This window comes from Pleurodeles waltl, chromosome 1_1 (genome assembly GCF_031143425.1).
Source record: "Pleurodeles waltl isolate 20211129_DDA chromosome 1_1, aPleWal1.hap1.20221129, whole genome shotgun sequence".
In the NCBI taxonomy this organism is placed as follows: domain Eukaryota; kingdom Metazoa; phylum Chordata; class Amphibia; order Caudata; family Salamandridae; genus Pleurodeles; species Pleurodeles waltl.
In genome coordinates this window covers 702,508,671-702,580,759 of record NC_090436.1, presented here as the reverse complement: position 1 = coordinate 702,580,759, position 72,089 = coordinate 702,508,671, and positions in this window count along the sequence as shown.

Genomic DNA, 72,089 nt, shown 5'->3' with positions numbered 1-72,089 from the left:
CCCATTGTATAGACTTGAGAGACTGTGGCTTTGCACTCCCCAGGATTGTTCAGTGGGCAACCCACCCACTGTATAGACTTGAGAGACTGTGACTTTGCACTCCCCAGAATACATCAATGGGCATGGAGCCCCGTCGTGGATCTGGCGTGGTGCTGTAATCCGGCTGAGGTGCCCCCCACTCCCTTCCCCCTGAGGTGCCTGTTGTATTTCGATCTGATGCCCCAGCAGTGTTCTCTCCGTTTGTGGACAGGTATCTCTTGTGGGCCTCGCCCATGCATTTTTGGACCAGTGGTGCACGGACATTGATATGTGCATACCTGCACTGCTTCTCGTAATGTATATACTTTTGAATGTGTATATATATATCTGTATATATTTGGTAACTTTATTTTGATACATTACAATTTTTCGACTGATTTCCTTTGGTCTTTGCATTCTTCCAGGGGGGGTTGTGGGTTGTTACTGTGATGTTTTGACATGCATAGCTGTGTGTGTTCTAATGTGCAAGGGTGGGGGTCGGGGTGTTTCGTGTGTGTCCCCCTGACTTTTGCTTCCCCTTCCCCTATGTCGTAGGTGCAGTACTCACCGTTGTCTTCGCCACCGCTGTTGCTGGTGTTCATAAATGAGTAGGAAGACAAGGGAAGGTAGGATTTGTAATTCCGGCTCCATGGTGTCCTCATTCCTCGTGGAGTGTGTAGAAGGTGAGCGTTTTCCCATTGCAAAAGCTGTTTCCGCCGTGTTTTTATCCACTGTGAATATGCCCTGGAAAAGGTGGCGGATTGGCGGGTTGTGATACTGTGGGCGGTACATTGTCTCCCGCTTCTCTGTTGGCGGTGGCCGCCGCGCTGCTTGTCTGTACCGCCGTGGCGGTCGGAGTGTTAAAGTGGCTGTCTATGTTGGCGGCTTCCGCCACGGTCATGATTCCCTTTTTTTGTCCGCCTGTTTGCGGTATTACCGCTGCTTTAACACCGATCGCCAGGGTTGTAATGACCCCCAAGGTTGGTACTACAGTTCAAACAGCACCCTTCGGTAATGTTTGAAGTAGCACACTGAACTAAGAGAGCATGGTCCTTTTATACCCACGCAGGGGCTAAAAAGAAGGTGGTACAATTATAGAAGCAAGACTTATGTACATATGAGGTCATATGGAAATGCACAGTCGACAGGTAGGAGGGGCTAACAGTTTTCAAGGACTAGTAGACACATTACTGTCTGTTACTAATTACTAACAGCTGCAGACCTTACTGGGCATGTGCGAAAGTGGGGGATGCTAAATATAACTTGTCACTAGACAGATTTTCAAGAGTAGTTAACAGGAAGGTAGGACAGAGCACATGGCGAGTACATGGCAGCATGTGGCAGAGAAAATGGCTGCCATAAATAAAAATGGATTCCACAAAATGTTCACAATAGTTGCTAAATACAAGATGTCTTCTGCTAATGCTTAATCTAATCGCTACTAAACTAAATTACAACAGACGACCCTTTCAGCATTAGCTGAAGACATTCGTCTTTCTGGGATAATCTAAATACTCATCTTGTATATTTATGCTCATCATTTCAGTTATTTTCTTATCTAACATATGTTGTGCTTTCATTTCTGTAATATCTCTTTTGGTAGGTATACAAGCAGTAATACACATGGAGCAGAACATTCCTAAATTAAAATCAACATATTTTTGCAGGCTAGTGTCCGTTTGGTCCACCTCATTTGTACTTATTGTCCATTTATATCTATTTTTAATGATGTCATTGAAGAGTTTCAAATCTTGGTGATATGATGCAGGCGCCAAAAACACAGGGGGTAATAGAAAAGATACATAACACACACCTGACCACCCAACAGGTAGTTGGTAATATCCATAGTTACCACACACAAAATATGTATTATGTGAAGCTGTAAAACTACTATTATTTACACCCTCAATAGTTAAAATCAAGGTACAATCGCTTATCCCCACTGGAATTCGCCCAATGCTATGTATACATAAATCTGTTTTAGTTTTTGTAACAGAAATCACAAATTGTTCTTTCTTGTCAGAGTCTCTAATATTTGTGAAGACATATGGTATTGAAACATTGTCCGGTTGATACTCTTTCCCATTTAGTTCCTTTGGCTTGGGGATACCCATCTACGTCTTGGTAGCATACTTTACTAAGGCGAAAAAGAAGTCCGCCCTCTGTCCATTTTCCAGATGCAAACAAAAGCGTATACCAAGCTTGACAAGAACCATTGTGTGAAAAAGGAAGAGGAATGAAAGGTGTTCCTCCTTTCTTTTGATGCGCAGGTGTCATTCCACATACCCAACAGTTAGTAGTATTTGTAGCATTATGAGTATGATGCAACATCTGAATGAAAGTATTATTGAAGTACGATTGACGGTGCTTATGCTCATGATAGGGAAGCGGAAAGTAATAGTGATCCTCTGGTACTGGAGTAGTGGCAACAAAAAACTCACGAGCAGGAGCCCTCTTTTCAACAAACCAGGTGATTATTGCCATAACCACCAAAACAACAACAAACCCCATAGTACTAATGATCACTTTGTTATTCGATTTAGCAACAGTGATAATCGACCCTTCCAGAAATTAATTAAAAACAATCGCTGGAGCTCTTATTCCTGGGCAGCCGCTGATTTCTTCACCATGGGCCAAGACGGGTGTCACTACTCTTATGCATGGCTGAATCCCCCCCCTTGCCACATTGGCTCTCCGTTTCCCTAACCCAGAGCGGTAGCTCAACCAGTTTTCTCCAGCACTTTATATTCTTTCCTCGGTCTCAAATTATATCGCGACACTCCAAAAATCGTATGGTCCGGGAAGAACTCTGCAGATTCGTCAGGTGATATAGCAAGGCATTTCTCCGTAGTCAAGATCTCTCGATGATCGGTCAGCACGGCAGGTTCCACCAAGGTAGGTAGCACTCTCTTGCAGTGAGTACTATGGACCCAATTCTTTCGGTTCGTCACTCGAACTGCTGTCCTAATTGCAAGGAGCACCTGCTCTGGGCCTCGCCAACTTGGTTCCAAGATGCTTCATCTTTCAAAGGACTTAATCATCATCTGGTCACCAGGTCGGAGTTCATGGCCTTCACCTGTAGATCTGTCAGGAAGTGCTTTTTGACCCTGTTGATGAATAGAAACCAAATTGTCGGTTAACTGTGCAAAATAATCATTCATCAGGACATGAGGTACATCATATACAGAATTTGGCTTAGGAACTCCCCAAATGTTCATTGGCCTTCCAAATACTATTTCATAGGGGGTGAGGCCTGTTCGAGAGTGTGGCACTGACCTAATAGACAATAATGCCAACGGTAATGCATCCGGCCAAGTTAAAGATGTGGAAGCCTGTATCTTCGCTAACTTCAGCTTCAAAGTAGCATTATACCATTCAACCAAGCCTGCTGATTGTGGGTGGAAAACCGCATGGAACTTCTGTTTGATCCCTAATCCTTTCAGGACATACTTAATAACTTCCCCAACAAAATGAGGTCCGTTATCATTCCATAAAAGTCTGCAAACACCAAACCTAGGGAGAAATTCTTTCAAAAGCACCTTCGCTGTGGTAATGGCAGTATTATCCTTTGTGGGGTACGCCTCTAACCATTTACTGAAGGCACATACCACCACCAAGAAATACTTTAAAGTGTTGCAGCTTTCAAGCTGAATATAAACCATTTGTAGAACTTCGAAAGGTGCAGTTGGTGTAGCAACCCCTCCCGCAGGAGTTTGTGTCCCTTTTCCAGGATTGTATTGTAAACAGATCAAACAAGACTGTACTACTCTCTTAGCTGTACTGGAAATTTCTGGATGCTCCCAAACTTGCGTAAGCAACTTCGTTATTATTGAAGCTCCACAATGTGCCAACCCATGTGCCATCTGAACCATAGGTTATACAAAAGCTATAGGCAATTTCCATTTATCCATCTGCTTATTCTGCCAACAGCCCTCATCATCCAATTCTCCTTCTTCAGACCATTGCTCACGTTCTTTCACAGAAGCAGATTTCTGTATATCTAATACGTCTTGTCTAGCATTATGCCAACGTTCAGCTTGTGACTTCACTACATACATAGAAGTAGTACTTCGCTGCATCGCAGTCTCACGTGCTACACGGTCCACAAGGGCATTACCTTGCCCTATCTTATCAGTCACTTTCTTATGTGCACTACATTTCACAATAGCTATTTTCTTTGGATATGTCAATGCAGTCAAGAGGTTATGCACTAATGCTCTGTGCATTATCTGCATCCCGTGGGATGTGAGAAAGCCTCTCTCCTTCCAAAGCAAACCAAAATCATGAGCCACTCCAAAAGCACAGCGGCTGTCTGTATAAATGTTCACACATTAGTAAGTACTAAGCTCACATGCTCGTGTCAAAGCTATTAGTTCAGCTGCTTGAGCTGACTTCTGTGGTATACGAGCTGTCTCCACTACAGTGTGTATTGTGGTGATTGCATATGCAGCTGAGGTCGTACCATCTGGCAACTTCAAACAAGACCCATCAACCCACAATTCCCCGTCTACATCTGGAAGGGGCGTATCTTCATCATAAAAGGCGGCTGGATTTTTCCGCGGGTCAGGTAATGCTGTTTTAAGTGCCATTACATCTGCCCTATTTCAAGGAGTATACACCCAATTATAAATAAAATAACACTTAGCATCAACAGAAGTTTTATCATCACTTGTACCCGATCCTTTAGGAAGAACATTTAAAGGCGCGGCCTCCCGCATAGGTTGAACTATCATAGTCTTATCTGTTCCGAAGATGGAAGCTTGCACCCCGCCGGTCTGAGATGTCCGTGCAACTATGTCCACAGCCGTTTTCTCCTCTCGCAAACGATCTACTGCAACACATAATTTCACCAAACGCCTGATTGCATCAGCCACCTGGGAGAAAAGAAAAAGACCATCACGCATTTGCTTATGATCAGCTGCTACATCATCGGGCTCTAACTCATCAGAATATTTCCAAAATAGTTCAATAACTTCTGTGCCAAATGCCTCAGTAAAATGTAGCTGCTCCTTTTCCGTCCACCTTTCATGTTGTCAAAAAGTTCAGAAGCAGAGACAACGCTACGAATTGCTTTACGAGCAATAGATCTAAGCTCAGGCGCACGGTCAGCAGGCAACATAGAGCGACTGTCTCGTATCTTCTGTTGCTCCGAACCGGAGACCTCAGCTAACTCATGAGGGGCAGAAGGAACGTCATACGGAGGTGGAGGGCGATCTAGTAACAAAAAATCATTGTGCGGTTTATTAAGGCTAGGATAGAGAGGTTGCCGAACAGTGTATTGGCCAGTTACCTGTAATTTACGTTCTTTCTCTTCTATCTCCTTTAAATCGTTTCTTTCTTTCTTTCTTTCTCATTTCCAATGCTTTCACATGTACATTCTTCCGCTGCTCTTTCTCAAGCAAGGCTTGCTCACGCTTCACTCGTCCACGCACTTCTTTCTCCCACATTCGTACACAGTCAAACATATCTTGCCTAGACCTTCGCTTACACATACATTGTTCCACATACTCAATCTTTCGCAAATCAAATGATCCATGCAGAGGCCAACGTAACTCAGGATCAGCAACTGAGTATTTATTCCATAATGTGCTGCACATTATAGAAGAAAGACCATGTTTAACATACATATCTCCATTGGGCGTCCCCTCTCTGGATGCCTGTTGCGATTCTTCCAGTCTCAAATTGGTACCATTACAAAAGCAACATATCCTACGAAGTGCGCTAAAAACAGGTATGCCAAAAATAGCGCAGAATATGCAGTATTATAATCAAAGTAGCACTTAAAGTACCTCTAGTACGATGTGCCATTCAAATCAAAATTAAATTGGAGAAAATTCTCCTCATTACCTCCCTATGTAAATTGCAATTTATATATCAATTCAAAGGACACAAATTGACTAGTCACCAAAAACACGAGAGCCACAGTAAGTGGTGCTAAACTACATTTACCAAACAAAGGCATCAAAACCTACAGCAAGTGCCGTAAAACGGCTCTTACCAATCACAGGGCGTCCAGATTCCAACTGCTAAATTCTAAAATCGACCAAATGGTCACTGCACGACGAATGAACAAAAAGTATCTCAGTCATGGACCGGCGCCACCTGGATGGTCAAATCAGAAAGAAGGGAAAAACGCTGTGGTTGCCAAGACTTGGGTCTCCTCAGGCATTGATTGTCTGCAGCGAGATCCCAATCCTTCGTCGCGACCAATTCGTCGGGCCTCCGAGTCGCCGATGAGTCCCTGTTCGTGCGCCAATTTGTCGAAGTAAGCCTCAGCAAGGCCTACTAGTGCAAGGGGTTCGCTCTTCTCTGCACAAAGTCCTCAGACCATATAAGAAGAAGTTGGCACAGAAACTGAAATAAAAGACAAAGTTTATTAAACCTCAAGAGGTGGTACTACAGTTCAAACAGCACCCTTCGGCAATGTTTGAAGTAGCACACTGAACTAAGAGAGCATGGTCCTTTTACACCCACGCAGGGGCTAAAAAGAAGGTGGTACAATTATAGAAGCAAGACTTTTATACATTTGAGGTCATATGGAAATGCACAGTCGACAGGTAGGAGGGGCTAACAGTTTTCAAGGACTAGTAGACACATTACTGTCTGTTACTAATTACTAACAGCTGCAGACCTTACTGGGCATGTGCGAAAGTGGGGTATGCTAAATATAACTTGTCACTAGCCAGATTTTCAAGAGTAGTTAACAGGAAGGTAGGACAGAGCACATGGCGAGCACATGGAGCATGTGGCAGAGAAAATGGCTGCCATAAATACAAATGGATTCCGCAAAATGTTCACAGTCGTTGCTAAATACAAGATGTCTTCTGCTAATGCTTAATCTAATCGCTACTAAATTACAACAATTGGGTGTCCTAGCGCTTTCTTCAAGCACCCCTCTGCTGATGAGAAATCACCGTCGCACCCCGGCCTTATAGAAGTGCCCTCACACTTTAAGAAGCGCTTCTCTGCTGTTTACATCACCACCGCAGCCCGGGCTTTGGATTTTTGCTTAGCGCGAGGTCCGCACTAGTCTAGTGCCCCCAGGGCACAAGGAAAAACCAAACGGAGCAAGCGTGCTCCTGTCGGTGCCCCCGGGGCACGGTCCGCTCCCAGGAGTGCCCCCGGGGCACCAGGCGCCTCGGATCTCCACAGAACTCACCACGGCGGCCCAGGAACACCTTGGAACACTTGCGCATCACATCGGGTGCAGGCGAGTGCCTTCTCGGGCCCCCGGAGGGGTCCGAGTTCCAGACCAACTGTAGTGCAGGTCTCGGGGAAGGTGAGGGAAGTGCCCCCTTCCCCGGTCGCTGCCGTAGGAGCAGGAAACTCCTTTTTGCACACTATTTGGGGCATTTCTGTTTCCTTGGGAAGGGAGACCTCGACAGAGGTCCCTTCCCCCTCGCCCCTGAGTTGTTTGGGTCTCGTCTGACCTCCACCCTGAGGACCGGGTGTGAGGAGACCGAGGCAGGCCCCCACCTAAAATGCAGGCCCGCAGAGGGGCCCGTTTTACCCAGAGGAGAGGGTGCCGACCGCCCCTCTCCCCAGGAGCATTGCATGGCTCCGTTGTGCGCGCAGGAGCGCCGGGGCCCCCTCATGCTCTTCTAGGCACTGGGAGTGCCTCTACTACAGAGACCAGGTACTTTTTAGAGAATATGGTTTCCAAGAGCCTATTATAGCTCTTTTGATGTTTATAGATTTCATACCTGCTTTCTGTCACTACATATATGCCCTAATGTTCCTTTTTGGGCATATCTAGCTGATATGTATTTGTATGACTTCTGAGATGTTCTCTAATGTTCCTTTTATGGTATTAAGGAATTGTTCATGACAAGTGCATATAACTTTTACTGTAATTCCTGACTACTGCTCATGTTGCAGAATCCTGAGTACTTACGTGTTCTAATGTGACAACTGCATATTCTTGCAGAGTATTAGTAACTTGTGTAACGATCTGACAACTGCTAAGGTAGCAGGATATTACTTACGTGTAATGTTGGTCTAATTATGTTTTGTGAAATACAGATTATTTTTACATAGTTCAGTGTTGTGTTTACTTTGTGGTGTACATTTTGCGTCATGTGTGTTGTGTGTGTTGTGCTTTACACATTGCCTCTGGGATAGGCCTGACTGCTCGTGCCAAGCTCCCAAGGGGGTGAGCAGGGGTTATCTTAGACGTGTAACTCCCTTGCCCTGACTAGAGTGGGTAGGTTCTGCCTGGCTGAGGTGCATACCCTAGCCAACCAGAAACCCCATTTCTAACAGATCTCTTGAACTTATTTTTGTTATTTTTATAAACTGGATTGATTAGTATCCTAAAATAAAATCCATTCAATCATAATTGGTGAGTCCTGGTCCTTTTTGTAGTCAGACTGGCTGCACAAGTCAGAAATGTACTGTATTGCTGATGTCTTCTCCCATAAAGTGCTTCAAGTCAAACAACAAAGGTCCATATGACAAATTGGGGAAATCTTTAAGGACTTTACTAAAAGAGAGAGGAAAAAGTACCACTGTGCCATCAAAGGTAACAAACCATTCTCAACTAAAGCATAAACAAATTGAAGAGAGTATGTTTAGTAACTGTGCTCTACCCACAGATGACAGGCTAGAAGTGCTTTCAGAGATAGCACAAATTATTGGCAGAAATATAGCGATCACCAACAACAATAACACTGAAAACATCAAGTCAGTTGAAATGGATTGTGATGTGGATATTCAACAATGTAGTGCAGAATTTGACAAGCTTGAGCTGCAATTTCTTCCTTTTATCTCAAAGAAGAACAGAAAATGATTAAACAAGTTAAATAAAAAAAATACGCAGAATAAATAAAAAATTACTGGAATCAAGCAGAAAGAGTCTGTGAAAATTCTCCATAGCCAGTAATGGCGACACATAAGAAGGAAAAAGGAACGCCTTATGACATAATACACCAAGATAACCCTGGCTTTTGGCATATCAGAGCAGCACAAATCACTAATACCACAAAACACCTTAAAGGGAAAAGAAAAAGGAAAGAGCACTAGTCCCCCTGTTAGACCTGACAGCCTTAGGGTGGTCTTTCCCCAAACCTTCTCCTTTCACCCCTCTTATTTTTGTTGATCTCATTCTTGTTGGCCTTTCGACTCTGTGCAATTTACAAGTGCTAACCTGTGCTAATTTGTTTGTGCACTCTTCCTTAAACGTGGTAGAATTGGTTTGCTCTCAATTGGAGTAATTCGTTTACTTGGAAGTACTACATGTACCACGGGTCTGTAAATTAAATTCTACTAGTAGGCCTTCAGCGCTTATTGTGCCACCCACTTAATTATCCCTGCAAGCCTTTCTCAGGGCTGCCATTGCAGCCTATATTTCAGCCTGGGAAAGTAAACCTTTTGTCAGACCTAAACCTTCCATTTTAATACATGTAAGTCACCTCTAAGCTAGGCCCTAAACAGCCCAGAGGGCAAGATGCAGTGTAGTTAAAAGGTTGGACATGTACTTGTAATTTTACATGCCCTGGTAGTGAAGAACTCATAAATAGTGGTGACTTGTGGGAGGGAAAAGGGCAGGGCGGGCGGCGGGGAAGGAATAAAATTTTAAAAAAATTAAAACTTACCCTAATTCCGCACAGCTTCGCTCCTTCGTCCTCGACTACAGGAACAGGCTCCCAGCCTTCCCTGCAGTCAATCCTGATGCTGTTCAGAGCAGCGTTAGGATTGTCTGGGAGCGCCCAGCTAGGGCGCTCCAAGGCAGACTGGGAGCCTGTGTCTGCTCTCTTCAACCCAGCAACACAGTGTCGGGCTGGAGAGAGCCTACTGTGCATGTGTGTTTGGCTAGCCTAGACGGCCGGCCAAACAAACATGTGCAATGAGGGAGAGTGCTGTGCACTCCCCTTCAGGGCTTGTCACAGTCCGTGGCCCCACCCCTTTCAGCACAAAACGATAATAAACATAGGGGCATATTTATACTCTGTTTGCGCCGGAATTGCGTTGTTTTTTTTTACGCAATTCCGACGCAAAACTAACTCCATATTTATACTTTGGCGTTAGACGCGTCTAGCGCCAAAGTCCATGGAGTTAGCGTAATTTTTTAGCATGGACACCGACTTTGCGTTAATGATATGCAAGGTAGACATTCCCGTCTAAAAAATTGACTCCGAGGCATGTGCGCCGTATTTACACTCCCGTGCAAAATTCACGCCCAGGAGTGGGTGGGTCAAAAAAAATGACGTCCGGCCGCTTTTGCGCCGTTTTTTGCGCCTGGTCAGGGCAGGCGTTAAGGGACCTGTGGGCTCGGAAGGAGCCCAGAGGTGCCCTCCCAAGCCCCCAGGGACACCCCCTGCGACCCTTGCGCACCCCAGGAGGACACCCAAGGCTGGAGGGACCCATCCCAGGGACATTAAGGTAAGTTCAGGTAAGTTTTTTTTATTTATTTTTTTGTGGCATAGGGGGGCCTGATTTGTGCCCCCCTACATGCCACTATGCCCAATGACCATGCCCAGGTGACATAAGTCCCCTGGGCATGGCCATTGGGCAAGGGGGCATGACTCCTGTCTTTGCTAAGACAGGAGTCATTTCAATGGGGGTTGGGAGTCGAAAAAAAATGGCGCAAATCGGGTTGAGGCGAAAAATTTGCCTCAGCCTGACTTGCCCCATTTTTTGGCGCCCAAGCTCCATATCCCCCTACGCCGGCGCTGCCTGGTGTACGTCGTTTTTTTTCACGCACACCAGGCAGCGCCGCCGGCTAACGCCGGCTAACGTCATTGAATAAATACGGCGCCCGCATGGCGCTTCAGAATGGCGTTAGCCGGCGCTAATTTTTTTGACGCAAAACTGCGTTAGCGCAGTTTTGCGTCAAAAAGTATAAATATGGCCCATAGTTTATTATCGTTTTGTATTAAATGGTTTGCAGCTGCAACTGCCAGAGGGAGGGTGGGGCGACGTTTCTCCGTTCTAGCGGCGGAGCCGCACCTGCTCATTAATTCATTTTTCACTACTGAAAGTCCTACCTCTACCATAGGTTTACTAGAAGCAGGTAAACAGGTCGAGTTTAGTGTCTAAAGGATTTCAATTAAAAGCCCTCTTTAATGGTAAAGTCAGATTATAAATCACAATTCTGAAAATGCAACTTTTAGAAAGTTGCCATTTTTTTCTCCCAACCATTTGGTATTTGCTGCCTGTATCCTGGTTCACATGACGTGGTTTAGTTGGCAGTTGGTCTTTGTGTATTGCTCCCTGACAGTGAGACAAAGAGAATCTAGGTGTTGACAGGATGGGGCACTCTGAGTTAATGAGGGGGAGGAGGTGTCACCTACCCCACTTAAACATCACAAAGGCCCTGCCTGAGCACTCTCACAACAGGAATTGAGAACAATCTATTGTGACCCCAGGCAATCTGGAGCCAGGGAAGAGAGGCACAAAATTGAAAGCACCTCTGAGGCCCGTAATCCTCTAGAAGCTTCTCCAACTTCAAAGTAGGCACAAGGTATAAGTATTAGACCCATCTGGAACTGTGGAAGACTCACAAGAAGGACAGCTGTGCTGCTTTGCTGTAAGATGGATTGCCACTATGCAGCCCTACTATGCTGCCCCGCTGCCCTCTGGCCTGAGTGAGAAGGACTCAACTTGGTCTTAAACCCAGGACCACTAGAGTGACTATAAGGGCTAGATGGCTGGTCTCCTTATCAGAAGCTTCAGGAACAGAACAGGTTTCCTCCATCTTGAACCCAGCACTAGGAGTGGCAGGAACTCATGGATTTTCACAACGTGGAAATCTGCAGAGTTACATAAATTATCTGCAGGATTCCACGGAGTTCTGCCAATACACGGAAATTACGCACATCATGCTGCTTGCACTATAATTTAATGCTGGTAGTGCGAGTAGTGCTGATAAATCATGAAGTGCACAAGAGCTCATGGTCATTAGAGTTTATTTTGCTGCTGCTTGTGTAGAAAATCTACTCAAGCTGCTCAAATCTACTTGAGAAGCATCCCTCTGATGGGGACCTGTTGCAACCGTCCATGTTAGAAAATCACATTATGTGACACCAAATTCTGCTCACGCTCCCCAGCTCACATTATTCTGGAACCTTGCAGGGAAAAACTCCATCCAAAACTCTGTGTTTCCAAAATAAGGCAAAGCAACCAAATTCTGCCAATTTTGCGGGTGGCATGAATCATTTCGCCCACTTCTACTCAGCACCTGGACTCTGCTAGCTGTGAGTATTGCCCTCTCAAGAAGGGCCACCCGATTCCTGGACCCTTGGAAGCATGCCTGAAGGTGCCCTGCCAGCTCAACTGTGGTGCCAGAAGAACCACCACATTTCCTCCAAGAAACTCTGCATCAGAGTCACTGCATGGTGCATTACCACAACGGCATCCTGATCAACGATGCAGGACTCCGTACTCCAACCCGAGCAGCTTCCTTGGTTTCTCCATTGCACAATGCATTCTTGATTCAGGCCTTCACATTGGAAGCCGCACATCAAAGGCATTCTTGACGACAATGAAGGACCTTTCATCACAGCCTCCCAGAACTGACATTGTGCGATGCATCTCCCCACTAGGACCAAGCATTGCCTCAGCTGCGTAACATATTCTCGATGGGGATCTCACAATGCTCCACAACCAGGATTAAAGGTACTCTTGTTCAGCTAGCCTACCTGGGTCCCAGTAGCCAGCCCGCTCTCCATTGCAGTCAGAATGTACTTGTCACTTTGTCCCAGTCCAGCGCAACCAGGGACCAGATGATCACAGTTGGTGCCTTGTGATTTAGGGTGCTATTTTCACTTAAAACGTTATAGTTACATATCTATGGCTCTACTGATTGGATTTTTGTTGTTTTGGTCTTTGGTCTTCAAATGTTACTCTCTTTTTCTAAACAAATGTGTGATTTTTCTTGTGCGGTGTTTTTCTTTATTACTCTTTGAAGTGCTGCATAAATACTTTACAAATTGCCTCTAAGATAATCCTGGCTGCTCTATGCCAACCTATCAGAGGGTTGAGCACAGGTTAGTTTAGGGTTTGCTTGTGACTTCATATTGACAAGGATTGTGGTTGCTGCTTGAGTAGGGTTTCACCCCTCTCTCAACCAGTAACCCAATTTCTTACACCCCTATTAAGGGCAGCAAGGGTCCCATCATATAAGATAATACATTCTAGGGATGGGCGGTGAACTCCGCTCATGCGAAGTTCTGAAAAACTCTGCATAGTGGGGCGAAGCACAGTTTTTTCCTCGCTCGTGCTCGTCAATGGTGAGTTGGCGAGCACGTGCAAGAAATTTTTTACTCAAGACCACCTCCTGGTGAGATTTCTCAGCGTGAGCGGTCGAAGTATGGTTGCAACCACTCACATTGAGAAACCTTCTGTTCATATTCAGTAGAAAATCCACCTGAGTGGCAGAAAAGAAGGAGTGCCCTCTTGTTCTGCGCAGGGAGCCATTCGTGCAGATTTTTCAGTGGGGGACAAACACCTGGAGCTAAAAATCTGCATGAATGGTGTGACCTAACGCACTGCGCCACTTGCGGAACCCCAAGTGGAGCAGCAAAGTTCTTTGGCACTTCGTGGAGCGCTGTGTAGCGCAACTCCACAAACTCCTCCCAGGCCTAATACATGCAGCAAATTAAATGGAAAATAACTGGTACAGAGGATGTGCCATCAAGAATGGTCCTCAGGGAGAAGGTCCTCAGACCGGTGGAAATGGATCTCACTTGTGAAAAACACCTACACTTCTGCCACCATACTTTGTCAATTAGAGTGCTCTTCCTAACAAATTAGATGAGACACACCTTTGTGAGGATCACTCAATTAAATGGAATTCTATATGTTTTTGATTCCTGGAATGTAGTGGGACTTCACAGATTAGAAAATAATGACAATGTCAGAAATCTAATAAAGTCATATCATATCATATAATTTGCTGTCAGGAAACCTGGTGTGTACATCATGAGAGAGATTCAATAGGTTCTATCTGGCTCATAAATCAGAAATGAGTGGTGGGGAAATGGGACATCCAAGTGGAGGGTTAGCCACTCACAACAACATTGGGTATAATTATTACTGAAATTCCAAGCAATGCACCTTTCATGCAAGCTATAAAGTTAGGACCTAGAACCTGCACAGCAGATTTTTGCAGGCTTATTTGATTAAATATATAAATCCATCTTTAAGTCAAAAAGGGATGTCTCAAATGCTGATGTAGAGATCATTTTGACTGGCCATTTTAGTTTAAATGTATTTCACCATAACATGGGCAATGACATATATGATGGCCAAGATTCAATCTGTGGCACTCTGGAGATGACATTACAGCCACAGGAAAGATTGTCACAGGGAAATTAGTTCTTAATTGCTCTGCACAGGTTTGGCCTGTGGAGTCTAAATTTCCAGTGCAACAGCTTTGGACCATACTTCTGTCAGCCTCACTGTACATGTACAGGATTTTAAAATAGCTCACATGTTCAAAATGACCATTTTGTTAAATTTGCAGTTCTGTCTGCCATTTGAGGTAAGGTAGATAAAGCATTGTCCCTAGCTAAGCCATTAGGCCTCCAAAAGATGAACCGGTGAAAATTGGGGGCGACTTATGTTGACAACTTGCAAGGAGGCTGTGCAAGTGGCCAAATGGAGAACTAAGGGACCTCTGGTGACAAACAAGAGGAAGCAATGCAAGATCATCAATTGTCACCTCTCAGGATCATAAAATAAACAGGTTATCCAGAAAGGCCTATAAAAGGTTAGTTTCGGATTTGAAGTCAGAATCAAAAGAAAAAAGTGAGTCACATTGTTGCCCATGTGTAAATCTAAGGACACCCTGAAATGGTGAGCCTACTTAAATTCACTTGCCTATCAACCCTTCTCAAATGCAGAAAAAAACATACTAGCTATTCAGTGGAAAAAGTATGTTTCACTATTTTGTGTCTGCGGAAGCAAGATCTTGTTTTTATCAAACCAGTGTACTTTGAGTGCAGTTCAAAGTCCCACAATTTCATGATGTTCACTAAAATTATATCTATACGTATGGTGAAACCAAGCTCAGACCTTGCTCTGGGCCCAAGCCAGCTACAATTTACAAATCAGACATCAAATACTGATCTTGATGTTTGTAATCTTTAGGCAGTTCTTGTTCAAGCTCTGAGCTCGTACATTAGGTAAACTAACAGCTGCCTTGAAAGCTATAAACTAATAGTTACAAGTATTTATATATATATATATATATATATATATATATTCATCAAAAGGAACCCCGACTTATCGAGGCTCACACATGGCGGTCTTGATATGGGATCGGGAATCCCATTAATATTAGTCAATTTTCTTCACCCACTTGGACAAGAAATCAAGACACAAGACGGACAATTTACAAATTATATTTGAAAGAAAGTTAGGTCTTCCTCCCAACGCGTTTCAGCCGTAGCCTTGTTCACGGATGGGGGAGTGCTGCAAACAGCAGAAATAAATACACATACATAAACATAAAGAAAGGACTCAAACCACCATACAAATATATATCCAAATGCAATAGTGAGTGCCATCTTGTAACGCTTAAATAGGTCATAATATCTCAGCAAATGTATATTACAATTTAGCCAACTTACGATATAAATAAATATCTAAAGTTATTTATTACATTTCCCAATGATCAACTATGTAACCCTGTATAATCCTATTGGATATTAATACCTCTATCACAAATGAATACAATAAAACCGAAACACACCCCCAAAGGAAACACCTAGTGTCAAAGTTAATATTAAAACCAAATATATTTACAAAATTACTACAAAAATATCATAGAAAACTCCAAAGAAATTTAGAAAAATCCAGCAAATCATTATTTAACTCACAGATGGGTATTCATCTCTTCACTTAAATTTAACCCATTGGGAGACAGAGTCATGAATTTAATAATATACTTTGATTCAAGAACCCGTAACATTTTCTGTCTATCACCACCTCGTGAATTAAGTTTAATCTTATTTTAAAAAATTTGATCATAAGTATACAGAGGATTACAAGGATCCGATACCTGTGAGTACTGCTGGAAATTCTGGTATCAGTTTGGGACTTACAGAAGAAAGTGATGTATCTGATGGGAACCCCTCAGACGCACCAGAGATCATAGCTGAGAAGAATCGGGATGTTAACACTAGCACCAATAGATCTAATTTTTTAAAACAATTTCGCCTTTTAAACCAAGGAAGGACAGAACAAAGGAAGGATTTCCAACCCAGGGGATGGGGACAGAGAGGCAGAGGAAGAGGAACCGTGCAGCGAAGGCACGAAGAAAGAAAAGAAGCTCCTATAACAACAGCAATGACTACAAGAGCACGCAGAGTTCTACAATGACTGTAGTCAACCTGTCCAATAGAATGTTAACCAATGAGGAGGAGAGTCTCCTAGCCCTTGGCTTGTCCTTCTGTCCTACCAGTAATTTTGACTATGTACAGACTCGTCATTGATTTATTTCATTTTACAAGAAAATTAAAATTGAAAAAATGGTACAAAAATAAAGTAAAGGCTGAAACTTGTTTGGAAAGAACTGACAAAATTAGCAAACTATGTATCTCGGATGTTGATCTGTTACATACACTATCTGTATTGGATGATAGTATCAATGCACATGATGATCCATATGTAAATCTACTTAATGTGGGTATAGAAACAGAGATGTCATGTCCCAGTCCATTCAGACCGAAATCAATCTTTTTGCCAGCTATTCAGAGTGAAGCTATACAAGTATTTGAGAAAGATGTGATAAGTCAATTTAGAAAGATGAGATTTGGTTCTAAAAATGTTGAATTTGATAATCTTTCAAAAAAACAGAAAATGGCTCTGGACAGCTTAAGGAAAGACCCAGATATTGTCATCCGGGAATCTGACAAAGGGGGCAACGTTGTTGTTCTCAGTAAGATACAATATTTAGGAGAAGGAACACGCCAGTTGAGTGATCTCAATTGTTATGTTTATGCTAATCAGGCAGAGCTGAAAATGTCTAGTCTCCAAAATCATGAGAAACTGGTTGATTGGAGGGAGAGGGGTCTATTGGAATGGAAGGAATATCTCTTCTTAAAGTGTGACCATCTGAGAATCCCAGTACTATATCTTCTGCCTAAATTGCATAAAGACAAACAAAATCCTCCTGGTAGGCCAATTGTGTCAGCAATTGGCTCATTGTTGGAGAACACTTCACAATATATTGATTTTTTTCTCAGACCCTTTGTGGAGTGTTTACCTTCCTATGTGAAGTATACCACACAATTCATAAGGATGATGGATGGTCTGTGTTGGGAGGAGGATTATTTATTTCTGACTTTGGATGTAACAAGTTTATATACTTGTATACAACATGAACTTGGTCTTAAAGCAGTCAGACACTATCTGAGAGCAAGATCTTTATCATACCTCATGCACACTGAAATGATCTGCGACATGATATGGTACTGCCTTACCAATAATTTCTTTCTGTTTGATGACCAAATATTCAAACAGATTCAGGGAACTGCGATGGGTACATGTTTTGCTCCGAGCTACGCCAACCTATTTATGGGCTGGTGGGAGGAGCAGGTGTCTTCCAATATAGCCAACTATGATTACAATGTGGTGATATGGTGCCGCTATATAGATGATATTTTTATCATCTGGAGAGGAGATGAGGATTCGGCACTCAACTTTGTGACAATTTTAAACGACAATCAATACAATCTTAAGTTGAGTGAGCAGCATAGCAGTACATCCATCCAGTTCCTTGATGTTGAATTGAATGCTGAGAACAATTTGGTACAGACCAGGTTATATAGGAAAAAAACAGCAGGCAACAGTTTGTTAAATGCTAAGAGTGCTCATCCTCCTAACCTGATCAGGAGTATACCATATGGTGAACTCCTGAGAGCGAGACGAATATGCAGTACCGATGAAAAGTATCAGCAGGAATGTAGGATCATGTGCGCAAGATTCAGTGAAAGACGATACTGCGATAATACTATTCGCCAAGCTGTGAAGAAAGTTGAGGGAACAGTAAGGTCTGAAGTGCTATACCGTACACAACAAAATAATATACCTGATGAGAAGATTAGGTTTATTACGACCTACTCCAATCAAACGTTTAATGTAAGGCGAGCACTTACTAGGAGTTGGCATATCCTACAAACAGATCAGGATTTACAGGAGTATGTGTGTAATAGTCCTGCATTAACCTTCCGTAAGGGTAGGTCACTTAGGGATATATGGTGCTTAGCAGTATTAAACCTGAGAGTGGGAGATCTGGAATCTCAGGCTTTTTCTGCTGTCATCAATGTAAAGCATGCAGATATAGTAAGGACTCCAAGAATGTAACATGGGGCGCTGGTCAAGATGAATATATCATTAAGGGCTTTTATACATGTAACACAGATTTCTGTGTCTACTGCTTACGATGTCCATGTGATAAAATATACGTGGGCAGTACGATTCACAAAGCAAAAAAGAGAATGCTAGAACATGTAAGAGCCATACGTAACTTTGATCGTAGTTACCCGGTAGCACGACATTTTCATGAAGTACATCAAGGTGATGAAAGACAACTTACATACTTGGTTTGTGATCAGATTAAACTTAATTCACGAGGTGGTGATAGACAGAAAATGTTATGGGTTCTTGAATCAAAGTATATTATTAAATTCATGACTCTGTCTCCCAATGGGTTAAATTTAAGTGAAGAGATGAATACCCATCTGTGAGTTAAATAATGATTTGCTGGATTTTTCTAAATTTCTTTGGAGTTTTCTATGATATTTTTGTAGTAATTTTGTAAAAATATTTGGTTTTAATATTAACTTTGACACTAGGTGTTTCCTTTGGGGGTGTGTTTCGGTTTTATTGTATTCATTTGTGATAGAGGTATTAATATCCAATAGGATTATACAGGGTTACATAGTTGATCATTGGGAAATGTAATAAATAACTTTAGATATTTATTTATATCGTAAGTTGGCTAAATTGTAATATACATTTGCTGAGATATTATGACCTATTTAACCGTTACAAGATGGCACTCACTATTGCATTTGGATATATATTTGTATGGTGGTTTGAGTCCTTTCTTTATGTTTTTGTATGTGTATTTATTTCTGCTGTTTGCAGCACTCCCCCATCCGTGAACAAGGCTACGGCTGAAACGCGTTGGGAGGAAGACCTAACTTTCTTTCAAATATAATTTGTAAATTGTCCGTCTTGTGTCTTGATTTCTTGTCCAAGTGGGTGAAGAAAATTGACTAATATATATATATATATATATATATATATATATATATATATATATATATATATATATATAAATCGAATTGTGCAGCCAGACCCCAACAGTATATATATTTAAAAGGGTTGTTGTTGAAAGACAAAAAAGTTTAACAAGGTTTTAGATGATGTGGCTCAAAATGAATTTTATATAAACAATGGTGTTTTAATACGTGCATTTTAATGGTTTGTTGTATTTAGTGTAGTGCTCAATTGTGAGTGTTTATGGGTATTTTCAATGTTATTTATCATCTACACAATAAAGATTTGAGATTGTGAAATAGGGATGTCATTGAGTCAGTGTAAAGTTTTGCTTGGGTGTCTCCAATGGCAATTTCCTTGAAGCAGTCAAGCAAATTGAGGTTATGTGTAGATCTAACATGTCTAAACGATGCTACTTGGGTTTTTACGTATACTCTTTTTAATTTGCAAGAATTTATATTCATGGAGCTAGTGTGTTTTCTACAATATACCTCACTATTGGCTAACATCAAATCGGATTAAACGAGAGTTCATAGCATCGCATTGCATTTGTGACCCCTGAAGGTATCTTTCAGTATAATAGAATGCTATTTTCTTTGGCTTGCACATTGGCAGTGTTTTGGAGTCTAAAATATCTGAGGAATTACCAGGAGCAAAAGATTTTCACAATAACATTCTCATTTACTGAGAAAAAAAAGAAGCATGATGATAACTTGAGACGGGCTGGGAGGCTATGGAAAAGGTGGGTTTATTTATTGTATGTTGAAAATGCAAGTTTCACAGAGAAGAAGTTAATTATGTTGGTCACAGAATTTTACAAGATGGTTTTGAACAAAAAAGATCATATTCATGATATTCTGATGGCTAATTAGATCTTATGCAAGATTCTTTGAAAATCAAGCAAGCAAATTTCAGCTCTCAGAAAATTGTCAAAAAATATGAAATGTTTCAGGAACAGAAAGATTGTTTTGAATCAATCAAAAATTAAGTTGTGTGTGCCACATGTTTGCAACTATTTATAATGGGGCCAAAGTTATACTGGCTGTGGATGCGAGCACTTGTGTCCTGGACACTGTGTAACTACAAACATATTGTTTACATTCTGCACATTCAATTCTGCCGAAATTTTTTATTTAGCATTTGAATGTGAGCTGCTGGCATATACATGGGCTTCTGAGTATTTCAGAATGTAAAACTGAGAAACTAACTTCAAAGTAGGAACAGATCGCAAACCCCATATTATCTTGTTAACTCCTAGAAAAGGTAAGAATTTAACTCTAAGGTTAGTTAGATAAGCTTTAAAATTACAGGTGTACTGTTGTAAACTTCAGTTTATCACAGGGAGATTGAATAGTGTGCCTGATGCATTATCCAGATTATCAGTGATTGGAAATGATGAGTGTGTAGCCCGTCAGCCATAGGGTGGTCTTTCCCCAAAAGGTTTACCTACTTACCTCTATTTTCCCACTGAAATACCTTTTTGTTGGCCTTAGGACTCTGCTGACCAGTGCTAGTGTGCTTGCATTCACTCCCATTAACATAATTAAATTGATGTGCATCTAATTGGCATATTTAATTTATGTATACATCCTTTGTAGAGTGGTATACCTTCTACCAGGGCCTGTAAATTAAATGCTACTGTTGGGCACACAACACTTATTGTGCCACCCACCTAAGTAGTGCTATGTCTTAGATTTCCCATTGCAGCCTGAATGCAGTTTTAATCTGCCAATTTAGTTCAACTTGCCAATACAACCCCCCTTTTATTGTTTTTGTGATCCCTGAGGTAGGCCCTAAGTTGCTCATATTGGCATTTTATTTAAAAGGTTGGACACATACTTTTAAGTTTTACATGTCCTGGTAGTGACAAACTCCTAAATTAGTTGTTCACTACTGTGAGGCCTACCTTCCCCATAGGATAACATTGGGTTACTTTATTACATTTAATAAGTGCTGACATTTGTTTGGGGCCAGGTAAGAATTTTATGTATGGTATCTATGAAATTTGAATGAAAAGTCCTCTTTAATGGTAAAGACGAATTTTAAATTACAATTTTGAAAATGTTGCTTTTAGAAAGTGGGAATTTTCCTGCTTTTAGCATTTTGATGCCTGCAGCCTGCATTAAGTCACATGAATGGGGTGTAACTGATGGACTTTGTGAATTCCTCCAAGACAGTCACACAATAGAAGGATTAGGTGTGGCCATCTGCTTGCAGAATGGTAGGGGGGCAGATGTGGCCACAGCCCCACTTGCAACTGAATAGGCTGTGCTCTACCTTCACATAAAGGGCTTGTCACCTTCACATTTTCTATGCAGCAAGCATAGAGCCAGGGCAGGGAAGTCAGTAAATTCCAAGCACTTCAAAACAAATCTCTGCAAACTTCTCCCAACTTCAAAGGACCCTCAGACCCATTCTAACTTCACTTTCTAGACCTGCAGAAGGACTCTCAGAGGCCTGCCTGCTACTGTGGTCTGCTGTGTACTCCATGAGACTGCTTTGCTGCATCTGGAAGTACTGCTTTGCCACCTGGAACCTGTTTTGAACCATCAGAGGGCAGCCCTGCTGTTTGAGCCCTGTTTCTTTACCTGAACTCGAGACTAACAGATTGACTCCAAGGGCTAGCTTACAACAGGGATATAATAGGCTCCCACCATCTTCAACCCACACCTGGACCCAGCCTGAGTGAGTCCTGAACTCCCAAATATTGTCCCACCAGTTCTGGACCCTTGGTTGTGATGCTAGAGGTACCTAGATAGCCAAAATACAAAAAGTGGAACTCATAAAATGTATAACTGAAAACTACTCTGAGAACTTAGGGAAGACCAGGAATAACTTACTTTTCGATCCACTCAAGATGCATTGCCAGGCAGCTAGACTTTGCGTTTTTCTTCGTAGCTGCAAATCTTGTTCAGCAGTCTTTTGCCAAAAGGGGTATCCCAGCGTCTGGCACTGTCTTTGGCTACAGGCTCTTGCTTCGTCTTGCTGGAGATGTTCGACTTCCAAAATAGTGATTACGTCCAAATATAAAAATCATGAATTCATCCAGCAGCTTCCTGACAATGAGACTCCCTCCTCAGACACCAACTTCAGTCTTGCCCTCTGAACTTTGCCTTCTCAGAACACTTTTCTTGTAAATTCTTCTAAGTTCAAAGGTAAGCGCTGACTGTGCCCAATTAACTTCTTGTATCGAACCTGTGCTCCATCGTAGTTGACCATTTTTTTTACTTTGACACGGTTTCATGCGGCTAGATGTCACTTTGAACTTTTAGGGACTTAGGGACAGATGTAGGACACATTTTACCAGTTACAAATGACCTGTCAGGCTGTTTGAGACCGGTAAGATGTATTTCCATATGTGCCAGCTCTATTTTGAATATCGCTAGCTATTGTCAACTTGCAATATAGGGCCTGCGAGTCATTATTAAGAAAGGGCAGTGTAAAAGGCGTCCCTTCCTAATAAAGAGTTTCACTGGTTTGGATGAATGTTTTGCAACTGGAAATGCGGTTGCAAAACATTCATACTTTAATGCGGGCTCCAAAGTATTTTCAGAGCAGGCAGTGGTCCCATGGACCACTGCCTTCTATAAAAAAAAAAAGAAAAAAAAACTTTTCAATTTTATTTTTGAAATTCATCCTGTTTTCTTTTGAGTAGAACAGGCTGCATTTAAAAAACTAAACTGCTTTATTTAAAAAGCAGTCACAGACATGGTGCGCTGCTGACTCCAACAAACCACCATCGACCTGGCTCATGAATATTAATGAGGCAGGAACCTTGCAACCCATTTGGGAATCACAAAGTGTCTCAGACACTGTTTTACATCAGTGTTTGAGACTCACAATTTGCGAGTTGCAAAAACATGCAAATTGCGAGTCACAAACACTGAGAGTCATACATCTGTACCTTAGTTTTTACTAAAAACATTTACAAATTCATAACTCCAGTTCTACTGAATTTTCGTTGTTGTGGTATCAAAAAGGGTATTAAGGTGTATTGTACTTTTCTATATAGATGTGAAATTGTTCTTGTGTTCTGTTTTCACTTTATTACTATTTGTGTTCTTCATAAATAGTTTACACATTTCCTCTAAATTAAGCCTGACTGCTTTTTGTGCCAAGCTAACCAGGGTCAGGGACATGTTAGTTCAGTGACTTTTTATGGTTTACCCTGAAAGGGATTGTGGCTGACCAGGACGCAACATCTCAATCAACCAACTCAATTTCTCACGAGGATACAGATAAGGAACGTCAGGTTGGTTAAAAATATAATGATGTAATGGATAATATTGTAGATTTGATTGACAGTGTAACTGGAAAACAAATGGAAGATAGAGCTCGACAAAGAGGCACTTATCTAAGGAAAATATTTTTTTGTTAAAGATAACTTAATGTTGAATGATGGTACTGTTATGTGAAGTGATAACATTATTACACCTTTTGAAATACACAGCCTATTGGTCATATTATGCCACGTAGGAGACAGTAGTATTTCCAGTATAAAGGGGAAAGCCAGAGAACGTTTCTTGCAGCCTGCTATTGACAGAATGATTGATCGATGGGTACAGGAGTGTGGTATGAGATGTGGGAGTAATGTCTGCTAATGCTTGCAAAGTACCTGCTGCTTTAGTATCGGCCAGACGGACCATGGCAGGAAGTAGTAATCAATTCGATTGGACTCTTTCACATGCTTCCTCAGAAAGAATTGTTCACCCTTGTACATTTTGATTATTATTTCAAATCTCCAGATGTCTGGACAGGTCAAAGTGTAACCACTGATGTTGTAACAAATTTTTCGGAAGATGTTTTTTGTAAAGAAGTGTTACCAGAATAAATTGTGTTTTATAATGGTGTTTAATTCACTCAGAAAATGGAGAAATCCTTGAGAAGAAACAAATCGGTAGTTGGAGAAAATCCTTACATGCCACCTTATTTTCATATAGAACGACTCCTACTTCTGTGATGGGTACGGCTGTGTTTTATAGTGGTGTTCAATTCACTCAGAAAATGCAGAAATCCTTGAGAAGAAACAAATCGGTAGTTGGAGAAAATCCTTACATGCCACCTCATTTTCATATAGAACGACTCCTACTTCTGTGATGGGTAAGGCTGTTTATGAATTATTGAAACAACACGAACCAGCGACCAAGTTGGTTCCATAGCTCATTAATAGACAGAATCATATATATTGGGGTCAGAGCAGGTAAAAGAATACCAGGAGAAAATGAGTTTAGGTGAATTATAATAGTGGAGGTACTAGTAACTGGTCTGGTATTGGGGGTGGACAGTACCTAAGTGTGGAGAAGCCAGGTTTTGTTGAGAAAGGATTACTCAGTTCTGAACCCTGAGTGGTAGAAGTAATGTGTTATATTGTGCAGTTGGAAGATGGCAAAGTATGGAATTTACACAGGATATTCGTTTGTCATGGTGTTTATGAAATGAAAGGAGATGTGACAGGTGACAGAACTGAGACTGAATCAGAGGATGGAAGGACTTTTGTGGACAATGATAATGGGTTGGAATGAATTGACTTGTAGAGGGTTGTGGCAAACTGAGTTGTCGCCGGATTGGGCAGAGTTCTGTAGAGGACGAGCACATGTACTTACGGATACTTCAACTCGCGTGTGAAAGTTTGTTGGAGTAAAGCCTTTATTTGGGATTATTTATGTTCACCAGCAGGATTTGGGAGATGAAGCTTGTGATAATGTCAAGTACCTAAAGAGATTTGACAACTCTGTTTTAGGGTAGAATTTAGTGATTCCTATTCAGGACTGTAGGAAAGTACCATCTTGCCTGGCATGTTACCCCCATTTTTTCACTTTATATATGTTGTTTTAGTTGTATGTGTCACTGGGACCCTGCCAGCCAGGGCCCCAGTGCTCATAAGTGTGCCTGAATGTGTTACCTGTGTTATGACTAACTGTCTCACTGAGGCTCTGCTAATCAGAACCCCAGTGGTTATGCTCTCTCATTTCTTTCAAATTGTCACTAACAGGCTAGTGACCAATTTTACCAATTTATATTGGCTTACTGGAACACCCTTATAATTCCCTAGTATATGGTAGTGAGGTACCCAGGGTATTGGGGTTTCAGGAGATCCCTATGGGCTGCAGCATTTCTTTTGCCACCCATAGGGAGCTCTGACAATTCTTACACAGGCCTGCCACTGCAGCCTGAGTGAAATAACGTCCACGTTATTTCACAGCCATTTTACACTGCACTTAAGTAACTTATAAGTCACCTATATGTCTAACCTTTACCTGGTAAAGGTTGGGTGCTAAGTTACTTAGTGTGTGGGCACCCTGGCACTAGCCAAGGTGCCCCCACATTGTTCAGGGCCAATTCCCCGGACTATGTGAGTGCGGGGACACCATTACACGCGTGCACTACATATAGGTCACTACCTATATGTAGCTTCACAATGGTAACTCCGAATATGGCCATGTAACATGTCTATGATCATGGAATTGCCCCCTCTATACCATCCTGGCATAGTTGGCACAATCCTATGATCCCAGTGGTCTGTAGCACAGACTCTGGTACTGCCAAACTGCCTTTCCCGGGGTTTCACTGCAGCTGCTGCTGCTGCCAACCCCTCAGACAGGCTTCTGCCCTCCTGGGGTCCAGCCAGGCCTGGCCCAGGATGGCAGAACAAAGGACTTCCTCTGAGAGATGGTGTTACACCCTCTCCCTTTGGAAAATGGTGTGAAGGCAGGGGAGGAGTAGCCTCCCCCAGCCTCTGGAAATGCTTTCATGGGCACACATGGTGCCCATTTCTGCATAAGCCAGTCTACACCGGTTCAGGGACCCCTTAGCCCTGCTCTGGCGCGAAACTGGACAAAGGGAAGGGGAGTGACCACTCCCCTGACCTGTACCTCCCCTGGGAGGTGCCCAGAGCTCCTCTAGTGTACTCCAGACCTCTGCCATCTTGGAAACAGAGGTGCTGCTGGCACACTGGACTGCTCTGAGTGGCCAGTGCCATCAGGTGACGTCAGAGACTCCTTCTGATAGGCTCCTTCAGGTGTTGCTGGCCTATCCTCTCTCCTAGGTAGCCAAACCCTCTTTTCTGGCTATTTAGGGTCTCTGTCTCTTGGGATTCCTTAGATAACGAATGCAAGAGCTCATCTGAGTTCCTCTGCATCTCTCTCTTCACCTTCTGCCAAGGAATCGACTGCTGACCGCGCTGGAAGCCTGCAAAACTGCAACAAAGTAACAAAGACGACTACTGCAACTCTGTAACGCTGATCCTGCCACCTTCTCGACTGTTTTCCTGGTGGTGCATGCTGTGGGGGTAGTCTGCCTCCTCTCTGCACTAGAAGCTCCAAAGAAATCTCCCGTGGGTCGACGGAATCGTCCCCCTGCAACCGCAGGCACCAAAGAACTGCATCACCGGTCCCCTGGGTCTCCTCTCAGCATGACGAGCGAGGTCCCTTGAATCCAGCAACTCTGTCCAAGTGACTCCCACAGTCCAGTGACTCTTCAGTCCAAGTTTGGTGGAGGAAAGTCCTTGCCTCCCCACGCCAGACTGCATTGCTGGGAACGGCGACTTTTGCAGCTACTCCGGCCTCCATGCACTTCCGGCGGAAATCCTTTGTGCAAAGTCCAGCCTAGGTCCACAGCACTCTAACCTGCATTGCACGACCTCCTAAGTGGTTCTCCGGCGACGTGGGACTCCTTTGTGCGACTTCGGGTGAGCACCATTTCATGCATCCTTGTAGTGCCTGTTTCTGGCCCTTCTGCGGGTGCTGCCTGCTGCTGAGAGGGCTTCTTGTCTTGCTCGAGGCCCCCTCTGTCCCCAGTCGCAATTGGCGACATCCTGGTCCCTCCTGGGCCACAGCAGCATCCAAAAACCCGTACCGCACGATTTGTAGCTAGCAAGGCTTGTTGGCGATCTTTCTTCAGGAAATCACTTCTGCACGACTCTCCATGGCGTGGGGGATCCATCCTCCAAAGGGGAAGTCTCTAGCCCTTGTCGTTCCTGCAGAACCTTCAGCTTCTACTGTCCAGTAGCAGTTTCTTTGCACCCACAGCTGGCATTTCCTGGGCATCTGCCCATCTCCGACTTGCTTGTGACTTTTGGACTTGGTCCCCTTGTTCCACAGGTACCCTCGACTGGAAATCCATTGTTGTTGCATTGCTGGTTTGTGTCTTTCCTGCAGAATTCCCCTATCACGACTTCTATGTCCTTTGGGGAACTTTAGTGCACTTTGTACTCAGTTTTCAGGGTCTTGGGGTGGGCTATTTTTCTAACCCTTACTATTTTCTAATAGTCCCAGCGACCCTCTACAAGGTCACATAGGTTTGGGGTCCATTCGTGGTTCGCATTCCACTTTTGGAGTATATGGTTTGTGTTGCCCCTATCCCTATGTGTCCCCATTGCATCCTATTGTAACTATACATTGTTGGCACTGTTTTCTAATACTATTACTGCATATTTTGGTATTGTGTACATATAGGTTGTGTATATTTGCTATCCTCATACTGAGGGTACACTCTGAGATACTTTGGCATATTGTCATAAAAATAAAGTACCTTTATTTTTAGTATATCTGTGTATTGTGTTTTCTTATGATATTGTGCATATGACACTAAGTGGTACTGTAGGAGCTTCACTCGTCTCCTAGTTCAGCCTAAGCTGCTCTGCTAAGCTACCATTATCTATCAGCCTATGCTGCTAGACTCCCTATACACTAATAAGGGACAACTGGGCCTGGTGCAAGGTGCAAGTACCCATTGGTACTCACTACAAGCCAGTCCAGCCTCCTACAAGGACCGTTCACATTACTGTGCTACATTAGTTCAAATATGTTGTTATGTGCTGGAAGGGAGGTGTGGAGTGTTATGGATGTAGTGAGTGGGTGGGGGTAGAATAATGGATGTGGTGAGTGGATGGAATGTTAAAGTGAAATGTGCAACTTGAGAGCATGCGGATGGAACGGATGAGAGCAAAAGGGAGCGGTTGAACAGATGGTGGAAGAAGATTTGCTGTGTTGCTCTGCTGTTGTAACTCACCTATTCCTTTCAATAACCTTATATTGAAATTCACGCTGACAGATCCTGATATTCCATGAGTTTCCAACACTATCTCTTTTTTATCTTTTTCACATCAGACCCCCCACTCAGTGTTTCTTTCCGACTTGCCCCTTTATTGCCACTCTCTCAGACAGCAGACTGTCTCCAGCTCTTCCTCTCTCCATCGCTCTCCTACTGTATCTTAGATAGCTCTTTCACCCATCTGTCTATTTATAACCACTTCTTCACACCAATCTCCTCTTTCTCTGTCTCTCTTAGGTGTATTTTTCTTATCTATCACGTATCTCCTATACACTTGTCACCTCTCTGCTTGGGCGTTCTGGTGTCTCGTTTCTTCTTTTGTTTCTGTCACTTGCATCACATGCCCTTTTCACAACTCTCTCTCTCCCTCCCCAGACCCCAGTGGGGTCACGGTTCAAGTAGGAAACTTTTTTCAGCAGTTCCACTACTAGGTTTATTTACAAATTAAACAAGACCCAAGAGAGCCCTGTTTAACTCCAGTTCCTGAAGCTGCCTTTGCTACTCTGAGGCTAAGTGTCATAAGTACAGTGCCGGGGATAGCAAGGACCAAAGCAGGGGTAACAGCTCTGGTGATCACTGAATGACATCCATGGAGGGAGCAGTTGTTCAGTTGCCTTGGGCATGACCCGTGAGCATATCTGTTTCTGTAATAGGATAAGAAGAGTTTAATGCATGTGGCGCCGGCAGAAGGAGTGGATGAAGAGAAAAGGATTATACAGGAAAAGGGATTGCCGATTTTGGCCATTTTCAGCTATGGTCATCTTAAATTCTGTGGTGAATAATTATTGCCAGTCAATAATGCTAATCCAGGTGGCAACAGTTTGGAACCATGTGGATTTTTATGTGATCCAAATTTACTAATAATTCAAAGAACAAATAGTTTGTCATTCTGTTTTTTGGATGCTGTTTGCTAATAAATACAAATGTATTAATGGCAAAATATTCTGGCCAATAAGCATATGCATATCGCATAACTGAGAATAAAAACAGATATATCTTCAGAAAATAATAAAAAAAAGTCGGTAAATACAAAATCCTACTATTTAAACACTAAATCAATTAGGCACGCACATTATATTTTCTTTAAACTTCAATAAGCAATATAAACAAACAGAGCTATGTTGTCGTAATAATAAAGTCTGTGTGATTAAGTGCATGTTTTTCCAGTGGTAGAAGTATTGGTAATAGCGTAGTAAAGTGAGTGGGATATTTAAAATGCCAATGATATGCTCATTAAATAATGAAGAAAAAAAGTAATCCACCTTTGCAAATGGAGTTAATCTTCTTAATGTTTTTTTTGGTTTAGCTTGAGACAGCACTACGTTTAGCATCCACTTAGAAGGGCACTTCCTATTTAGTGAAGCGTTTAAGGTAATATTGTGAATAGAGCTTGCACCAAGTGTACATCGTCTGTAGACAGTAATTCTGTAAGGTGATGTGGTTATGTGCGTACTGAGCACCGGACAGGGATTTTTATTGCCTCTGACTCCTGTGTCACCTTCCCATTGTGCCCTAGAGAGCAAAACCAATATGGTTCTTGACACTAGGCTCTGCTGACGTCTCCCTAATATGAGAAAAATGCTTTTCTGCTAAGACCAATAAAGAGCTCTGTTTACACCATTTATCTCTACATGTGAGAAGGTTGATGGCGCTACCAGTGGCGTCAGAATATATAAGCTGGAGTGGCCGTCATGGAAGAGTGATTTGGCCGTACCTTTACCTCAGAACATGAAGAGAAATGCTCTGTTATTGCAGGTGAGATGCAAATATCCAAAAAATAAACTCACTCCATTTTTGGAACAGTAAACAAGATCAAGGTATCATTCCATTTTGTCAAATAAATACTATGAAATGGCATTCTCTTTTATGGATTGAAACAAAAAATGAGAGGGCACAATTGATATTGTATGGGCTAGTTCGAAGCTCATTTAACAGGATATAATCGATGCAACGTGGGCTGCCTCGAGCTCAGTAGGTCGAGTGTGCAAGCTCTTTGAGCTGTTGTAATCTACCTGTGGGCTTTTAACCACGCCCACTGCAAGCCCATCACTATCACTCACTCATTCGTGTGCCTGCCTTTCAAAAATCCTTTGTTATCATTGGCGAATGCTTTACGTTTGTCCGTTCTTGGGGCGATTTTGTTACAGCCTTGGACACTGACCTTGTTAAATGGATTATTGCACAATTGCTGATACGTTTGACTGCGAGTGAACTTCTTTTTCTCTCCTTCACACTCCTGGCGGCCGTGCTGCTTTGAATCGGTGCTGATGTCAACTATTTTACTTTCCATTTTCAATTTATGTAGAAAGAAAATCCCAGTTAGGAATTTACAATGTTAATAGCTCTAACTCGAGCAAACGCGAGATCCATTGCTTTGCAAATGGTTATTTTTTCTCGCAAAACAGCATCAGTGAAAGAAGTTCATGGGGACTTTTCTGTGCTATGTGTGGGACTTGATACATATGTTACATACATGTAACAAAACCCAACACTTTTCATTTTTTCTAAATACCATTGTAGACAATACAAGTGAAAAAACTGAGTTTGTGTAAAATAAATGTAAATATTTGCAAGAAAAACAGTACATCGAAAATAATTTGGCATGAAAGACCCACCTACAAGTATCAAAGCATACAATTTACCCAGCTGAATTAATATTAGGCGAGTGAAAATGCAAGGAACGCGACATATTTAGGAATCATGCTATGTCGGGATTTGCGAGTGAAGTATAGAAGGGTAATAAGATGTACGAGATAGAGGGGAAATTCCTTAAACTCAAAAAGATCGGCGATGATGAATATGGCGACACAGAGTTACTCCCTGTGTCGAGGGGCAGGCAACACGGCATGATAAGGGCAACCCAGAAGACCTTCACACGCCACTATGGTGACCAATCGAGTTGACTCAAAAAGTGGCATGAAGCAAAATAGCATTGATTCACATGAGCAATGTTTATTCCCTAAGAAAGTTTAACCAAAAAAACCTTAAATAAGCTTCAATGTCAAACAAAACAAAACCCGCAGCGCAAGAAATTCACACGCGTTCTTTTGCAGTTGGACATGAGCCATGTGTATTTCTGGAAACCATATGTGAACAAGCCACCAGATTACAGACACAATATTGTCATTCCACAGAAAGGCTTCTCGTTACTATAACTATATAGAGGATGAAACAGCTGTGCTGAGATGAAATATAATATTTTTCTGGCTAGGAATGCAAGTCCTGCACAGAGGATGATATTTCAGTTTATCTTTACCATCTTGTACAGCACAAGTGTAATAGAATAAGTACATTGCTATGTTCAAATCTATCTTCAGGTCCAATTCAGCATGCGTATGATGTACAAGCAAATAATTCAATCAATTTCAAATGTTATGTCTCAAACAATGTGTGCATCCGAAGGCGCATTGGAACATGGAGATTCACTTTAGTAGACATCAACAGAGAACAGAAAGGAGAGGATGATATATTGTTTTCTGTCGGTGGAGTTTGTGATCTGATTTGCCAACAGCTGTAGTAAAACTTACAACAAACGGCTTGTTGCATCAAACATTCTCATGTAACCCTTGCCAAGTTGGCTTGATCGCGGTGCAGCTGGTCCCCTTCTCATAGAGTTGAAGACACTTTTCTTGCAGTCGTTTATCAACTGTTTTGTACTTGTTGACACGAGCATTAATGGACTTCACGTCCCTCTCTGACTCGTTCCTTTCCATAGAATGGTGAAGTCAGCATTCCAAAGCCATACACGTAGTGCAGAAAGCTCTTTTAATAATACACTCTTTGGTGTTGCTATAAGTCACACCTACTCACAGTAGTGTTGATGTGTGTGTGTGTTTGCCTTATCTACACACACACACACACACACACACACACCAAAACTCAGAAAAATGTCTATAAATATCCACACACATACCTTTATTTGTTTTACCAGTCTTGCACAGCATTGGGAATAAAACCATTTTGTTTTGCCCCCACCACTGTACAGCACCGCCACTGGGTCCCAGAGGGGGAAACGAAATGGTTTTGACAGAGCTTGTTATTCCAGAGGCTATGTTTCAAATTGTGCATTGTTTAGGTGAACCTTGAAATTTAGCTGAAGTTTCATAATTTTATTTATATTTATGGCAGCCTCTGCCCCCCCCTTCCCAGCACCATAGGCTGCAATATTGAAAAATGGCTGTCGAAATACATTTTCACACACAACTCCTGAATGGATTTCATTTCTCTACAAAAAATATACAACATTATTTTCCTTAAGAGCTACTTTTCTACCTCAAGATCGTGCTAGCGTACAGATGTAAGGATTTCACTGCCCTGCTACGGTTTAACTTTTTAAATGAAGAAACATTTTGAAAGGGACTATGAATTTTTCCTTATTTGCACCAGTGCAGTTTGACATGCTTCAACAAAAGAACAGCAAAGTAATTGATTGGATATTAGCTTAATTTCTTGCTCCTTTATGACAGCTTTTTCAATACCTGTTAGATCTGTCATCCTTAGTATGGTCTTCCTAAAAACGTTTTACCTTTACACTGTTGAGTAAACTATGACTTGGGCGTAGTTGTACAACGTTTGTTTTGCCCACCCATGGGTGATACAGATTAATTTAGTTCAATGCACCACCAGAATATGAAATTGAATCTGAATTACTTGAAATCCCTGGAAGGGCATAAGGGGCATCGTGGTAACAATAAACCTATTTAGTTTCTCACAATATTACACACACAGCACTAAGAACAGACACCTTTAACTAAAAGTATTTCTTACAACAGGGCAAAGCTGTTTCTCAGGACATCTAAAATAAACTCACAGGATATCATAAAACAGCAAGAAGGCACATTGTAAACAATGAAAATAAAAAATAATTTCTAGCATGGTTAAATATCATCTAAAGCTCAAAACAACTACTTCATGCGCTACCCTAGGAGAGCATGTAGGCAAGTAGCTTGCTGTATAGAGTTTCCTAGAGAGAAGTGGTGCACTGCATACCTTGTTGAAAGCTCTGGTTGCGTTATCAGAAGAGTCGTAGAGGAAGCGTTCCCTACGAAAGGTAAACACTTGCTGCAGGAGCAGCATCCTCCGGGTATGCGGTTCTTATCTGTGTCAGGCAAGATGCATCATCCTCTCTGAGTGCCGGCAATAGTCATGGTCGTCTCAGACGGTATCTTGTAGGATAATCTAGGGCAAAGGACCTCTTTACCTGAGGGGGTTAAGTGGTGGTCCTTAATTACTAGGGGAAAATCTAAAAGAAAGTGGCGCATCAGTCCTGATGTGCCACTTTTCTTGCATCTTCTCTGCCCCACCTAACAACACCACAGTCGTGCCATATTTATAATACGGTGCACCATGGCAGTCGTTAGGACAATAGTGTCAAAATATTTGATGGTATTGTGGCGCTTTCATGCACTAGCGTTAACATTTTTGATGTTAGTGCAGCAAAAAACAGGGAGGCCCATAGATTATTATGGGTGCGTCATATTAACGCCTACTTTGAGCAGGTATTTAAAGTGACGGAAAATGGCGTAGTGAAATGTAAATTTCACTGCACCATTTTTTTGGGCCTCCCTGTGTCGGAATGCCCCCCTTGTATAAATTATGCCTGACAGAGGTAAAATGTGCCACAAGGGGTTTCAAAATGGCACAATGTAAGCATTGCACCACTTTGTAAATACGGCATTGGGGAAAAGCCACCTTAGCACCATCTTAGTGACAAAAAAAAAACGCTATGGTGACGCAAGGTGGTGCTAGAGGATTGTAAAAAAGCCCCTAAATATTATCAGGGATGAAAACCTATTACATAATTCCAAAAATGTGGTACATAGATTACAGGCGCTAGAGAAAGGACCCTAGACATAGCTTTAAGAAAGTGGGAGACCAGGGAAAATCAATTTGGATTACACCTCTTTGATGAAATATTTAGGGATGCTCTTGGATGGCCCTGACATTTTGATAAAGGAACCATTGCTCCAGACTGGGTGTCACATAAAGTGTTATATCTAGGTCATTATCAGAATGACTTGACACTCTCTAACTTCTATGAATGATAAGGGCAGATGGCATGGGAAACATCCTGGAACATGACTCCGGAAGCTGGAAGTTGTGGACAACGAAAGCGGAACAACGCTTTCGTTAACCACAACTTCGTTGTTCTGTGGGTTACCCACGCATGTGCTGAACAATGCATGTGCGTGGTTAAGGCACAGAAGAAGGGAGTCGGCTTTGGAGGAGGACGTGGTCAGGTAAGTGGGGCTGGGGCCGTTTTAGGGGCAGGGGTCAGGGTATTTTTAGTTTTTAGGGTCAGGGGATGAAGGTAGTTTAGGTTTTAGGGGGGTAAGGGGGTTGCGGTAGTGGGGGTGGGGGATCAGGGGAGTTTAGGTTTTCGGGGGATGGGGGGCCATTGTAGTTTTACGGCTGGGGGTAGGGCGGTCTGAGTATTTTTAGTTTTTAAGGGCAGGGTGGGGGATCGGGGTAGTTTAGGTTTTAGGGGGTGGGGGTTGCAGTAGTTTTAGGGGTGGGGTGGGGGTCAGGGTATTTTTAGTTTTTAAGGGCGGGGTGGGGGGTTGGCGTAGTTTAGGTTTTGAGGGGTGGGGATCATGGTAGTTATAGGGGCAGGGTGGGGGTAGTTTTGTTTTTAGGGGGTGGGGGTCGCTGTTGTTTTAGGGGCGGGGTGGGGGGTCGGGAATTTTTAGGTTTTAGGGGTGGGGTGGGGGTTGGGGTAGTTTAGGTTTTAGGGGGGTCACTGTAGTTTTAGGGGTGAGGGTGGGGGGTTGGGTATTTTTTGTTTTTAGGGGTAGTTTTAGGGGCAGGGTTGGGAGTCAGCGTAGTTTATGTTTTAGGGGGGTCGCAGTAGTTTTAGGGGAAGGGGCAGGGTATTTGTAGTTTTTGGGGGTGGGGTCAGGGGTTGGGGAAGTTTAGGTTTTGGGGGTGGGAGGTCGTGGTAGCTTTAGGGGCGGGGGTGGGGGTGGGGGCGGGGTAGATCAGGTTTTGGGGGTGGAGGGTCACGGTAGTTTTAGGGGCGGGGGTAATTTATGTTTTAGGGGTGGGATCAGAGTAGTGGGGTAGGGTTAGAATTGTTTTTAGGGGTGAGGTGGGTCGCATGCTGGAACCACGTATACTGTTCCATGCATACTTTTATTAGGAATGCCTTTACAATGAAAAATCAATGTTAAGGCATTCGCTGTAAAGGAATTTCTTGGTAACAACATGGTCGTTGTTCCGACCGCGTTGTTTAGGGATGCGTGGTTCCAGCATTCGTTGTTCTGACTTATATTCAAATGACATTCATTTTATAATTGTTTATAACAGATATGACAGTGAGTTGGCAGAATTTGAGAGAAGTGTTGCCCGAGATGGAGTTGAGGGCTTGGTTTGTACATTTTAGTATGTTGTCCTAAGTGGGACAGATATGCCCACATGTAGATCCTTCACACAGTGTGTCACTGGGACAAAGCTATACCTGGCTGATGAGCACATAACAAGGACAAAACAGGTCCTGTGTGGCTTGTGTTCCATTTCAGGGAGGACCAGCCCTGGCCCAGGGCTGGCCTATTCCACTGGAGCAGGGTCAAGGCTGATTTGTGTTTGGCTGGGCCAAACTGAGGTGGCATGGTGGGTACAAAATGATGTATTGGGCTGTGGCTGTTAAGAACTGCCCATGGCTGAGATTAATTCAAGCATTCCATCTAGTCATTTCTTGTTTTTGCATTGGCACCCAAATAGCAGCAGCAACATATCATGGTAAGGTTGTAGTTACAGAAGAGAAAAGATTAAGGGGCTCATTTTGATCCCGGCAATAAAAACCGCCTACCACCGCTGTGACGTCCGCCAAAAGACCGTCGCCGTGGCTACCAGCCATCTGCCGGATTATGACCCCAGCCGGATTTCCGCCAGAAGAAAGGTGGAAATCCAGCTGTGGCCATGCCGGCGGATGGCGGTAAGGTGTTGCTGCTGCAAGCAGCAGCGCCACACCAATAGACCGCCACCAGCCGCATTATGAGAATAATACGGCCTGGCGGTGTTCTGCTGGTGGACACTGCTGCTGGCAGCACCGCCCTGTCCCTCTCCTGCTGTAGGACCCCCTGACTACAGGTAAGTCGGGTGCTCCGACAGGGGAGGGGTGGGAGGTGTTGTGTGTGTGTGTGTGTGTGTGGGGGGTTGTGTATGTATGTTTGCATGTGTGTGTATGCGGGTGTGTGTTGTGTGTGCATGTATGGATGTGTGAACGCGTGTATGTTGAGTTGTGTGAATGTGTGTGTGCATGTATGTATGTAAGTGTGTGTGGATGTGTGTGTGAATGGATGTATGCATGCATGGTTGAATGTTGGAAACGGTGTGTGTATGTGTGTGTACGTGTGTGAAGGCAGGGGCGTGTATGAAGGGGGTTTGGAGAGGAAGGGGGATTTGGGAGGAAATCTGCGGAGGGGGTGGGGAAGACTCCGATCAGTGACAGGAAAGGGATTCCCTGTGATGGTGCCTACCGCCATGGTTTTGGTGGCAGTGAGGATGCCACGAAAACCATGGTGGTAGGCGGGGTCATAATCTCGCAGGCGGGCAAGTGATGGCTACCGGGCTGGAGAGTGAAGTCTCCAGCCCAGCAGGCATTACCACCATGGCGGTCGGTGTGATATATTGGTGGTTTGGCTTTAGCCAAACTGCCAATGTCATAAGATGGAGATAAGTACTGCCAGCCTGTTGGCAGTACTTTCCTCCATATTTATGCCGACCGCTGGGGTCATAATGACCTTCTAAGACATTTAGGCCCTCATTACGACCCTGGCGGTTGGTGATAAAGTGGCAGTAATACCGCCAACAGGCTGGCGGTAAGTACCGCCAAATTATGACCATGGCGGTGATATCTCCGATTGACCGCCTATGTACAACACCGACCACCAGGGTGGAAACAACAGTCACCACTGCGGTAGCAGCCTACATCCAGGCGGAAGACAAAGTTCTGCCCACCATATTATGATTCTGCAAACTGCCACCTTTTCCAGGGCGGTACCAATGCCATCAAAAGCCTGGCAGAAGCACATCACAGAAGTGAAAGGACTCACCATTGGAGACACGGGGAAGAACCATGCTGCCATGGAACCCGAACTGCAAGTCTTTCCGATGATCTTCTACAGTATCTTCCACCTGGATCACCAATGACGGCGAAGATGACGACGGTGAGTACAGCCGCCCAGCACACAAGAGAGGGTGAGAGGAAAATGAGAATGACACGCACAACACACACCTGACACACACACACACACCATTCACACAACCATATGCATAACAAAAACAATTTGACAAGGAACATATGCAGAATAATGCAAAGGCAACAGGAATTCACGAAAATGATTGTAATCAGTCCAACAATAAAATCAACAATCCAATTTGGCCTTGAAACAGATCTGTACACTTGTATAAAAAAGGGGACATTGCCCAGTTGATAGTTCAATGGGCCCACATGGTCACAGGGCACAGTCCAATGCCCCACTCGAATCCTGCACCAATCTGGATAGAGTACTGCAAGGGCATCAGTTATCAAATAGGCAAGCATCTCAGGGGGAGGTGGGGCACCTCAGCCGGATGCGGCAATAAACCCACTGGTTTTGGATTGGGCTCCATGCCCATTGCTCTGTCCTGGGGAGTGCATGGCCACAGTCTCTCAAGTGGATGTCTTGCCCACTGGTTCTGGAGGGGGCAACATGCCCATTGCTCTGTCCTGGGGAGTACAAGGCCACAGTCTCTCAAGTGGGTGAGTTTCCCACTGCTTCTGGTGGGGGCAGGCCGCTACGCAGCCCTTGGAGGATGGACTACATTGCGTCCCCCGGCGGTGATGGCTGCACTGTGGTGGTGGTTGTGGGAGGCTCCTGCTCAGCCCCTGCACCCACTGATGGCTGCACTGTGGTGGCGGTTGTGGGAGGCTCCTGCTCAGCCCCTGCACCCTCTGATGGCTGCACTGTGGTGGTGGTTGTGGGAGGGTCCTGCTCAGCCCCTGCACCCTCTGATGGCTGCACTGTGGTAGTGGTTGTGGGAGGCTCCTGCTCAGCCCCTGCACTCTCTGATGGCTGCACAACCACGTCTGGCGTTGGCGGCCCTGTGACAGCTGGTGGTGGTGGCGGTGTTTGGCCGGCAGCTTCTGCTGGCATAGATTGCCTCCTCTCCTCCTGGTCATGGGTTGGAGATCCCTTACCCTTCCTGGCACAGGTGGTTGGGCTCTTCCCCCCTCTGCCTGCTGGTGCAGACTCCTTCCCCTTCTTTGCAGCTTGTGCAGGCTCCATCCCCTTCTTTCCAGCTGGTGCAGGCTCCCTCCCCTTCTTAGCAGTTGGTGCAGGCTCCTTCCCCTTCTTAGCAGCTGGTGCAGGCTCCTTCCTCCTCTTAGCAGCTGGTCCAGGCTCCTACTCCCCCTTAGCAGCTGGTACAAGCTCCTTCCCTCTCTTAGCAGCTGGTGCAGGCTATTTCCCCTTCAGTATTGTTGGCCTGGAATCCCTACCACGAGTAGGCGGTGCTACCTTTGGGCCTGTGGACTGTTTGGCTGAGGTGTTTGGCTTGGTCCTTGCTACAGAAGAGGTCAATCGTGGAAAGGAAATACTTTTTCAGGACGTTGGGGCGGGAGGCGGAGGAGTAATGGGAGTGTAGGATGAGGGAGTGGTTGTTGGATGTGTTTGTCTGCTGGATTTGGGTGCAGATGCATGGGCTGTATGCTGTTGTGAGGTGGATGGCTGTTGGGTGTCTGAGTGCTTGTGTACTTTAGGAGGGGGACTGACATAGAGGGAGAGGACACAGGAGATGCGTTCATGGATGTTGTAGCGGTGTCTGCCAGTGAGGTGTGTGTTCTGCTTGGTTTGGTGATGATGCTGGTAGTGGATATTTATGTAGTGCATGCAGGTGTGAGTGTAGATGCAACTGGGTGGGAGATGGTGAAGGAGGGGCAGAGAGAGACAGTAGAGATAGTGGATGTTGTCATGTCTGCAGCTGAATGGTGTTTGTGTGAGTGCCTGTGGGATGAAGTGTGGTGCTTGTGTTTGCCTGTGACACTCTTGGTTGTTGTCTTGTGTGCATGCTTGCCTGGCTGTGTGCTTGGGATGAGTTTGGGTTGAGGAGAATGGGATTGGGAAGTGGAAGTTGGAGGGGGGACGGCTGAAACAGGGACAATGGCTGCCATCAGAGAGGAGGCCAGAGCCTGAATCGATCTCTGTTGGGCCGCCAATTCACAGTGAATGCCCTCCAGGAATGCATTAGATTGCTGCATCTAGGCTGCCAGCCCCTGGATGGCATTCACAATAGTTGTTTGCCATACAGAGATGGATCTCAGGAGGTCAATAGCCTCCTCACTCAGGGCAGCAGAGCTCACTGGGGCAGGGCCTGAGGTGTCTGGGGTGGAGGAGATGCCCACCCTCCTGGGTGAGCGGGCACGGGCAACTCGCTGAGGGGCTACTGGGAGGGCAGTGCTGGTATGGGGTGGCAGCTGTACCTGTAGCTGGGGTGGTCACAGAGGTGTCCGCCACCATTAGAGAGCTCCTATCGGAGGAAGTATCAGAGTCTGTATTGTCCCCTCCAGTCTCCACTGTGGTGCTCCCCTCGCCCTCCATGCCACTGGTGCCCTCAGCGTTGGTGGACTCTGCTTCCAGGGTACTGTGGGATGCAGCTCCCTCTGTCGCTGGTGCCTTTGCTCCTCTGCCAGAAGATGCTAATGAACATAAGGACAGGAAGACAAAACAAGAAAGGGGGGGGAGAGACAAAGGGCGCACAGGGTCAATGACTGCACCAACACCAACGTTGGCGTACACAGCACCCTCGCACACAGGGAACAGGCCTACGCACTATGCAGTAGTCACCAAGGAATGAGGAGGGGCACACACTGCCAATTGGAGCACACCTGGGACCCACACAGCCATGCCCAGAAGTAAATACTGACAAACTAGGTAAGCAGTATTTCCCATTCAAACCCTTAGCGACCAGAGGACTTATGCTGCTATGTCTGGCCTGGCCTAGGGGCATCCAAGGACACACAACCACCACCCGGATACCACTCCACCAGCCATAAATTGTAATGATAGCCACTGAACTCACCCCCTTGTGGCTGTTGTGATGCCCTCAAGCACCCATCCAGCTCAGGGTAGGCCACCACCAGTATGCTGGCCATCAGGGGGATCATGGTCCATCAGGCACCCCTTCCTCATTGAGAGTCCATCCTCATCTGGGCCTCCACGGTCTTTCGTGCCCAACGTCTCAGGACCTCCCACTGTTTGCGACAGTGGGTGATCTGCCTGCCATAGACCATCAGGGTCCACATGTCCTTGGTGATGGCACACCATATTTCCTTCTTTTGATGGACGCTGACCTGCAGAGGCAATACAGACAGGAGAACACCATTAGACAAACAGTCCAGCCTATCACACAAATGGCTAAAAAAAAAACCTTTGCATCACCATTGTCACACACATAGCTCGGCCAACAACATGTACACCGCCAAGAGGACGTCCACCCACCCCCCTTACATGAAGCCTTCACACACAACTCCATGCATTCATCCCACATGCATCGTGCCCACAGTGTGCTCACCTGTTGGTCTGTAGGCCCAAACAGCAGTCCGTACTGGGGTAGGACCCCATCCACCAGTTTCTCCATCTCCTCAGAAGTCAAGGATGGGGCCCTTTCCCCGGTCACACGGGCCATGTTAGGTTCCAGACACAGGTCACAGCAGCACATGCAGGGTCGGTCCTCTCCTATGGAAGGTCAGGGAACAAGTGAGAAATCAAATAGAAAATGGCGTTCCTGTCCGCGTCAGTGCATACCGTCACCACCGGCGTAGATCCCCATTGGCCAATGTACCCCATAGGGCCCAATATTAAGCAATGATGAATTGCACGGTGGTTCATGACCGCCTACCGCCACTGCGCACAATGTCAGTGGCATTACCTCACTTCTACTGGTCCCTCCACACAGGACAGGCGGTCGCAATTTCGGGGGGGTTGAATAGGCCTATCGATTATTGCTGTGTCATACTTCACTAATTACACTGTCCCATAACATGTTTGCACATTGAAGACTGCTGTTGTGGCTCTATTGTTCAGTTTGTAACAGCCTACTCACTCTTGTGTTCCTTAGATACCCACTGCTGCAGATGAATTGGAGATGGAGACATACCCCCGTGTGCAGACCCCTAGTGGACTTGGCTACATTGGAGGACAGGCACATTATACTCACCTATAGACTGAACAGGGCCACAATCACAGAGCTGTGTGCCCAATTGGAGCCTGACCTGATATCTGCTATCCGTCACCCCACTGGGATCCCCCCTCTTGTGCAAGTGCTATCAGTGCTCAATTTCCTGGCAAGTGGCTCGTTCCAAGTGACAGTGGGCTTGGCAGCAGGAATGTCACAGCCAATGTTCTCAAACGTGCTAACAAGAGTCTTGTCTGCCCTGACCAAACACATGTGCAGCTACATTGCTTTCCCCTAGGTTGAGGATTTGGCCACTGTTAAGGCCGGGTTTAATGCAATGGGACATATCCCCGATATAAGTGGGGCAACTGACGGAACACACATTACATTTGTGCCCCCCCACCAGAATGAACAGGTCTTCAGGAATCGCAAGAGTTTCCACTCCATGAATATCTCCCACGTAAATGCTAAGTATCCTGGGTTGGTACATGATGCCTTTGTCCTGAGGAATAGCAGAATCCCAAATATGATGTCCCAACTACAGAGGCACAGGGTGTGGCTAATAGGTGAACCCTGATTCCCACTCAGTATATGTTGGTGTATACCTATGTTGTTGGCCATATAGGATAGTGTGTGGCTAAATGTTGTCCGTCAATATTTGCAGGTGACTCTGGCTACCGAAACCTATCATGGCTGCTGACCCCCGTGAGGATGCCAGGACTGGAAGGGCAGAAGAACATTATAATGAGGCACATGGGTGAACCAGAAGGATCATTGAAAGGACCTTTGGCCTCCTGAAGGCCAAGTTCAAGTGCCTCCATCTAACAGGTGGATCCCTGTGCTACTCACCCAAGAAGGTCTGCCAGATAGTAGTGGCATGCTGCATGTTGCTCAACTTGGCCCTCAGACACCATGTACCTTTTCTGTAGGAGGAGGAGACTGGAGATACCCCTGTGGCAGCAGTGGACCCTGAGGACAGTGAGCATGAGGAGGCAAAGGATGAGGATGTGGACAACAGAACATCTGCGATACATCAGTACTTCCAATGACACACAGGTGAGACAGTGCAACTTTACATTTCTATGACTATTGCTGTATTCTGAGTGGCATTGCCATGCTGGCATTACCCACTTCTTTGCCCTACTTACTGCCAGCTCTGGATATTCATTTTGCTGATGTTGGTGATATGACACATTCTCTTGGTGTGATCACAACAGCCAGCTACAGGCCATTAATTCTATGCTCATTCTATGTACAGCTCATTTGCAATGGTTGTAGCTGTTTCAATCAATACAAATGCACAATCAATGAAATACTAGTAGTCGAGTTTTGTCCAAGGGTGTTTATTGTAGTGCTAAAAATAGAGGGGAAAGTGCAATGGAATGGGATGATGATGGAGGAAAGTCCAGGGCATTGTTCCAGTCTGTTTGTAGCACAGGTGCATTGTCCATTGGGACATAGGAAGATGAGTAATGGCAGTTCAAGGTGGACAAGGTGACAGAGTGGGACACAAAAGGGACAATCAGGAGAGTCTAATTTCCTGGCGGTGGCCTTGGCAAGTGTCTCTGGCTTCTGTCTGGATGGCAGAGAATGTTTGCGGGTGGCTCTCCTTCTGCAGGGGGAGGGGTGCTGGTGGCCTGTTGGTCCTGTGGTGGGGCCTCCTGACCACTAGCGGTGGCAGAGGTTGAGGGCTGTTCAGATGACTGGCTAGTGGTAGGGGCGGGCTGGTGTGACACTGCCTCCCTCATGATGTTGGTCATGTCTGCCAGCACGCCTGCTATGGAGATCAGGGTGTTTTTAACGGCATGCAAGTCCTCCCTGATCCCCTGCTACTCTCCCTTCTGCAGCCGCCTGTTCTCCTGCATGTTGTCTAGGATCTGGCCCATCATGTCCTGGGAATGTTGGTAGGCTCCCAGAATCTCAGAGAGTGCCTCCTGGAGAGTCGGTTCCCTGGTCCTGTCCTCCCCCTGGCGCACAGCAGTCTTCCCAGTGTCCCTGTTGGCCTGTGCCTCTGTCCCCTGAACAGTGTGCCCACTGCCACTGACCCCAGGTCCCTGATTGTCTTGTGTGCAAGGTGTGGACTGGGGTCCCTGTACAGGTGGGTACACTGCTGATTGACGTGTCCTGGGGACAGAGGTTTGGGGATGCTGGGAGGGTGCTGTGGTGTTGGTTCCTGATGGGGAGGCTCTGTGGTGAGCTGTGACAGGGTTTGGGTGACCGCCTGCCCATTGGTCCCTGATGGGCTAGGTGGATCGTCCAGATCCTGAAGTCCAGAGTTACTGTCATCACTGTGGGCCTCTTCTGTTGGGGGACTGGATAGTGGTAGCACCTCCTCTCCAGTGACATTGGCTTTGGTACCTGTGGGGATGTAAATGATGTATTATACTTCAGGTGTTTGACATTTGTACTTCTGTAGCTTCCCCTCTATGGTTGTTGTTCCCCTGCCAGCATTTGCTTGTGTATGTTGGTGTAGAGTGGTTATGGTAGTTTCACTTTGCTGTGCATGCTTTGGTGATGAGTGTCCATGCAGGGCTGGGAGGGGTGTCCATACATTGGTACAGCATGCAGGGCTTGGCATGTGTGGGTGTGTGGTGGTATGCTGGTATGGGGAGACTTACGAGTGTCTGGTCCGCCCCCAACTCCGGCCAGGCCCACAGGATGCAGTATTGCCAAGACTTGCTCCTCCCATGTTGTGAGTTGTGGGGGAGGAGGTGGGGATCCACCGCCAGTCCTCTGGATGGCGAGCTGGTTTCTTTCTGCAATGGAACATACCTTCCCCCGTAGGTCATTCCACTTCTTCCTGATGTCATCCCTTGTTCTTGGGTGATGTCCCATGGCGTTGACCCTGTCACGATTCTCCGCCATAGCGCCATCTTCCTTGCTATTGATATCTGCTGCACCTGTGCTCTAAATAGCTGTGGCTCTGAGTGAAATGAGGGTGCCTTTGTGGTGCCATTGGTGCTATGTGACGTGTGTTGGTGAGGGTGTGTTGGTTAATGTGTTGGGGTGTGTGATATGAAGTGCTTGAGGGGTTTATGGGTGTGAGTGGTGTGTGTGTCTAGTTGTTGAAGTGGTCTAGGTGTCAGTCTGGTGGCAATGATTTTTATTCGTAAATGGTTGTGGGGAATGTGCATGTATGTTTTATAGTAGTGTGGGTGTGGTGTGTGTATGGGTGTCAGGTGTGTGTTGTTTGAATTGGCCAATGCGGTGTTGTTTTGTCTGTGGGTATATGTTGTGAGCGCTGCGGTATGTACCACCAATGGTTTACCACCGCTGAATGTCCAATGTGGTGATTCGTGTATCAGAATGTGATGGGCGTTGTTCTGTTGGTGTAACGGTGTGGGTTTTGGGACCGCCCCTTTTGCACTGACCTTTGGTCTGGCGGATTTGTGTATGTGGCTGTATTTTGTCAGATTGGTGTGTGTGTGTGTCATAATATGGTAAACGGATATTCGCCAGCACGGCGGTCAGTTGGCGGCCGTCAGCACAGCGATAAGCGGCATTTACTGCCAATGTTATAATGAGGGCCTTGATGTCAGCTGCTGCAATTACAACTGAGAGAGTCAAACCCTGCACTCAAGAGTAAGCTGTGAGAAGAATACATTTTTGGTATGGCTGAAAGTAGAAAGAGTATTCTCATGCATACTGTAGAGCTGTGAGCAGCTGTGCGTTCCATGCAGTGCAGGCAAACTTTTCATATTCTTGATGTTAGTAATATGGCTGAGGCCTTTGAAAGTGAGCAACACATAGCCTTACTACCCTTTTGTGCACCAAAGGGGAGTGATGTTACATTAGGGTTTTCAGGAAGAGGCAAAACAGCATTGCTGGTCAACTTGGAACAATTACCTTAAAGTTACTGGTTCTTTGTACCTTTCCAGCTCTTCAACATTAAAAGAGATTATAGACGTTATAGCAGCTATTGAAATGTTTGTCATCTTTCTGTATCATCACTGCAGTCAAGAAAAAAGTAAATTATGTCAAACTTATGTTCTTTGTACAGAAAATAATTTAGAAAACTGTGAATGCCTATCAACAGCATGTGCACAGACTAGCCTGTCGGGCAGAACAGACTGGTGTCAGGCACTTTAAAACTCATCTCAACTCCTGGACCTAAATATCTTTAGTTAAACTCAAGGTATACAATCTACACTGAGAAATCACAATGTTATACTCAAATGTGTGCTGGAGCAGAGTCACAAGAATTGACCAGGAGTCAGTGAAAAAGTGGATGTGCTGCATTGTGCAAATGTGCAAAGGCTGATTTGCCCTGCAGTGTTGTTTGTTCAGGTGATGGTTGTGAGTTTGATTATATTTTATTTCATCAACATACTTTTCTAAATCTTTAGAGAAAAAACGTTTAAAATAGTACACTATTTTGAAATCTAATATTCTTACTTTGTACAATTTTACCAGAGGTCGAAAGTGAAAGTAGGAAAAGAAATAGATGGTCAACAATTATTTTGTGAGATGTAATTTACTTTGACACATCAGTAGTAATTCAAATGTCTTTGTCATTCAAAAATAAGATTTCATTGTAAACCTTCTTCTGTCATTTCATTTTGTAACACAGGACTGATTAAAAATGTGGCGGTAAGGCCATCCTCTGACAAGGAAATGGAGTAAAATACTCTGTCACTGTGGTGGAGGTTCTGTTGACCACCTTTTGAAATGTCCATTTGGCCAGCAACAATTTCAAGCATTGACAGGAACTGGAGACATCAGGCAAAACATGGATAATAACTTTGCCTGACGGCTTCGTCAAACATGACAGAAACGTACTGCAAAGTCAATTTTGTTTTTTTCAAAACAAAACTCCAAAGCGGGATTTCGTTTTTGAAAAAAAAAAAAAAAACTTTTTCTCCTCTTCCCCCAAACCATGGGAGTTTGCCATTGTAGTGCCCCTTACTGACAGTTTTCTGCTCAGACATAAGGATCAATCTTCGATGGCCCTTACTCTCTCAGGCCGTCAGTGTGGTGTAATTATGGTGGAAACGGAGTATATCCCACTGTAGTTACACTAGGGGGGTCATTCTGACTCCCGCCGGCAGCGGTTACCGCAGGGCCGGCGGGAGCCGCCAGAATACCGCTGCGCGGTCAGAAGACCGCCGCGGTTATTCTGGGTTTCCCGCTGGGCTGGCGGGCGACCACCAGAAGGCCGCCCGCCAGCCCAGCGGGAAACACCCTTCCATGAGGATGCCGGCTCCGAATGGAGCCGGCGGAGTGGAAGGGGTGCGATGGGTGCAGTTGCACCCGTCGCGATTTTCAGTGTCTGCATGGCAGACACTGAAAATCTTTGTGGGGCCCTGTTAGGGGCCCCTGCAGTGCCCATGCCATTGGCATGGGCACTGCAGGGGCCCCCAGGGGCCCCACGACACCCCATACCGCCATCCTGTTCCTGGCGGCCGAAACCGCCAGGAACAGGATGGCGGTATGGGGGTCGGAATCCCCATGGCGGCGCAGCAAGCTGCGCCGCCATGGAGGATTCCCCAGGGCAGCGGAAAACCGGCGGTACACCGCCGGTTTTCCGTTTCTGACCGCGGCTGTACCGCCGCGGTCAGAATGCGCATGGGAGCACCGCCAGCCTGTTGGCGGTGCTCCCGCGGTCCCCAACCCTGGCGGTCTCGGACCGCCAGGGTTGGAATGACCGCCTAAATGTCTTCCCACATTAAATTATTTTGGGTGGACCATTATGTTTGCCAACACGGCGACAGAGTACCATTTCTGACAACATATAAACCTGCCCCCTAGTGAGTCATTGGGCTTTTGTTTTAAATATTCATATTTTAAAGAATGTAATAGAAAAAACATTGACTTTGAAAACATATTGTTTTGCCTTTTTGTACAAAAATCTCTTTTGAACAAATTAAAAAAAATGAACTTTGATGCACAATTAACTCAAAAGTCACGACATATCCTTTTGTCAATGCATCCATTCTAAAATCCGTACTGAGTTCATAAATGAAAGAAAATGGCTATTTCTACACTATGTCCACTTGCCGGACCAAATTACAAATGTTATTATTGAGCAACCTGCTTCTGCTAGTCAAAGCCAGACACATTTGGCAAAGTAAGATTGAGCTTTTTGCTTGTAGACTAGTTTCCAAACCATAGTGAATCTTTCACAGTCAGATGTTAAAAGCCTTCAATAACAGTGAGGGCAGTGTGTATATTAACTTTTATAATGGGGGCAGAAGAAAAAGAAAATGTACTAACAATTTTGTGACTGCTTTTCATGTAAATGTGTACCTGCTAGATTACTTTTTCGGTTGCAGTTTTGCACACGTCACAGTAGCAGAATTTCAATACTAAATTACCGTATCTTTGCCATGATCTATACTCATACTACTCTAATTTTACATTTCCCTGCAACATGCTCGGTGTATGGATAAACTTGAAAATATTACACCTTCAAAGTCAGTCCGTGGTTTCTTTTTCATCTTTGAAATAAGGCTTTTAAAAGTGGGACAACAATAAACTGCCAAAAGACCTTCTTGGTACAACATGACTATGGAAGTGAAGCTGCCTCATTCTTTGTTGAAATTTCAGCTCATTTGGTAAAAAAACAAAAAACAAGCTGCTCCTTTTCACAGAAAGGAAGATGAAATTATTTTGAGGAACTGCTGACCCGTCTTCCTACAGTATCTTTGGAAAGATGGTCCCGATGTAGAGACATCTTGGATAGAAATGTTTAGCAGGCACATGCTTTTTTCCACACAGGGATCAGGAGTAGCACTCTTTACTCAGCCATTCACCATTCACTATTTCATTATTAACATGGAATATATGTCTGCTGTTTTTAGCACCCCTTTACTCAAAAAGCTCATTTGATAAAGTCAATCGGCACAAAAGTATATTGTATTTCCACGTTGCTGGTATGAGTCCTGACCTAGCTGAATTTGTCAGACTCCTGCAAATAGAAACTCTAGCTTGTGGATGCTGAAGCCTAGATGACGATTTAGTGAATCCATATCTATTCACGGTGGAGTGCAAGAGGACTGTTGATAGAGCTAATTATATTTGATTGGTTCACGAAGTGCCTAGATGCTGATTTAAAGAAGGTTGTTACAAATGTACCCAAGCTAGAAAGTATGTGCCATCCTGCTGCCCCCTTCTGTTTTGTGCCTCTTACTATGTTCTACCCTTTTTTCTGTCTCTTTTGCTCTATTTAATGCTTCTTGTTGTGCTCTTTTGTGTCTTTTACTACTCCAATGTGCTGTTGTTTCCCATTCTCCACAGCACTCCTTACCGTTTTTCCTAACTGATGCATTTTTGCCCATTGCTGTCTCATTTTGCTCACTTCTCTGCCCTTTATCTGTGACTTATTTGCAACTTTTACTCTGGTTTTACCCATTTTAATGCCTTTTTGCTTTCTTTTCCACCTTTCACTGTGTTTTGCCTTCAATTTACTTTCCATTATGCTCTTGTTTGTGCCTGTTGTGCTTTTTTGTGCCTTTGTTTGCTCTGTTGTTTGTTTCCCACTGTCCTCGAGGCCTCCTTACCTTAGTCCCACCTCCTGGTTCCCGCCTCCTGCTCTTCCACCTTTTTGTCTCCCATCTGAACCTGGAGCACTCCCAAACCAAGGAATACTGGTCCTCCCTTCACCCACCACTACCCTATCCTGTTACTCAGTGTGCTCAACCCTGGAATCCACTTGCCACACTGCTGCCACACCACACACCATAGAGGGAGCGTTCTCCAGGACGTCCTACAAGTTTACATGCACTCTCCCACACCTTACAGCTATCACTCCCGCACCAACAGCCCCATGTACAGCACACCACACCTGCTTGGATGCTCCTCAATACCCAATGGCTCACCAAACACAGCAAGGAAACTTGACTGCCATATCAACTCGTTCTTACAGAGCCATGGCTAAACTCAACCTCGGCCGCAAGACACCAGTAAAGCCATCCCCGCCAACTACAAGTTTGTCAGGTAAGATTGTCAGCACAAACTGGGAGGTGGTGTCATCATCATAATCAAAGGCAGCATTAACTGCACCACTTCCACGGACACCCCAGCTATATGGAACACCTCACATTCAAGTTACACATCATAGACAACTTCTCCATGTGTGGAACACTTGTTTACGGACCACCAGGATCCCGCACCAAGTTTGCCAGTGACCTCACAGATTCCATCACACATCTCATCATCGACACAGGCACTTTCATCCTCCTCGGAGATCTAAACGTTCACCTGGAAGATCACAATGGCTCAAATTCAATGGTCTTCCTAGGAAACATCAGAAATCTTCGGCCTACCATAGTATATCACTGGACCAACCAATGCCACTGGACACTTTCTGGACCTGATTTTCACTCCCTTAGCAACAACATAGTCAACAAGGAATCACCATTGACCCGGAATGACTATGCCCACATCAGTTTCAGCACTCCCATTCTGCAACACCACACGCCCACCATGCCTGGACTTGCCTGCTACAACAGGAAGAACATCACAGAAGAAGACTGCACCCTCTCTGCACCCCTGTACTCCACACCAGCAGCTTGCTCAAACCCATCTAAAATTTCAACAGCTAGGTCACAGCATGCGCTAAGACCCCAGCTCTCTTAAAGAGCAACCAACAGCAAGAGCAAAGCTAACATCCAGAAGGAGGGTCCAAGAAATTCTGCCTCACATCCCAGCATTCCAGTGTGCCAGTGAGTTGTACAGAGACTTGAAAATACTTTGGCAGCATTTCTAGCAACCCCAAAAAGAAAAACGTCTGCTGCTGTTTGATGAAAGACTAAGTCCAGAAACACATATCTAGAGATAGACAGCACTAACAGCAGCAACAAGCATCAACAACTACAGACTATGACTGAAGTAAGCATGAACTTGTACCACATTGGCCATAATGCATTCGGACAAATTGAATACTGGGATGTGAGGCAGTGTGCTCCCACCCTCCTCCCAACTACATTCCAGCTGGAAGACCAGAGTAAGCAACTGGATTGCAAGTGGAGAAGGAGCCAAGATACTTCAGACAAAAGTATCTTCAAATCAGAAGTTACCGCCAGCAGATCGTGAACATTAAGCACACAGCTCTCACAGACTGCTTCTATGCCAGTACTAACATCAGCATGAAAATCTTCACCATCATCTTAGATTGCTCCTCTCTTCCAGCCATCTCCAGCAATGTCTTCACAAGACCTCTGCAACAAACTTTCACAATTCTTCTATAATAAAACCCCTTTCATATATGGCAACTTTGATCCTCAACTGGACACCATCCTCCTTGGAACTCAACTCTGTATCATGGCTAAAGAATCAACCCTGATCACATGGTTCGCCATCAAGTCTGATGAAACTGCCTCCACCATGAAGTCCTTCTATTAGGGGGTACCATCTGACACCTGACCCCACTACACCTTCAAGAAACGATTCCTACCAATCAGCACAACACCCATCCTCCACATCTCCATTGATACAGCTACTTTCCTGGACACCTGGAAACACATTGCCATCACATCCCTCTCAAGAAACTATTGGCTGACCCAGCCATGCTCATCAACTACAGACCCATCTCCCTCCAACTATACCTGACCAAGGTCTTAAGAACCTCATCAACTGGTGCCTCACTGACCACCTCAGCAACCACTAGTTGCTCAACACCATGCAGTCTGGTTTCACACCTAACAACAGTCCAGATACCACACATGTCACTGCCAAAGATGACATCCACATGATCCTAGACTTAGGAGATATGGCAGCTGTCATCCACTTAGACTTCTCTGCAGCATTTGACACAGTCTCACGCCCCATCCTCAACAAACATCTAAGTGAGATTGATATGCATGGACCCACTCTCTGCTGTATCTGCTCCTTCTTAACAGGTAGAACATGAGCTATGAGCCTGGCCCCGTACTCCTGGGAAGCCCAAAAACACACCTGTGGAGAACCTCAAGGATTGACTATCAGCCCATCCTCTTGAATACCTGCGTGATGCCTCTGGTCAGAGTCATCTGTTCACACAATATCAATATTCGCTCCTATGCTGATGCCACACAACTTATGCTCCCCCTCATGGACAATTCCCCCAAAAGAAGCAACAATTTAACTGCCTACATGACAAAAGTTACTAACTTTATGAAAGCCAGCTGTCTTAGGCTCAAGACCTACAAGACATAAGTATTGCTCTTCAAAAAGAGTGCCTCTCTATGGGACTCCAACTGGTGGCTGGCGAACTCAGACCAAGGAACCTCGGCATCATCATCCACAGCAAGCTGAATATGACCGCACAAGTAAACACTGTAACTGCATCCTGCTTCTGCATCCAAAGGTCGCTGAGGAAGATCTTCAAATGGCTCCTAAGTTACACTAGAAAAACTGTCTCTCAAGCCCTTGTCAGCAGCAAGCTAGACTATGGTAAGACACTATGCCTTTGTGTGGGGATCACCAAATAACTCCCAACAAGACTATAAACAATCCAGACCTCAGCACCCAGACTCATCCTCACCCTCCTATGCCGAACTCACATGACACTGCCACATCTCAAAGAGGTGCCCCACCTCCCCAAACACAAATGTATTCAATTCAAACTCCTCACATGTTCAAGGTACTACATAACTTAGGGGCCCCCTACTTGAACAGCCACTTCTCCTTTGACCAACTAGCCATAAATCTGCAATCCACAGGACTCCCACATAGATGCAGTCCACACATTCACATAACTAGATCTGGTGGGCATGTTCTACATTGCTCCTGAAGTGCGCATGAACTCCCACTTTGCATCAGAGCCCCCTCCTCTCTTCTTTAATTCTACATAAAGCTGATGACCTGGCTATTCAACTAATAGCCTGCTCCAAGCAAGGCTAGACATCCACATCTGCTTTCCACCAGGATACCCTCACAGGTCATAGTTGTGCTTTACAAATGAACAAAACAGAACATGCAGGGAATATGGCAAACACATATAGGGTTTGCAACTTTGTATATTTTCACCTACTTGTTCTCAATGGTTTTTACTACCAATGCGAACATTTAACATTCGTGCTAATATTTATGAAGTAAGTGATCAAACTGAGTGTGAAAAAATAATCAGAAGACATTTGTAGATGTGTATTTTGTACATGTTTAACCTATAGATGATTTGCATGTGTAAGTGGGAGCAGGAGACCGAGAATTGTTTTTTTATGTAGATTTTAGTGAATCGTCTTGATTACAGAAATGCACTAAAATTCAAGCAATACGTCTACAAGTCATACATTTTCAATGGTTTGTGCTTTATGCCCATATTTTATAATTCTTTATCTTGTTGAGACAAGGAATAGCACACTTTTACAGGAAATGACATTAACATATGTTTGAGAAACCATAACCATGTAACTTGTAAAGAAAGACTCGATACTTCATTAAGCTGTCTCAAGCAATAATACACATGATGATGGAGAGTGTTGCACTTCCCATTGTTTTAGGGACCATCCTTCATAAATTGTGATTTGTTGCAATTTAGCAAAGTGGGACTAGATAACAAACTTAGTTATGCACCTTCTGAATCTGAGATATGCAAATACTTGAATTTACAAATGTGAACTTGCACTCATAAATGGGTATACCCGTACAGAAAGTGGTTACATTTTACAACTGACTAAATCTCACTTACTGGATTGTTCCCTTTCAACAGACATGTACAGATATAGAACATCCAGAAACTTACATGGTATTTGCTATTCGCAACCTTTTTCAGGTTCATCCCTCCCAAAAAAGCTGCAGATTAACTTCATTCAAACACACAGTAAATTGGTTTTCATTGCGAGAAAGGGGTGGGGAGCATTTTCCAAATTGGAAGGAAACCAAAAAGGTGTTCTCAAAAGGATAATAGTTTCCCCATGAAGAACACAAGCTTTCAAGTGTAAATATATGTATTTGTAACAGTTACCCATTTGGAAATGTAAATTTGATATACGTGTAAATTTATAAATGTTGATGAATGAGAGCACTAATTAGAAGCAGTCAGAACTATCTATGAGCACTCCTTGAATTCTTTGTCAATTCTCTAAAAGTTGAAAATATGCTCCCAGTGCAAAAGTAGTCTTATAAGATCAAAATCACAACTTTCATTGTGGCTATATGTTAAATGACTGAATAAGGGATTTAAAATATGAATTAAAAAGTGTCTACAATTGTCTAACAGCAAGGTAGCATAGTTGAATTAAGTATATGAAACACCCAAAAGCAAATGAAAAATCAGCTGTACATTTTGTAAGTGCATCCCACACATTAAAACTATTCCTTATAGCAGTCCTAAGACATGCCTGTTTGGGAAGGGAAGTTTAGTAAATAATCTCAACAGGTGTGATTGTAAAATAAATGTGCAACTAATTTATGATGGTCATAAATGACACCTAATTTAGTGAATCATTCCTTAAATAACTGGTGTGGTTAGCTAAAAACAAAGTATTAGAAGACCAATGTGGAGCACTCGTTTGGTTGTGTTGTTTTTGGGTACTGTTGTCTTTTTTAATGGAATGTAAAGGTATTTGTAGTGAAAACATTCACCAAGCATTTTGACACAAAGAATTCAGATTAGAGAAACTTAAAATAACCTTCTGCTTTTTGGATGGAAATAGCCATGATCTGAAGTGCTGTTGACATTTTAAAATGTTTAATTCTCCTGTCATGTTCAGAAGTGAATTTACATCTTTGAAGTGACTAATTGGGAGGTTTTTCCAGCTTGGGACTAATTGACTCCTAAAATACTAAAGAAATATATAAACAGTTAGCGGTTTTACCAAAGCTAGTTGGCTGGCTACAACATGTTGTCATCCCTTTGTTTGGTCATTAAAAGCTGTGGCACTTTAGATGCTGGTTTGAAATTGTATAGAGGTCTAAACAAACATTCTTTGACAATATTTGCTGATTGTTAGACATTTGATGAAGAGAAGCTTAGTTGTTACTGCCCCGGCAGTACTGGCTGTTTCTCATTCTGTGTCTCACATGGCATTTGACCAAGATAGTGACTCCAAATTATCTACAATGGTGTTTAAGGAACATTCAATTGAAAAGTCTGTTAAGTCACCTGACAACATAATTTTATCTTTCAATGGATAATAATGCAACAAGGGTAATGAAAAGTGAGAGTTCCACAAAAGTATAAGCGTACTACTTAGACCTTATGGCCTCAGAAACATCAGTAATGGGCAACATCTCATTGCCCTGCTAGTCTGGCAAGGCAGTATTGTTTCCCCTCCCAGACCCCTATCTTGCTAATCACCGATGTTTTGCTAAGAAAGGCATCAGTGTTTCTGTCTGCATAAAGTGACTTGGAATCTGATGTGACCAAGCCATTGGAGTTTAGAGAATCTGCAAGATAGCAGATTAAAGAATGCACTGGAATCCTGCTTGAAGGTGTTTTTGATGCAACAAGGCCGGATTCTGCTGCCAGACAACCTTTCTAATGCTGCTCTTCTCCTATGTTCTTTCTTCTTTATTTTGTAGTGTGGCAAAATACATGTTAGACTAGAGATGAAGATGGAGGCCAACATTTCACCGTGACATTTGTGTAATTTCTGCCTCCATCCTACCACTGAATTAGAGATTAGAAGCACAAATTTGCCAGTTTCCTTCAGACATATGTTAGATTGATGCCTCAATGACCAACGCCATTGCATCTCAAATATCTAAAGAAAGTTATTCACATCTGGAAATTGTAGTCTGATGCTATTTAATTCTTTAAAGTGCCAGACCTGCAGAATCTGCCTCCTGAATATTGACTAATGACTCCTTCTCACTTGCACATTGCAATTAATGAGTTAACTCTATCTTGGATCCTCAAAATTGCTTTCTGTTAACATCTTTTAGGTTTGATCATTCATATGTCTTAATGTTAAAAATATCTTACTCCTAAGAGTTCCACCTAAATTACATTTCTAATGACTCACAAGTGACGGAATGTAACTGTACTGCCAGGGGCGGCTCCTCCATAAGGGTGGAGGAGTGTTGCACCCTCGACCAGCAGCAGAAGCTGCAACGCTTTCACCACAAATAAATAATAAACTAAGTTTATTATTTCTCCGTGGTGAAAGGGGCATAGGGGATGACAGCCTTGGAGGGGAGTGCACAGAGCACTTCCCTCAAAGTGCATGGGTGTTTGGCCGACCGTCTCGGTCAGGCCAAACAAACATGCACTGTAGGCTCTCTCCAGCCCGGCAGGCTCCCAGTCTGCCTGGGAGTGCCCTGGCTGGGGGCTCCCAGCCAATACTGACAGCTCTGAGCAGTGTCAGGATTGGCGCAGGGCAGGCTGGGAGTTGTGCCTGCAGCACCAGCGACGAGGGACACAGGAGCGGCAGCAATGGAAGAGGTTCGTTTTTTTCTTTATTATTATTTTTTTAAAGTTATTAAATGTCCCGCTCACCCCCTTACCCATGCGCTGCACCCGCCCCACCCCGCCCTTTTAAATAGGAGCAAGCCACAACTGTGTACTACATCATTCTTCCTCTATACTCTTGACTTTTGGTAACCCATACACCAAAACACCCAATTCAGGTGGGAGACTTCACGATTATTTAAGCCAAAAAATGACTTTATTTTGGCTGTCTGCCACCTCAAATTTCCTCTGCTTCAAAAAAGTCAATGGGGAAATGCATTCTCCCGATTACTTTTTTTAAAATCTCCTACTTTCCTCTTCAAAAATATAGCTGTGTATGGGAATCTTTCTTACATAAATCCATAAACTGTAGTGATTGCATCACTATATTTATGGAATATTTCCACTAAATCCAAATGCTTGTTTTTTGCTGTAGCTGATTTGCTTACATAGTTTTCAGCAGCAGAGATCTACTCACCGTAGGTTTATTCCTATGAATTTGGTAGACTTCTAATCTTTTGCAGATTTAAATAAGCTTACCAAGGCCTACTCATGGAAATAAATGCAAGCCACAGATTTGTATGTGTGTGCTGGATGTCTTATGCCTTTTCCTGCATGTTTATCCAAAAATATTAGGAGCCTCACTACAGCACAGCAGACTGCATAGTATGCAACATTGAGGCCATCTTGGACTGGTGTAAGAATATTAAGCAATACATTCTTTGTACCCAAATTGACAAATCATTTTTTATCCACCTTTGGAACTTCAAACAGCATATAAGATGAACTTAAAATGCTCTGTAAAAGTGATATGTCTGGCCCTATAATGACCTGTATCTTTTGTCATCAATAGGTGAGGCAAGTGATTTGGAGATTGGCCAGTTCCTATACTTAAAACAAAAGAAATATATCTTAGTTGTTTTTCCAAAGGCCCTAATTTAAAACATAGTAAATTCCTAGTACAGAGAAATACATTGCCTAAATGGGACATCTTGTATGGCCTTCTGGAACTTGCCACCATTCTGGTCACCATGAATGGAAAACACAGAGAATTCTTCAATCCAGAAGACCAGGAACATTTCTAGGATCCCCATGAATTGCTTGCCCAATTATTACAATGATTATAATGGTGGGGTAACAGCACGCAATGCATGGTAGAAGCAGTTCTGACACACCTGATGCTGTTTATCTGCAATTCATGTGACAGAGTCTTCCTCCAAGCATTGGTGGACAAATGCAGATCTTATAGTGGGGAGTGGGACAGCAAAAAGTACACTCCAGACCACAATTTAGATTTGCAGTCTAGCAATGACTCATGATCTCTACCTCTGCATTATGAAAGGAACAATGTTCCCTCCTACAAAAATTATCATTCGGGTAGGTCGCTTCCCCGCCGCTGCAGCTTCACCTGCCCAGGCCCCTGCCACTGGTTTTGTAGGTCCTAGGTCTTCTTTGTGCTCCACTCCGGCCCCTCTCCATTTCCGCTCCTGGTGTGCTTCTGTCCATCTCCTTTGTCTCTCCTGATTGTGCTTCTCTATTGCTCCTTTGTCGCTCCTGTTGTGCCCCTGTCTCTCTCCTTTGTCTCTCCTGATTGTGCTTCTCTATTGCTCCGTTGTCGCCCCTGTTGTGCCCCTGTCTCTCTCCTTTGTCTCTCCTGATTGTGCTTCTCTATTGCTCCGTTGTCACTACTGTTGTGCTTCTATTTCTCTCCTCTGTATCTCCTGTTGTGCCTCACTATTCCTTCATTTTCTCTGTTGTGGTAATTCTCTTCTCCTCTATTTGCTCTCCTGTTGCGCTTCTGTCTTTCTCCAATTCTCCTTTTTCCATCCCGTTCCGCTTCCTGCTTTCCCGCCTCCCACCTTCCTGCTTTCCCGCTGCTGCTTCCCGTGCGGCCCCGCCCCCCTCCTCCCATTCGCTGCCCTCCCTCCCACCTCCCAGCTGACCCTCCTCCCCCCCTTCCCTCTTATGGTGGCCGCTGCGCGGCAGAGACAGCGACCCTTGACCCTCGGGTAGGTCGCTTCCCCGCCGCTGCAGCTCCACCTGCCCAGGCCCCTGCCACTGGTTTTGTAGGTCCTAGGTCTTCTTTGTGCTCCGCTCCCGCCCCTCTCCATTTCCGCTCCTGCTGTGCTTCTGTCCATCTCCTTTGTTTCTCCTGATTGTGCTTCTCTATTGCTCCTTTGTCGCTCCTGTTGTGCTCCTGTCTCTCTCCTTTGTCTCTCCTGATTGTGCTTCTCTATTGCTCCGTTATCGCTCCTGTTGTGCCCCTGTCTCTCTCCTTTGTCTCTCCTGATTGTGCTTTTCTATTGCTCCGTTTTCGCTACTGTTGTGCTTCTATTTTTCTCCTCTGTATCTCCTATTGTGCCTCACTATTCCTTCATTTTCTCTGTTGTGGTAATTCTCTACTCCTCTATTTGCTCTCCTGTTGCGCTTCTGTCTTTCTCCAATTCTCCTTTTTCCATCCCGTTCCGCTTCCCGCTCTCCCGCCTCCCGCCTTCCCGCTTTCCTGCCGCTGCCTCCCGTGCAACCCCGCCCCCCCTGCTCCCAAAAGCTGCCCTCCCTCCCGCCTCCCAGCTGACCCCTCCTCCCCCCTTCCCTCTTATGGCGGCCGCTGTGCGGTCGCGCAGCGGGTGCGCCGCTGGCGCGCCGAAGGCATGCCAAAGGCAAGCCCGTCTGCGCCCGTCCGTGCCTGGACCGCGCCCAGCACCAGAACCCCTGGCCCCCACCGCTCCCAAAACCCCCAGCTCAGATACGACACCGCCTCCCTCAACGCACTCAACCCCGGCCGAACAACCACCTGCTACCAAGCCAGCCCCAAACGCACTCATGGACCCTTCGCCTGTCAAGCCTGCAAGTACACCTTCCACCGCACCTGCAATCCTTCCACCGGCCCATGCACCAACAAGCACCTCAAGTGCATACTCCTCAACACACACTCCGTCCACAGGCACGCCATCGAATTATGGGACCTCCTAGACACAACAGCACCTGACGTCGACTTCATCACAGAAACCTGGATGAACGCCTCCTCGGCTCCTGACATCGCCTTAGCCATTCCAGACGGCTACAAGATCGCCCGAAAAGACCGCGCCAACCAAATCGGGGAGGAATCGCCATAAACTACAAAAACTCCATCAACATCACGACCTCCACCGAAGACACCCTCCTCGCCGCCGAACACATGCACTTCCATATCCACACCGACCCCAGAACCACCCTCAGAGGCACTCTCGTCTATAGGCCCCCTGGCCCACGCGCCCTATTCAGCTAATCCATCACTGACTTCATCACCCCGCACGCCCTAGCCTCGCCAGACTACATCCTCCTCTGGGACCTGAACTTCCACCTGGAGAATAACAACGACACCAACACCGCCACCCTGCTCGACAACCTCGACAACCTCTGACTCAAGCAACTGGTGAACACCCCCACCCACACTGCTGGCCACACGCTCGACCCCATCTTTTCCGCCAGCAACCACATATCCTTCAGCCACTCCTCTGAGATACACTGGACCGACCACAGATGTGTCCACTTCACCTTCAAACGTGAGACCCACCACCTTCGCACACAACAAATCACCCGCAGACCCTGGAACAAAATCTCCACAGAGCAGCTACTCTCTACTCTAAACTGCAACCAACCAGCCATCACCACCGACGCCAACAACGCAGCCCTCAGCCTCACACAGTGGATCACCAACTGCGCCGACATCCTCGCCCCTCACAGAAGCCACCCAAGAGAGACCAACATCAGGTCTCTCTCCTTTGAAGACACCCTCAAAGAATCCAAGAAAACCTGCCGTTCCCTCGAAAAAACCTGGCGCAAAGAACACACCGCAGAAAACATGTCAGCCCTCAAGATCGCCACCCGTGAACACCACCAGCTGATCCGCTCCACCAAAAGGGCATCATTTAAAGAGAAACTGGACAACAACACCCACAACAGCAAAGAACTCTTCAACATTGTCAAAGAGCTCTCCAATCCCAACGCCAGCTCCAACACCATCACACCCTCACAAGAACTCTGCAACTCCCTCGCTACTTTCTTCCATCGAAAGATCACCGACCTACACAACAGTTTCGGACCCCAGTTCCCCCCCGCCCACCACTGAACCAACAGCTCCAGCCATTACCCTCAACACCTGGACCACTGTCAGCTCCGAAGAGACTAGAATCACCATGAACACCATCCACTCCGTCTCCCCATCGGACCCATGCCCCCATCACATCTTCAACAAAGCCGACGCCATCATCGCCCCCTATCTCCAAAGCATCATCAACAGGTCGTTCGCGTATGCCACCTTCCCCGAGAGCTGGAAACACGCGGAAGTGAACACTCTCCTGAAAAAACCTACGGCTGACCCCAACGACCTAAATAACTTCCGCCCCATCTCTCTCCTCCCCTTCCCAGCCAAGGTCATCGAGAAGGCCGTCAACAAGCAACTGACCAACTTCCTTGAAGATAACAAACTGCTCGACCCCTCCCAATCAGGTTTTCGGTCCAACCACAGCACGGAAACCGCCCTCATCACAGTCAGAACCCTGATGGACAATGGAGAAACAACCGCCCTCATCCTCCTAGACCTCTCGGCAGGCTTCGACACCGTGTGCCACCGCACCCTAATAACCCGCCTCCGCTCCACTGGAATCCAAGGACAAGCCCTGGACTGGATCATCTCGTTCCTCTCTGACCGAACCCAAAGAGTCTACCTCCCGCCCTTTTGCTCAGAGGCCACCGAGATCATCTGCGGCGTCCCACAAGGACCCTCGCTCAGCCCTACCCTCTTCAATATCTACATGAGCCCCCTCGCCAACATCGCTCGCAAACACAACATCAACATCATCTCCTACGTCGACGACACCCAGCTGATACTCTCCCTCACCAAAGACCCAGCCACCGCCAAAGCCAACCTACAGGATGGAATGAAAGACGTTGCTCAATGGATGAAGCTCCGGCGCCTGAAGCTGAACTCAGACAAGACGGAGGTCCTCATCCTCAGACACTCCCCGTCCGCCTGGGACGACTCTTGATGGCCCATGGCCCTTGGCACCACACCAACCCCTTCAGACCACCACGCAACCTCGGATTTATCCTGGACCCCCTCCTCACCATGACCAAGCAAGTCAACGCCGTCTCGTCATCTTGCTTCCACACCCTTCGCATGCTCCGAAAAATATTTCGCTGGATCCCCGCCGAAACCAGAAAAACTGTTACCCACGCCCTCGTCACAAACGGCCTGGACTACGGAAACACCCTATACACTGGAACCACCGCAAAGCTACAGAACCGTTTTCAGCGCATACAGAACGCCTCCGCACGCCTCATCCTCGACATACCACGTCACAGCCACATATCCGCCCACCTGAAACACCTGCACTGGCTCCCCGTCAACAAAAGGATCACCTTCAGGCTCCTCACCCACGCACACAAAGCCCTCCACAAAAAGGGCCCCGAATACCTCGACAGTCGCCTAGCGTTCTACACGCCCACCCGTCAACTTTGCTCAACCAGCCTCGATCTCGCCGCCGTCCCTCGCATCCGCAGAACCACCGCTGGAGGTAAATCTTTCTCCTACCTGGCAGCCAAGACATGGAACTCCCTTCCACTTCACCTAAGAACTACCCAGGACCATCTCGCCTTCAGGAAGCGCCTCAAGACTTGGCTCTTCGAGCACCAGTAACCCCCCCCCCACCAGCGCCTTGAGACCCTCACGGGTGAGTAGCCCGCTCTATAAATGCCTTGATTGATTGATTCTTTCACTCCCTTACTCTCCTAACCATCTTCGTTTAATCCCGCCCCAGGGAAGTCACTGTGCCCATTGCAAGTGATAAATGAAGTGCTAAACCCTGCAGAAAAGATAATACTGTCTGGAATTCGACGCTGTAAGTCCATGTCCACAAAGTTATTCTAGAATATGAGGGCTCTAACTCATAAAAGGTAGAAGTTCATGCAAAGATACTGGCCTATATGTAGCAAGAGCACTTTTGTTTCATACCTAGATACTCCAGAATTTTTTCCAAATTGGATAACACCAGAGTGATAGTATGAGTCTCCTTGAACTTGGATGTGCAACCTGTTCCTAATTGTTTTAGCATTTAGGCCCAAATTTATACTCTTTTTGCACCACAGTTGCGTAATTTTTTTATGCAAAAGCGGCGCAAACTTACAAAACAATGTTATAGAGGCAGGCGTGTATTTTATACCTAAAATAACATATGAACGGAAGCAAAAATCAACCCTCGCAGCATGGATTAAGCAAAGAAGTATAGTTATTCTTTAAAGAACACAAGTAAATCATGGCCTTATTAGAATGAATCACAGACGTTTTTAAGACATAAACACGATTGTATTTATTAACACAAAGCACATGTTCATCACAGATAAATTATATGCATTTACACGAACAAGAAGAGCCTATATTTTAAACATCTAAACTGGAATAGTGAAAACACGCTCCTTCGCAGTGCATACAGAAGACACACTTAGGCCCTCATTACAACCCTGGTGGTAAATGTTGCCGACCGCCGTGCTGACAGCCGCCAACATACCGTGACCGAGGCGGTATACCGTTACGGGTATTATGACCCACACAGAGAAATCCGCCACTATACAGACACCCACACTAGTCCCCCAGACCAAAGGTGCAGTGATAAACTGGTGGTACCAAAACCTACACCGTTACGCCAACAGAAATATGCCCACAGCATAAGGACCCACAAATCACTGCGGCGGTCATTCAATCGTGGTAAACCATTGGCGGTACACACCGCCGTACTCAAAATACACACACACTAACAAATCTACACCACATTGAACAATTCAAACTGTACACACCTGACACACATACACACAGCACATACACACACCCAATCCAATATAAAACACACACCCACATTACCCACAACCCTTCATGATGAAAATAAATATATTGCCAACTGAGAGAGAGACAAGCAAGGAGCACCCACTTAATCTGAGCCACATGACACCATCACCCATATACCATCCACGCACCTCACAGCACACACCCCAACACATCACCCCACACACCCTCACACATACCACTCACACTACACCCATGGCACCACAAAGGCACCCCAGGTTTTCAGAGGAGGAGCTAAGGGTCATGGTGGAGGAAATCATCCGGGTAGAGCCACAGCTATTCGGATCACAGGTGCAGCAGACGTCCATTGCAAGGAAGATGGAATTATGGTGGAGAGTCGTGGACAGGGTCAACGCCGTGGGACAGCCCTCAAGAACAAGGGGTGACATCAGGAAGAGGTGGAATGACCTACGGGGAGAGGTGCGTTCCGTGGTTGCAAGACACCAGGTAGCCATACAGAGGACTGGCGGTGGATCCCCACCTCCTCCCCCACAACTAACAACATGGGAGTAGCAAGTCTTGGCGATCATGCATCCTGAGGGCCTAGCAGGAGTAGCAGGAGGACTGGACTCTGGTAAGTCAAATCTTTACTACTATATCCCCCACCCTACCTACATGCCATCACAAACTCGTACCCCTACCCTCACCCCCATCACTCTACCACCTCACATATACCCCACTATCACAACCCATCCATCCCAATACCAAGCCCTGCATGCAACAACAATGCATGGACACCCATCACAGACCTGAATGGACACCCATCACCACAGCATGCACACCAGTGACAATCACTTAGCCAACCAAATCACAACTCACACAAGCCACAGCTGCCTTGCTAATAACAACCATAAAGGGAAACATACCCATGCACAAGATGGCACATGCAGATACAACAACACTGCATTTCATCCCCACAGGACCCCCACTCAAAGTCACCTGAGAGGAGGTGCCACTAACATCCAGTCCCATCACAGAAGAGGCCCACAGTGATGACAGCAGCTCTGCACACCTGGATCACAATGACCAACCTGGCCCATCAGGGAACTCTGGACAGTCGGTTACCCTGCCACAGTCCCAACCGTCCACAGAGCCTCCCCTTCAAGAAACAGCAGCACAGCACCCACCCAGCGGGCCCATACCACTGTCCCCAGGACAGGTCAATCAGCAGTCTGTCCACCATTACAGGGACCCCAGGTAACCCCACAAACACAAGACAATCAGAGACCTGGAGTCAGTGTCAGTGGGCACACCGTTCAGGGGACAGAGGCACAGGACAACACAGAAGCGGGGTGGACTGCTGTGCGACAGGGGGAGGACAGGCCCAGGGAACCCACTCTCCACGAGGCACTTGCAGGGATCCTGGGAGCATACCACCATTCCCAGGAGACCATGGGCCAGATAATGTACAAGTTGCAGGATACCCAGCGGCTCCATGAGAGACAGTACCTGGGGATCAGACAGGACCTCAAAGACATCCACACGAACCCTGGTCACCATTGCAGGGGTGCTGACTGACATGGCCAACACCATAAGGGAGGCAGTGGCACACAAACGGGCCCCTGACACTAGCCAAACCGAAGAACAGCCCTCCACCTCCGCCGGCGCTAATGGACAGGAGGCCCTGCCACAGGAACAGCAGGCCACCAGCACCCCACCCCCTGCAGAAGGAGAACCACCACGCAAACGGTCCCTAAGATCCAGAGAACATTTCCAAGACACCCACCAGGAAATAAGACTCTCCTGATTGTCACCCTTCTGTCCCACTCTGTTACCCTGTCCATCTTGAACTGCTATTGCACCCCTTCCTATGCCCCATTGGACAATGCACCTTTAATACCAATAGACTGGACTCTACCCTGGACTTTCCTCCATCAGCAACCCAGCCCATTGCAATACCCCCTACACTTTTTAGCACATAAATAAACACCCTTGGAACAAATACAAGTATAGAGTCTGTCAATTGATTCAAATATGTATTTGTTTAACAGGCTGTAAATATTGCAATTCAACTGTACAGTCATGTATACAATGGTATGACCTGTATTGGGCAGCAGTAAACACACCAGGAGCCAGAGTGGGGCACAGAGATCTGAAAATAGAGATGCCATAGGGTACAGTAAGTGGCCATAGAATATGGAAAATCAGGCTGCCATGTACAATGTCCAACACAAAACTGCAATGGAAAGTGAAGTTACAGTGTCTTACCTGTGTCTCACTGGAAGTACTGTTAAATGAGTGAACTTCTGTTGTCCACATCTTCCTCCTCTGCCTCCTCTTCCTCACTGTCCACAGGCTCCACCACTGCCACAAGACCTCCCCCATGCTCATCTTCCTGCAGAAAAGGCACCTGGCGTCTCAAGACCAGGTTGTGCAACATGCAACATGCAACATGCAATAATGATCTGGTACACCTTCTTGGGGAGTAATACAGGGATCCACCTGCCAGATGGAGGCACCGGAATCTGGCCTTCAGAAGACCAAAGGTTCTTTCAATTATCCTCCTTGTTCGCCCATGTGGCTCATTGTAACGTTCCTCTGCCCTTGTCCTGGAATTCCTCACTGGGGTCAGTAGCCATGAGAGGTTAGGTAGAGTCACCTGCAGATATTCGAGGGATACCTGTTAGACACTCACCCTAAGGGACAACCCCACACCCATATACCTACATCAACTGGGTGGGGACCACAGGCTCACCTATTAGCTAGACCTGGTGTCTCTGGAGTTGAGACATCACATATGAAATGCTGCTATTCCCTATATAAAGGCATCATGCACAGAACCAGGATACTTGGCATTCACATGGGAGATGTACTGTCCACTAAACACACCATCTGCACATTCAGAGATTAAAATCTTTTCCTATTCCTGAACACTTGTTCATTCCTCCGGAGGGGGGACAAATGCTATATGTGTACCATCAATAGCACCAATGATGTTGGGGATATGTCCCAGCGCATAGAAGTCAGCTTTCAGTGTGGCCAAATCCTCCACCTGGGGGAATACGATGTAGCTGCGCATGTGTTTCCGCAGGGCAGACAACACTCTGGTCAACACATTTGAGAACATAGGCTGTGACATCCCTGATGCCATGGCAACTGTCGCTTGGAAAGAACCACTTGCCAGGAAATGGAGAACTGACAGGACCTGCACAAGAGGGGGGATAACTGTGGGCTGGCGGATAGCTGAAATCAGGTCTGGCTCCAATTGGGCACACAGTTCTTGGATCGTGGCCCTATCAAGCCTGTAGGTCAGGAGAATGTGTCTGTCCTCCATTTTCGCCAGGTCCACCAGAGATCTGTACACAGGGGGATGTCTCCATCTCCTATTCATCCTAAGCGTTTGAAGTCTAGGGAGAAAAATGGTGAGCAGAGGGTCATATTCACACATATGTTATGATAAAAATGCATTTCTTCCTTTACAGAAACAGTATGTGAATTTGAGAGTCAGTTGATGTGCCAGTGTCTGCTGTGACGCAGTTAGGTGCCATGGCCTGTGCCCCCCTGAAATGGCGGCTGCCTGACCTCAGAGGAGAGACAAGTGGAAATGAGGTAATTCTGCTGGTGTTGTGCGCCATAGCGGTCGGCGGTCGATGACTGCAGCGCAACTTCGCATTGGTTAACATTGGGCACTATGGGTTCCAGGAGCCAATGGCGATGTATCCCGGCAGTAAAGGTGTGCACCGCCGCGGATGTGAATGCCATTTTTTATCTGTTCACTCACTTGCTACCTGACCTTTAACAGGAGAGGACCTTCACTGCAAGTGCTGCTGTGACCTGTGTCTGGAAGCGACAATGGCTCAAGTGTCTGGGGAAAGGGCTTCTGCCTTCACTTCGGAGGAGTTGGAGAGACTGGTTGATGGGGTCCTACCCCGGTACACTTTACTCTGTGGTCCTCCAGACAAACAGGTGAGTCCACTGTGAGCATGATGCATGGGCAATGAATGTATGGAGTGCTTTGTGTGTAAGCCTCATGTACAGGGGGCTGAGGGGCCATGGGCAGAGTGCTGCATGTATGGTGGTCAATGTATGTGCGTAAGGGGATGGGAGGGATATGGTGGGCCATGAGTATGAGAGTCCGGACGGTATGACTAATCCCTTTTCTGCTGTTTTTTTCCTGCAGGTCAGTGCCCATCAGAAAAAGGGTATTTGGCGTACCATCGCCAAGGAGGTGCGTACCCTGGGGGTCTTTGACAGGCGGAGCACCCACTGCCGCAAACAGTGGGAGGACCTGCGCCACTGGGCAAGGAAGACAACGGAGGCCCAGCTGGGGCTGGCCTCCCAACGAGGAAGGGGTGCCCGTCGTACCCTGATCCCCATGATGTTCCGCATCCTGGCAGTGGCCTATCTGGAGTTGGATGGGAGCTTGAAGGCATCACAGCAGCCACAAGGGGCTGAGTACAGCTTCAAAATCATGACTTTGCACGCATTAAGGTTTTACCTGGGTGAAGGATGTGGGCTGTGAGTCCCCCTAGGCCATGGTGAACCTGGCAGTGTAGGCCCTTGTTGGGCAGGTTCTGAAGCACTCCAACTCCAATAGTGTTAGAGGGCATCTACTACTGGGCAGGGTCCTGTTGGTTTCAGGTGTGCAGCTGATGGCGTTAGGCAATGTACCCCATGGGCTGGTGACTAGCTTTGTAACTGGGTAGTGCATGGCCTAGTGCATAGGGCTGATCCTTGTGTGTTGTGTACACCAACGGTAGTGTTGTTGCTGGCATTGACCAAGTGTATCCTCTGTCTCTCCCCCCTCTTCTTGTTTTGTCACCCTGTCCTTGTGTGCATTAGCATCATCTGGCAGAGGAGCAAAGGCACCAGCGATGGAGGCAGCTGTATCCCACATGGGCCTGGAGGCCGAATCCACCGACGGTGAGGGCACCAGTGGGACGGAGGACGAGGGGAGCACCGCCATGGAGACAGGAGGGGACACCACAGACAGCGACTCCTCCGATGGAAGCTTCCTGGCGGTGGCGGACAACTCTGTGCCCACCCCATCAACAGGTACAGCCGCCACCCCGTATCAGCACTGCCCTCCCAGCAGCCCCTCAGCATGTCTCCTGTGCTCGCTAACCCAGGAGGGTGGGCATCTCCTTCGCCCCAGGCACCTCAGGCCTTGTCCCAGTCAGCCCTGCTGCCGTCAGTGAGGAGGCTATTGACCTCCTGAGATCCCTCACTGTTGGGCAGTCAACCATACTGAATGTCCCCAAGGGTGTCGAAAGGCATTTGTGACAAACAAATGCATACCTGGAGGGCATTCACTCTGGCTTGGTGGCCCAACAGAGAGTATTTCAGGATGTGGCCTCTGCACTGATGGCAGCCATTGTCCCTTTCTCCAGCCTCCCCCCTCCAACGTCCTCTACCCAGTCCCAATCCCCTCAACCCCAACATATCCCAAGCACACATTCAGACCAGCATTCACCCAAATCAACACACAGATGTGGCTCAGGCAAACACAGGCACCACACTTTATCTTACAGGCACTCACACAAGCACCATCCCCATTCAGACACACCAACATCCACTGCATCCACTGTGTCCCCCTCCTCCTCATCATCCACCTCCCTCCCAGTTGCGTCGTCACTCACACCTGCATGATGCTGGAGCCTCCCCCCACCACTGGCAGCACCGCCACCAGCACCACCACTGCCACCACTGTACAGCCGTCCATGCCGGCAGATGGACTGTAGTCCTGCCTCCATGGAGTGTCCCACAGAAAATCGAGTGGATCTGACACCCAGGTGAGTGACTGTGAACTTGCACTCCCCTAAGATCTGCATCACAGGGCACAAAGCTCCCTCCAGAACTAGTGGAAGAAGGCATCCACTCACCCTCTCCTTGGCAGGATGAAGCACACTGGGCAAAAAGCCCCCTCCCGAACCAGTGGAAGAATGCATCCACTCAACCTATCCTTGGCAGGATGAAGCACACTGGGCTCAAAGCCCCCTCCAGAACAAGTGGAAAAAAGGCATCCACTCACCCTATCCTTGGCAGGATGAATCACACTGGGCACAAAGCCCCCTTCAGAACCAGTGGAAGAAGCCATCCACTCACCCTATCCTTGGCAGGATGTAGCACGCTGGGCACGAAGTGCCCTCCTGAACCCCAGAACCAGTGGAAAAGGCTTCCACTCACCCTATCCTTGGCAGGATGAAGCACACTGGGCACACAGACCCCTCCAGAACCAGTGGAAGAAGGCATCCACTTGAGAGATCGTGGCCTTGCACCCCCCCAGGACCAAGCAGTGGGAAAACCACCCACTTGAGAGACTTTGGCCTTGCACTCCCCAGGACCAAGCAGTGGGCAAACCACCCACTTGAGAGACTGTGGCTGTGCACTCCCCAGGACCAAGCAGTGGGCATACCACCCACTTGAGAGACTGTGGCCTTGAACTCCCCAGGAACAAGCAGTGGGCATGTAGCCCCCTCCAGGAGCAGTGGCATTGTCCCACCTCCCGGTGAGGTGACCCCCACTTCCCCCTCACCCTGAGGTGCCTGTGTGTTTTCGACCTGATGCCCCTGCCGTGTTCTCTCCGTATTGAGGCAGGAGTCAAGTGTGGGCTTGGCCTATGTGTTTTGACCCAGTGGCCCACGGACAATTTTTGTGTGGACATTGTCCTGCCTTTTGTATATATTGTATATATTGAACAGCCTGTTTTTGCTTTCTAAACGTATTTCTAAGTATTTGAAATATTAAACTCATTTGACTCCACTCCTTTTGTCCTTGCGTCATTCCTGAGGGTTACAGGGTGTATATGTAATGTTGTTCAATATGTTTGTGTGTATGGTGTTGGGGGTCAGGGTGGGGGTGTTGTGTGTGTGTGTCACTATCTCCCCCCCCTCCCTTGTGTGCTTGGTGCAGTACTCACCGTGGTCGAAGTCACCGGCGTTGGTGCTCCTGGTATATGAGCAGATACACCAGGATGGGGAAGACCTGCAGCTCGGGCTCCATGGCGTCCTGGTCGGGTTGTAATGGAGTGGGCGGTACATTGTCTTCCGCCTGGCTGTTGGCGGTTACCGCCGCAGTGTTTGTTGCTACTGCCGTGGCAGTCGGAGTGTTAAAGTGGCTGGCTGTGTTGCCAGTTTCTGCCGTGATCATGATTCCATTTTTGTTTACTGCCGGCCTCTTGGCGGTATTACCGCCGCTTTATCACTGACCGACCCCCAGAGTTGTAATGAGGGCCTTAATGTTCACTTGTGATCTGAAAATCGAGGGCAAGCAACAAAATTGAAATCTGTTCACCCATGAAAGGCATCCCAGTGTCAGCATGTTCGCAGTACATTCTACTGTACAGTCTCTGTGCACACAACCAGAATGAATGAATTTTATCCTGAAGTTTTCATCCTTCTCAGGATACCAGTTTAACAGCACATAAGTACTGCTTATGATATGCCCTACAAATTAGGCAACAATTTACAGTTACTACTTAGTCCCTAAAAACCTGGAATATTTAGGACTCCTAGTTAACTGGGTTTGAAGGGCCATGAAAACGGACTGTATGATCCCCCTTTAAGATGTCAGCTGACCTCTATCGACGGTTCTGGGAACGTGTAAGTAGGGTAATTGTTGTTCCCAATTTTAAGTATTTGTCTGGAATAGTGCTAAAAGCTAGTGCTTAAAACACCCAAACTGGTCCTGGTAAAAAAAAAAAAAAAAACTTTTTCTTAAAGGAATTCACTAAACCTCATTTTATAGCTCTGAGACTGCATGCTGTGATGACATCTGGAGGTCGTAAACAGCCACCCATGAGCTCCTACTACAAAGCACAGCAACAGGCATGCATCTCACAGCTGTCCACTGACTGCAACTATAAACACTTGTGGGTGAACCAGGAAATGTGAGAAATGTGGTTATTGGTGGCAGGGGGTAAAACCCTCATGCAAGGTGATGCAACATAATGCAAGATGTTAACTGGAATTTACTTAGAATTGTAAAGCCACATTGTACAACTCTGTGTGGTTTAGTGGATCCAAGGTAACATAAGGCAGTCCCTTTCACTGCCTTACTTGCATTACTTTGCAGCAGGGAAGTGTGCCATGGGAGGAGTGTGGGTGTTTCTACGCATCTACTCATGGATTGTGGCACATTCCCAGATTTATTAAGAATAGTATACCTGGGAATGCATTGAAACAGTACTCCAGGTGTACAAGGAGAAATATCCGTATTTCACTTTGTTATCTCCTTTTTCTATGTGTGATGCCCTTTAAGGATTGTTTTTGTACAGGAAGGTGTCCCTTCCTGCACAAAAACAATCCTGTTTGTAATGCAGGCAGATTTGCAGCATGGTGCAAGGATGACTGCATTGGTGCTAGGCAGCACATAGTGTGTCAGCGCAAACAGACAGCAGAAATGAGCCACATCTTTGTAAATATGGCATGTTTATGATGTTTCCCTTTCACACAATGCAGTGCAGCAAGTTGCCTTGTTGTGCTGTGTTGTGTGAAATGTTAGTAAATCTGCACCTTTTTAACCTGCATTTATTGAGGTTACAATCTCAGGCAGGACAGAGTTGGAGGCTCTAGCCAAAGAGAATTCCTAGATGCCAGATACCCCTTAGGAGAAGGAATGCTGAAAAGAATTTAAAGCTGCAGAGAAGAACGTAGTGAGAGCTGATGCAAAGTCTGGCTGAATGGTGATGTACCTTGGGTGGATAGAAGAGCATTTTGGTCCTAGTCTTGTTCCAGTTCTCAGAGCAGTTTTTAAATATTAAAATCCTAAGTGTCTGGTTTTGGATTTGAGTTATTAGGTCTCCTTTTACATCACTTCCAAGGGTCTGGGACTTCAGACTCACCACCTTGAGGGTCAGGACTCACTCAGGCTGGGTCCATGTGCAGGTTCAAGATATTTGGAGCCTTTCCTGAGGCTATTATCAGGAGACCAACCAACTAGCCCTTGGTGTGACTCTAGAAGTCCTGGGTTAAAGTAGAAAAGCAGGTCTCAAGCAGCAGGGAAGTCCTCTGAGGGTCGAAAGCAGGCTTCAGGCAGCAGGTCAGTCCTTTTGATGCATAAGGGCAGTCCCCCGGAGTACACATCAGGCCACAGGCAGCAGGGCAGTCCTCTGAGAGTCTTTCCTCTGGCTGAGAAGGGAACTGAAAAATGGGTCTGAGAGTCCTAGTTTTATACCTCATGCCATCTTTGAAGTGGAAGGCACTTCTGGAGCTTTCCCACACAGACGAGTCTGGAATTTCCTAACTCCCTGCCCTGATCCCCGGCTGTCTGCAGTCACAATAGGCTAGTGTGAAGTTCTTTGTGTGAGCTGTGGTTGTGTCTTATAAGTACAACTGAGGCTGTGCACAGCTCAGCCCCAATGCCCTGCCAAGGTGGCACATCCTGCCAACACCTTGTCGCATTTTATGTGGCTGTTTGGGAGGAATACACAAAAGCAAACTGCCAAGTACACCTGGTCATGTGACCCAGGAAACAGGCTGCATACACCAAATGGTTAGGACAAGA